At 36.7% G+C, this 72,089-nt stretch overlaps 3 protein-coding genes across 6 annotated transcripts; 2 read left to right on the forward strand and 1 right to left on the reverse strand.

The window, feature by feature from the left end:
* Positions 1-1,892: 1,892 nt before the first annotated feature.
* Positions 1,893-11,377, forward strand: LOC145956816 (uncharacterized). 2 transcript variants are annotated; one of them, XM_083072523.1, is made up of 4 exons: positions 1,893-3,101; positions 4,182-7,288; positions 7,368-7,675; positions 7,755-11,377. In XM_083072523.1, the coding sequence occupies exons 3-4, from the start codon at positions 7,511-7,513 to the stop codon at positions 8,325-8,327; spliced, it is 738 nt and encodes a 245-aa protein (XP_082928649.1). In that variant the 5' UTR covers positions 1,893-3,101; positions 4,182-7,288; positions 7,368-7,510; the 3' UTR covers positions 8,328-11,377. The 2 variants fall into 2 exon arrangements, with proteins under 2 accessions (XP_082928649.1, XP_082928650.1); XM_083072524.1 differs by lacking the exon at positions 4,182-7,288.
* A 3,217-nt stretch (positions 11,378-14,594) lies between these two features.
* On the forward strand, positions 14,595-21,110 carry LOC109813007 (UMP-CMP kinase 3). Of its 3 annotated transcripts, none has more exons than XM_020377104.3 (9): positions 14,595-14,745; positions 15,413-15,491; positions 16,398-16,464; positions 18,411-18,528; positions 19,245-19,401; positions 19,513-19,593; positions 19,677-19,784; positions 19,876-19,935; positions 20,708-21,110. In XM_020377104.3, exons 2-9 carry the CDS (start codon positions 15,462-15,464, stop codon positions 20,714-20,716), a joined length of 630 nt encoding a protein of 209 aa, XP_020232693.1. In that variant the 5' UTR covers positions 14,595-14,745; positions 15,413-15,461; the 3' UTR covers positions 20,717-21,110. The 3 variants fall into 3 exon arrangements, with proteins under 3 accessions (XP_020232693.1, XP_020232694.1, XP_082928651.1); XM_020377105.3 differs by having other exon boundaries at positions 14,625-14,745; positions 15,444-15,491; XM_083072525.1 differs by having other exon boundaries at positions 14,674-14,745; positions 15,423-15,491.
* Positions 21,111-24,362: 3,252 nt separating this feature from the next.
* PDE318 (P-loop containing nucleoside triphosphate hydrolases superfamily protein) lies at positions 24,363-34,943 on the reverse strand. Its single transcript, XM_020377111.3, has 14 exons — positions 34,741-34,943; positions 34,443-34,567; positions 33,948-34,068; positions 33,783-33,847; positions 33,553-33,666; positions 33,261-33,335; positions 32,749-32,787; positions 32,598-32,669; positions 32,299-32,412; positions 29,103-29,174; positions 28,968-29,004; positions 27,776-27,888; positions 26,405-26,608; positions 24,363-24,946 (listed from the first exon to the last, which is right to left on the reverse strand). The coding sequence occupies exons 1-14, from the start codon at positions 34,805-34,807 to the stop codon at positions 24,869-24,871; spliced, it is 1,296 nt and encodes a 431-aa protein (XP_020232700.1). The 5' UTR covers positions 34,808-34,943; the 3' UTR covers positions 24,363-24,868.
* Between the last annotated feature and the right edge of the window lie 37,146 nt (positions 34,944-72,089).

Genomic DNA, 72,089 nt, shown 5'->3' on the forward strand with positions numbered 1-72,089 from the left:
AATTAGCCATAACTAATCTCCGGTGTCACGTGTTCTATCAAAGCAAAATCCAATGTTGAAGTCTAGGCTTCATCACCAACATACTCAACACCATTTTGGTGGTTACTTGCATAAATCACAAGAAAACAACACAAAAGAAAACGAGAGTGAGAAATATCTCACTCTCACTCAGGGTGTAAGAATGCAAATTGGCTAGTCAAACACAAACAATACATACAGTAAGATATAACATATACAATTACACATCATCATCATACCTAATTCATTCATAACATAACATACAACAACAAATAGATTATAATGTGTATGCAATGGACACGAATTACATATCATACATGTGGCATTAGTAAAAACATTACACTTGTGTATTGCCGCTAGCAACACACTAGAGTAGTCCAAGAGTACATGTCAAGTCATACTCTTTATGCACTCTCACTAGAAGGGCATACTACCAGGGTTTGGTCGGGATAGTTAAGTCATGTAGGATACATCCCATGCTCATAAAGGCAGGATTAGGACATTTAAATCGAGTTATCCCTAAGGTTGGTTCCGAAGCTTTTACACAAGGGACCTTTCCTAATGGTGTATTCCATATTGTATCCTTCAAAAAAGACATTTTATGTACATGATGCATGTCAAATAGATTGTATGCATTACATTCACATAGTTTCATGAATTCACATTTAACATTCTCCTTATATCCCATTACCCTTCATTCATATCACATGTTCATAAATCGATATCAATTCATATCACATTAACATCATAATAGAGGATTACAACACAAAATTCAATAGAAGCACAATAGGAGATTCGCAGACAGGTCGACACCTAGCGACACATGCCCCATGCCCAATGCAAGTCCTCAAGAGAGGATCACATTCGTGATCAAGCCCACGCCCAATGAGAACACCATTGATTGCTCTCTAGAGTGTTCATGCTCGACGAGAGTCAGCTCACGCTTGATGAGAGTTAGCTCATGCCAGATGGAAGCGTCATAGGGAACCCTTGGAGAGGTCATCCCACGCTCGACGTGAGAGACCCCAAGAGCAAATCTTACTCTCGGTCTCGACGACACCCAACACGACCCAAGTATCTCCCGACAACGTATCAAAAACAACATGCATTAGAAAACATTGAATTGTGACTCATACATCAATTCATCAAAATATACCATTCAATCAGTAAAAGTGTTTTATAGCAAGTAATTAACATCCAATATCATCCAATTCACATACACAACTATTATCCAAAAATGTGAAATTAATCATCTAGTCAAATAATTCATGCAATTAATCATGAGTAACAAGAATAAGGAGAAAAATAGAAACATTAGGGGAAACCCCTTAGATATAGGCACACAACACACATAGGATTAGGACCAATCTCACTATCTGGCATACAAACTCAAACCCAAAGCGAGGTTTCTCACTCCCCCCTTACCTTGTTGAGTAGAAAAAGATGGGTGCATGACTCTAAGATGGTCTCCTTCTCCTTCAAGTTCTCCGAGCTCTAAAATGTGAGTGCATACGTGAAAAATTAAACATAAAAAATGATAAACTCTTCTTAAAACTTAATCTCTTCTTAACCCTTTAGTTAAAACATATTAACTACAAATATTCAAAAGATCCCTTCCCTTACTAATAAAATATTATACTATTCTTTAATAAAATATCATATAATATATTTTAAAATATATTAAATAATTAAAATAAATATTAAACAATCCTTGTAACATCCTAAATTTTGTAACTATTTATCTATAAGTTTCTGCAAATTATTATATATATTAAATATTACGTAAGTTACTGTGAATGAAATTTATGTAGCATTATTTAACCAGATTTTCTAAATTCAATAACATGTATTTAATTATCTAATTTGACTGTTTCTCGGACAGCGTTGAGAGCATGTTGTAAAATATGATAAACTCAATTTAAGAAAATTTAAGTAATCTGTAACTTAAATAATAATTTATTGAGTGTAGATTAAGAATAAATACAGTTAAGAGAGAAAATCTCTAAATTAAAATTTATAGAAATTCTCTAAGGATTTAACTAGAAAAAATTATTCTGCTAAAACCTTAAAATAAAAAATTATGGAAAAATGTTCAAAAGGATATAATAATTTTATCATCGATATAGTATGCTTAGAATTATTAATAAAAATGTATAGTTAGGTGAAATTAAAATACAAGTCTCAACCAATTAAATTGACACATAAGCAAATCCTAATTTATTTAATTAATATTAATTAACATAATTAAGAGATGATCAAGAGACAAAAGTTTGTATTTTTAATGGTCAATATTCTAATGATGATATTAGTATCTCAAAATTATAATTAATTTGTAAGATATTTTAATAATTCTACAATGTTCTAGAAAGTTCTATAAAACTCTCCAAAGTAGATATCTAATTACCAAATGATTAAATGGGTTGGAAGCTTAACTATTAAGATATTCAAACAACTCAAGAAAGTTCTATAAAATTCTACATAATAGAAATCTAGAATGGATTAGATGCTTAACCATTAAGATATTTAAATAATTCTACAAAATTCTAGGATGTTCTATAAATTTCTATAAAAAAAAGGGACACATAATCACCATGTGATTAAAATAAATTGAAAACTTAATCATTAAGATAACTAAATAACTCTACAAAATTTTAGAAAGTGGACATCTCATCACCATACTATTAAATAAATTGGAAACTTAATCATTAAGATACTTAAATAATTCAAGGAAATTCTAGAAAGTCTTATAAATATCTACAAAATGGACACCTAATCACTATGTTATTAAAATATCTTAGGAAATATCAAGAAATATCTACAAATCTAGAAGATTGGAGAATGGAGGTGGAGACTAGTATAAATAGGAGAAACCACACCAAAAAGCTCACCAACAATCCTTAACAACTAGACATAAACCAATGCCAAAGAAACACCCAAAAATACTCCATCTTTTCCACAACCAAGGAGTAAAACAAGGAGTAAACAACTAAAATTTCAAGAAGAAGGGAAGAAAGGAAGAAAAAGAAGTAGGACAAGAAGAAATCAAGGAAATTAGGAAAAAACTAGCAAGCTTGGAGAAATAGGTATGGGTTAGATGTTTAATTTTATTCATGTCTATATAGTTGTAGAATAAGTATTGATCTTTAATTTACTTATAAGTTTTGATGCATGGAACCTTAGGTTAGTTGATATGGTTTTTGATTTTACTTTTTGATAAATTTGATGTTTTAAGGTTGAATCTTGAACTGGTTGATTGTTTATGATTGAATGTTTCTATTGAAATTGTTTGAATTGTATTTGACGAGTTTGATTGAGAATAATTTTTGAAGTGATAGATTAATAGTGATGCATATTGCATATTGCATAATGTCATTTTTTAGTCAAAAGATTTTTGGGGGGAAAAGAAAAGAATTTCAAAAAATAAATATTTGATAAATGAATTTTGTACCAAGGATATTTGATAGAAAAAGAACGAGTTTCGTAATTTTGAAAAGATACTTTTTACGTGAATTCTTTTCTTTATGTTTACTATCCGAGACATTGGTGGCAAGAGATTGATTGTGATAGTGGGTACTGTCAAGGACAGTTGACAGTTCGAGATGGATAAAGAAAAAAAGTGAGAGAGAGCTTGATATAGTTGTGAAAGTCTGGCTGAGGTATTTGTTTTATGCTACCAATGTCAGAAGATAGTAAATGAGGTTTGAGTAGAATGGGTAAGATGAGACCTCTGGTCTGGGGGATAGACCTTTGGTCTAGGGAGTGTTTGGGCATGGGCAATCCCATAGATTGCTAGTCTTTATTGATTCTGTGTCGTGGTAGCCTGTCGGGTGCACTAACGCTCTGACTACTATCTACTTGTTCGCGTTTAGTGGGGCATTTCCGAATCACTGGACAGAGTGATGTTAAGCTCTAGCTTCACTAAACACTCAAAAGGGAAAATCTCCATGGAGTATTGAGTCAAAATGATTTTTAAAAGTATATTTTCAGTCAAAATTTGCATCTCATAAGCATATTGCATTATTTGGACTATTATTAATGAAAAATCTTATCAATTTATTGTGTGTATTGATAATTGTATGAACTTATTATGCACTTGTCTGATTTATTTGTGTGAGATGTGAATGAAATTAAATGTATAACCCCATAAATATTTTTAAACCCAGATATTGAAGATCTCATAATGCAGAAAAATTGGATGTGCAGTTAAAAGGTCAATTGCAAAAATCCAGAGCATAGGATGGGGGGTTTTATTTTACTAAGTTGTTATAAAATGGTTTGTAATATCTAGTGACTTTTATTGAATAAAACTTTAATTGAATAAATTTAATTCATTTCGTTAAGTATCTTTTCTACATATTATTCATAATAATATAAATAATTAGTTATAATTAGTATATGTAATCTGGAAAGGGGATTACAATCTTCATTAATAAAAATAAAAAAATACTAAAAATATTTACATTATCTTTTATGAAAAATGAGATATTACATTTGACTCCCACCCTAGAGGCTTTCCAATAAAAGAAGGACTTGCTATCGTAACCTTTTCTCCTGAATTATGTGAAAAAGTGAGAAACCTTTTTTTTTATTAAGGTTTTTATTCGATCATATGTGGATATTCTTTAATTACTTATGAGTCAATAGTAATTACTATTTCGGTTGCTAAAGTTAATAATATTTAATTTTTTAATTAAAAATTAGTTTTTAGTTTCGATCACTAAATTTAATAATATTTTATTTTTATTTAAATGTTTTTAATTAAATTTTAGTTTTTAGTCCCTATTTCAATTGCTAGATTAAAAATATTTAATTTATTAATGGAACATTTCTTTTTTAATTATACATTTTTAATCACTACTTCAACCTCTAAATTTAATAATATTTAATTTATTGATTACTTTTTTATTTATTAACCTTACTTATTTGTTTAACTTCTTTAAATGAAAAAAGTTAATATCTAAAGGTAGAGAATACACTTACAAAAATATTAAATCAATTATTAACTTATACAATGTTAATATACTCATAACATGAACTTGTTCAATAAGGTATGAAAATAAAGAAACATAACAAAATTCCCTAAAATATGAAAAATTTTAAAGTTAATTTCGTTCTCACAAGTGTCTTCGGCCACATAGGTAGACTAAGGACATTTCTAAACTTCTTAACAACTTAGTTACCTACTAGAAAATAAATCATGAATTAAATATGAGTTAAGGAGGAAAAAAAATATGTGTACAACATCTTTTGACATTATATGTGAATTCCATGATTTATGCAAAAAAGAGGTGTGGTTTAATCACCTATATACTATAGTGTAAAGTTTTTTTACATTGGCAACCAATCAGATCTGTTAATAGTGCCATGTCATTTACTCATTTAATTAAATTAAAATAAAAAAAAGATATTGTTCTCACCTGAGATTGGATCGGTGACGATCTCTCCAATGAGATTGGTGAGCCTCCACTGGTTCGCAGGTTGTTCGCTTCAAGATGGGGGTGGTACCTGCAAAAGAGACTTCGATGTTAAAGTTAGTCATTGATAGTGTAGATGTCTCGTATATATAGCAGGCGTACTTTGGTGATATTAGGGTTTTTACTGTCTACCGACTCATTGGCATTTTTAGGGTTTTACCTTGTGGTTGCAGCGCGGTGACAAGATTGTATTTTTATCTGTTTGATGACGTGGCCTTCTTGGGCCAATGTGGTGTTCCGATGTTCATGTTTCATGGCCGAGCTGAGGAACTCGACAATTACGAGCTTACTGCTTGGTCAGGTTGGTAAACCTTTGACCGCGTAAGCAGCTTGGTGAGGGACAAGTTAGCAACTCGGCTGGCCAGTACACTTGCCCCCCAAGCACCGAGTGATGTAAGAGCAAAGGGGCTTCTGAGTAGCTCCCAAGTTCACTGCTTAGTCAGATTGGTAGGCCTTTGACCGAGTAGGCAGCTTGGTGAAGGACAAGTTGGCAACTCGGCTGGCTAGTGCACTTGCCCCCCAAGCATCGAGTGATGTAAGAGCGAAGGGGCTTCTAAGCCTCCAGAGGGTGTACGGACCCGTCGTGTCGCTTGGGTTGTGTGGTGTCTTTTCAGATGTCACCTTTTGAGTGTGGCTTTCGAGGAGGTACGCGTTTCGCTGTTTGGGAAACGACGACCCCATTTAATGGTAGGCTGCACCCCTTTATGATCAGTTACGCCTCTCTACTATGAATGCTATTTAATATGGTGGGAGGGCCCACATTTTACTTTACTCTCTCATCCATTCATCTACCATTACATTTCTCCATTTTCATCTTGTTGGAGCATTTTTTTACTCCCCAGCGTTCTCCGTTTCTACCATTTCCAACGTATTTGCAAGGTCGTCCTCCTTCTCTTCCAACATCAAGGTACCATCGCACCATATCTCTTTGCTTATTTGCTTAAGAGTGTGTATTATGGCAGGTAGTCATACCAAGGGGAACGGGAAGGTTGGTGACGAGGATAAGGGTAACAAGAGGAAGCGAGGTGGGAATAATAGGAAAGATTCCCATCCTCTCATATCCGCCCCTGGGTACGAGTGGGTGAGGGGGGATGTTGGTAAGTTTGAGAGTAGATTCTCGTCCCCGTCGTCAATGTATTCGCTTCTTAAGGAGTTGTCAATCTATGTCTCTTCGGATGAAGAGCTCATCAGGGTCGTCCACTACCAACCTGGGGAGCGCGTGTTCTTGTCGGGTTCCTCTCCCTTCTTCTATATGTACCGATGTTTCTTCAAGGATCTCGGTGTTTCCATACCTTTCACTCCACTTGAGTGTTCCTTCCTCAGTCATATTAATGCAGCCCCAAGCCAACTTCACCCAAACAGCTGGGGTTTTCTCTGAGCTTTCCAAGTTCTATGCTCGATTCTAGGGATAGAGGTTTCGCTGGCTAAGTTCATGCATTTTCACCAATTGAAGTTGGGGGACCCGCCTCTAGGTTGGTTATCCTTGAGTGGTAGTAAGGAAGGAGGATTGTTCTCACTGTTCTTCCCCTCTTATAAAAATTTTAAGGAGGATTATTTTAAGATTTGCGTTGTTAATACCAATGTGGCATCTGAGCATCTTTTCCACTTGAATGGGGAGCCAAAGTTTCCCCTTTTTTGGCAACAAAATCCGATTAGGTTTGCTAGTTCGGCTGGTTTCGTCTTGTCCGCCGCGAATGAGGAGGACATAGAGAAGTTGCAATCTCTTCCTCGACCTTTGGAAAGTAGAAGTGTTCTATCCCTTCCTAGTTCAAAGAATAAAGAGAAAAGCCTGGAAAGTGAGTATGGCCGACGTGCTTCCCTTCACTGTGGTTGGCTTGGTATGTCTCTAACAATGTTTTTTCGTTTTGTTTGCAGGTCTGATGGGTAAAAGCAAGTGGCGCGAGTTGAAGGCCAAGTTCAACACCGTAGCACAGGAGATTCTTGATGTCGAGGAGGAGCAGAGTAGCCTCTGACCTCCCCATAAGCGGAATAAGAAGTCTTTTGAGATTGAGGAGGACATGATGGCCGAGGTTGTCCCTGAGGTCGTTGTCGAGGTCGCTACCGAGGGGACGTCGGGGGGAACCATCGACCTCACCTTGAGTCCTCTGCCGAGTCTGTCCACGGAGGTGCCCGTAGGGGACAACCAACAGGAGGCACCCTTCTCAACACCACCTGCCCAAGGGGTATTATGTCTTTGTCTTGCAATCTTTGTTTTTTCTTGCTTTGTCAGTTTTGCGTTGTTGATTTTACTTTGCATGTCAGGTACCGACTTCAACTGATTTGGTTACCGTTGCCGAGGTTGGCCATGGGGGTCCTTCATCTGTTATTCCTCCAAGAAGCTCGACAACTCGGACTCGCTGCATCCATCAGAGGTTTGACACAAGTCAAGCTTTGGTCAGATTGGACCATGTTAGTATGTCTCCTGACGTCCCCTCCCTTTGGAATCCCAACCTTATGGAAGAGAGCTTTTACCGGGAGGATCCAGCCTTCATTGCAGACAAGGCCATGATTGAGAAGGTTGGTCCGATTGAGGGTCTGGACTCTACTGAAGTCTTCCTGGAGAGATCCATTGCTAATCATTGGAAAAAGAAGTGGCAAAGGAATTTGGCTGAGCTTGAGAGAGCCAAGAAAGAGAGGGCCGAGATGGACGAGGTGAGGAAGGATTTGGAGAAAACCAAGAAATACTTTTTTGCCACTCTCAAGGCGAATGAGGCTTATGCTGTCAAGGTCGGAGATCTACTTGCTAAGGTGAAGGCCATTGAGTTGGAGGTTGAGGACTCACGGGCTCAAGTTCGTCTTCGTGATGAGAAAATTGAGTGTTGGAGGAGAAGTTGAAGGAGGTCAAGGAGAGGAACTCAGCAATAACGAGTTTACTGCTTGGTCAGGTTGGTAAACCTTTGACCGGGTAGGCAGCTTTGTGAGGGACAAGTTGGCAACTCGGCTGGCCAGTACACTTGCCCCCCAAGCACTGAGTGATGTAAGAGCGAAGGGACTTCTGAGTAGCTCTCAAGTTCACTGCTTAGTCAGATTGGTAGGCCTTTGACCGAGTAGGCAGCTTGGTGAGGGATAAGTTGGCAACTCGGCTGGCCAGTGCATATCTGATTGGTTATCAGTGTAAAAAAATTTTACACTGACAGTATATAGATGATTAACTCTTAAAAATTTGTTATTTTAACTAAAAACTAAATAGCATAAAGAAATAAATAAATACAAACTTGGCTAGTACGTAGCACCAGCAAAACAACAACCATAGGAACTCCAACAATACAAATTAAGGTAGAAAGACCAACATAAGTGTACCTATATTAACAAACTATATAGATAAACATTAATTATTATTAAAAGCAGGAACCAGAAAACAATTACATGTAAGAAGGAGACATGCAATGCAAAGGAGTTTTTGCACCATTGTCTTGTGAAATTTTAGCCATAAGAACTTAGAAGCCTTCATTCGATATTAATTAATACCAATAGTGGTTACCTGAGGAAGGAAAACAACCAACAAAAATAAACAAAAGAGAAAAAATATATATACATCTATAATCTATAACAATAATATTTTTTGTGTACATATTCTTTTAGATTATTTTATCCATTTATAATCACTTTTTGATCTAATCAGATATTTCACTTTCTATACTTCTCTCACTTCATAAGTAATCACCCCTTGTATTTTTAATAATCATTCACTATTACATAATTTTTATTATTTATTATTCTTAAAAATAATTCACGAAGACATGCAATCTCTTTTGTATGCCAGTAATCAATACAATATGTGAATCCAAACTTCAGAACAATAAATATATGGAGTGAACAGTGTTTTTTTTAAAAAAAAAAACTCCATAAAATCTTGCTCTCCCCGGTCATACTTGATTCCTCAATTGCAAAAAGAGTGACCAGTGATAAAAAAAAAATAATAATAATAAATAAATAAAAACTCCATCTAAGAGACAGAATTAACCAGTCAAGAACTAAATACAAAAAATGCAAAATTAACAACACAAAAATCATTACTGGTTACCGATATTAATGGGCATAACACTACCAACAACAACGTATATGGAGATCTCCACTCTTCTACCATTTCAAATAACCTTCTCGAGCACAATTTGAAAAATAAATTAAAAGAAATAGGATCAAATGATAATAATGTTCAAAAAAAAAAGTAACATTAATAAAAAAAAAATAGTATATAGAGATTAAATAAGGTGTAACTTTTACCGGTCATTATATCACTTAATAATATTTAATTAAATAATTATTTTTTAAATTTTATTATTAAATTAAAAATTTCTTAATTATATATCATACACAAAATTTCATATTAATATGAAATGGTTCGAAACCTCTTTCGTATAAATCAAAATTGATGTAATATATATTTTAAAATATATTAAAATATGAACAATTTGATCACTTTTAAATTGTTATTTAATTTTAGCAAAATTTGACATGCACATACAAAGTTATACAAAGTTATAATGCAACTGTTGGATCGAAAAAATGAGACACTAATGTTCCCACTTGATGTGACACTTGGGTGATCCAAGTCTCACATGTAGTGGGTATCTCAGTAGAGGGTGCACTTGGAGGTGAGCCAGTGTCTGAAGTTTAAAGGAAAACACGTAGAAGGGGGTTGAATGTGTGTGAACGAAGGATTTTTAAAACGTTTTCGCAAAGGTGCTTCTTTCCATCGGAAAATAATGTTTCAAGTACTTTAAAGAATGTGCGAGATTGGTAAGAAGCTTTGCGTCTGGGGATCTATCGTCTACTTGAAATTAGTTTCTTAAGTTAAACAGATATAATTTTGTCTAAATATTGTTTAGAAAATAGGTAGTAGTAGATGAAATTTTTCAGTGTAGTAAATCAATATAAGTAAAACTGCGTTTCTAAAACAAATATCAATGCATAGAGTTTTTATACTGGTTCACTCGTTCTGAGCTATGTCCAGTCTCCTTCAAAGGTAGGGTTCACTAATCACAACGGATTACAAGTATTCTTAACCACTTCTGATTCGTCAACTTCACTCGCTGACGCTAGTATTCTTAAACCACTTCTGGTTGCCCAAGTATTCTCAACCACTCCTGGTTCGTCAACTACACTTGCTGATGCTAGTATTCTTAAACCACTTCTGGTTCTCCAAGTATTCTTGTAATAGCCTCTTCGGGCTTTACAAACGATGGATGTTTTGAGTGTATATGTGACTCTCACAGAGAGGATGAAATGGTTTCTACACTCACTAAGGTATTCAACCTTAATTTTACAAGAATGTGTTTAGAGTGTGTATGTAACTCTCACAAAGAGGATGGAATAGTTTCTACACTCACTAAGATAAACTATCTTAGTTTTACACGGATATTTTAATCTGAACAAGAAGAGATGTGAGATTGTTTTTGACGCTTGCTTTTTATTATTGCTTGTTGCTTCTCTTCTCTTTTCTTTTCTTCTCAGGTCTTGATATTTATAGCCTTGTGATAAATATGCCCGTTATTTGAATTTGAATGTGTCCGTTGAGGCAGAGCTTTCTGTTGGTGCAGATGATTGCTCGTTCATGGCTACACAGATCTTTTTCATTTAATGCCTTTGATTTTACATTAAATGCTTTGCTTACTAAATTTGTATTACGTGAAGTCCTTTGCATAATTTGTTCCCTTTTATTTCTGACTTCAATCATGACCTAGGTATATTTGTCCTTTTTCCGTCATTGTAGCTGCGGAGGCGTTGTCTTTCTCTGAAAAGTAGGTATACTTGTCCTAACACACGCAGCTTTGACTTGTGAATTCGTGCTCTTGAATTTTTCTTCTTTCTTTTCGTATCTTTGATAACTCCGTGTACTTTTCTTATGAATAGAGATGATATATGATCTTCTTCGTTGTGACTAGTGGACTTCAGACGCTTTTTTAACATGTTTCGTTTGCATATGGTAATTTGAGTTTGCGTCTAAGAGTTAGACTTTGACTTTGTCATCTCGTTTGATCAGTCTAGAGGTGAATGACTTTTATTCCATCTGGATTGTTTCTTTGTCTTGTGTTATCCAACGACTGATGATTGTTTTGTTGACCTTTATGTGGTTGACCATTGAGCTTCATCTGATGTTTATTTGGTGCTGAGCCAACATTGTCTTGGTCTAGTTTTGCTCTTGTTTCTGATTTCTTATGTTGCGCTCTGGATTGTGCTTGACATATCTTCGTTTGGTATTCGTTGTCGTCTGGTGCACAAGTCATGATCCTTCTATCATTTGGCTTGATTTGTCTGATCTTTGTTTTGCTCGACCATGCTTCATGTTTTAGTTTTGCCTGTCCTTATACATATCTTAAACACTACTACACAGGTTAGTAATAACAATATGTATTATATTTGTCATATTCAAAACCTTGCTGGAAATTACTTCGTTTGACTTAACAGTGTCATTAGACAAGTCCCAACAAATGCACTTGAGGAAAGCTAGTGTTAGGGGCATAGTTTTACATATAATCAATTAAAATGCATGTTTTTTAAAGATATATAATTAATGTATCATAACAAATTAAGAGAATATATTTTAATTAGAGGTATTTTACTCTAAAAATAATTAATCCATCAAACTATATATTAAATTTTATATAAAGAAATAAATAATTATTTTAAGTTGAATCTTATTTAGATAAAAATAAGATATTATATATTTAACATATAATTCAACAAAATAGTGTGGGACATTGAACTCATTTTATGACAAAACTAAAAACAAAAAAAAAAATTATCGCCCCTTCTCACACGTACATGAAATAAATTTCAGATCATATCCAATTGAGTTAAAAGTGGCTCCAAAATCATGAATGGCATTAAAGGGTTATATTTCAACTACCAAAAAGGTTATATTTCCAATTTAAATTTTCCACCACTTCATATCCATTGATTCTTTACTAGTTACTAGTAGTAGTACTAAAGACAATATTCATTGATTCTTTAAATGCTCTACTCGGTGGGTTTTATTTTCTTCATATAATATATATATATATATATATATAGATATATATATATATATATCATTTTATTTATATAATTCAATTTGATCATTCTAATATTTAAAGATACAATGCGATATTTTTATTCAATAAAACTATTCGATGTCAACTTTCGTGCCAAAATATATATAAAAAAAGGGACATATATCGTTATATACACAAATATTTAATATCATTAGTCTTCGTTGAACAAAATAATCAAACTATACCACTCTTAAAAATTAAGAGATCAAATAACTTTTTTTTTTAATAAAAGAGATATAAAATTGAATAAATTAAATAAAACAAGAGAGCAAAGATAGTTAAGCCCTTTTAAATTAAAATTAACTAGAAATATAAGATTAAATTAATCTTGTTAACATATAGTAATACATGAGATGAGAATTAGCAAATTAATGTTAAAGGTGCAGCAACCATGAAGAAACAAATGGAAACTTTTTTGGCAAATATATGAATGCTTGAATGGTGGTGAACATGCAAAAGAAAGGCAAATGAAGCTAATAATTAATGAGTTGCATAACTTGGAACTGTCAACACATCTAACCTACATTTTCATCCCATTTGTGAATTATAGGATAGTGACACAGAATTTGTCTCTATCTATAGAGAAAATGCTGATCATATATGAATGATGTTTCAAAATCCAAGGGTTCGTAAAGACTAAGTGAAGCTTTTATATTTTCTTTATAGGGTCTTCTCTCATAATTTATAAATCTAGACCATGTTTTGTTTTTTTTGTTATGAATAAAAAAAATAGGCCCAAAAGCCATGATTGAATCACGGGCCAAATATCTGATATTAAATGGGCCAAAAATGGATCATAAATAGCCTAAAATATATTAAACTACTTGTAAAAAAAATTAAATTACACTTTTAATTTTTTTTTATTTTTATCAATTTATAATTTTTTTCTCTCTATTTTAAAATATATATATTTCTCAATTTTAAAAATACACAACTTTTATTTTACCATTAATTTCTCACATGTTGACAGCTAAGTTTAATTGTTAATTAATAATGTGTCACCACTTAAGTGACATGAAAAATATTATTTAATTTAAATTAGTTTTTAATTAATTGAATTAATAAATAATATTATTAAAGAAATAAAATAAGTGAATAAAATTATTTTAAGAAATAAATTATTTAATAAATTTCTGAAAATAAAATTAAATAAATAACTGATTTAATAATATTATTAAAATAAAATAAAATAAAATAAAATAATTTTATTTACTAATGTAATTAAAATAAATTTATTTTTTTTTCTTTTCTATTTCTTTTCTTTATTTAAAATAAAAAATAGATTAATCAATTAAAGGTCTTTCTTCTAAAAAAAACAACAAAAATAAAAAAGAAAAAAGGAATCAAATAAAGTATGAATGAATCAGAAAACAAAACCAGTAAGAAAAGATTGGAAGACAGGTCTTGGCCATTTCAAGTTTAAGAAACATGATCTCTCTTTTGTCTTTGCATTTCTCCCATTCTTAACCATGGGGGAGAAACAACACCAAACTTCTTTGTATAACTTTGTTATTCATGTTACTTCCTTAACTACTTTGAACCTCTGTTAATTTGGTCCTTTTCATCTTGTGCTTGAATCTAATATTTTATAATGATAATTCTTTAATGATGTTAAGTTAATATAATAAAAAAAATAACAATATAATATTTGAAAATAAAAATATAATTTATTTTATATTTTAATATATATAAGATTTACATCTTTTAAGGAAGGAAAATATAACTCTTAACACAATTTACTCTTTATTTTATTTTTTTTCACGGAGATAACAAATGTATTTTTCCTTGCTAGTATATTATAAAAAAAGTTAATTAAAAATACTGATACATCATTTCATTTGTTAACATTGCATTGATAAAAAAAAATTATTAAATTTTAATAAAAGCAATTAAAATCACATAATTACCACCCTTAAAAAAAATTAAAATTATCCGGTATTATACTTGAATCCTTGAAAAACTAAAGTTATTCTTCTGTTAAAAAATAAAAAAGACAAAGTGGTTTAATTAAAAATTAAAAATAATTAAATTAGAAAAATACGTTTAAACCCTTTTTCAAATCAAATGTGGACATAATATTATTGATTGTATCGTATAAAAAGAAATTATAACATGGACGCGCTTCATGAAAGAGAATATCCGATTTTACCTCTCATAGTTGCCATTACAAAAATCAAAACCCTTATACTCAAACCCCTTTGCCTCTGTCTTGGCGAAAGGTATAATCCCTTTTACTTGCCTTAACTCTTCTCCCATTTGGATGGTGATGACTGATGTGGAACATCTTTGTCTAGATATTTTTTTTTTCTTCATATTTTGATCACCCTTTTTTGTTTTTGCCAAATTCGGGTTTTGCCCGAAAATTTAGCTGAGTTTTTTTTTTTTTTTTAAATAACTATTCTATTAATTACGGATTAATAATTTCGCTTTGAAATTTGAAGTTTCTCTTGTTAGCTGTTGCTTAGTCTGTCCTAGTTTTATGCCACTTTTTTTTTTTTTTTAAGGCTCTGTAATAAATTGTATGCTTTACATTGGAATCCAAATTTAATACATGAATCGTGGTACCCATATTCCCTTACATATAAATTAAGTAAAAGGACTGTTAGAAAATCAGAAACTATATTATCTGTCTCTGCATTCACCTGTTGTGACATAATTAAAATATTAACTATGTATTTTACCTTGGTTAAATGCACTTGATAATTGAGTTTTGTTCTAAAAATCCTGTTTCTTGGCATATTATATTAGCCTATTTAATATGGTGATGGTGATTTTCTTGATTAAGTTAATGTGTAGAATTATTGTATGAGTGAAATTTTGAAATATTATAACTGTTGAGCACTGTATACGATTTTCTTTTGATATATCATTTATTTGCTTGTGAAGTTATTCTCAGATACTCTACTCTGAAACATAGGTAAATAAGATACTACTCATGGGAACAAATGTTGAAGCTTCAAACCAGGTATTCATGTTTGTTTTATCCACTGACTTGCTTCTAGCATTTCATAGATTTGATAGTTTGGAAAGCTATTAAAGTAAATATGTGATAGGAACTGGAATTCATAGGCATTCTAGAAAAATTCTGATTCTCAGGACAGAGCTTGAATACCAATTGATAGGAACTGGAATTCACACTATACGATTTGTAGGAAAATTCAGAGAGCAGAGCTCTGATTACAGTGAGAAAATGCAGGAAAACATAGAAATGTAAAAGAAAATATTTGAGAAGAATACTTGTTTTTTTGAGCTATAGGAATTACGATAACAATAATAAGATTTGAACATAAGATCTTATGCATATTATCCCAACCCTCCACCACTAGGCTGACTGCTTGACCCTAATGGTTCAGAGAAGAATACTTTTCTTCCTTGTGGTAACAGCCACCCTAAAACTATCCAAAGGATTGCCTACTCCTCTCCTTTTCCCTCCTTCCTTGTATTCCACATAGCCTCTAATCTTACCACATTGCTTCCCGCACCTGTTTCCATGTATAGGCACGTTTGTTGTAGCATAAATCTCTTTTAGACCTTTACTCATTTCTCACACGGTCTAGATAAAAAGTGGTTAACGATATGCTTATGTTTCTCTTACTGCCATACAGAACTTGAAGGTTTTAATCTGTAAAGGACTTTTTGTTTTCCTTGTAAATTTCTTTGATGTTGTGAAAGGAGCTGTAAGGATCTCCTAGTAATTGAGTTGTTAATAAATTGGGTAATGTCAGTGCTAAGCCTTAAAGTTATTTTTTTTTCTTTTTTCCTTTTTTATTATGTTGTGTCTTGTTTTCATTTTCCGTTTTACGTTGTTGAAAACATATCATTCTTATATAGTGTTAATATTATTGACTGCTTTTTCATTTGTTCTTTTTAGCCCAATTCATCTGAGGATGCAAATGTAAGCACTGTTGAGAAAAAACCTGCAGTTGTTTTTGTATTAGGTGAGCACTTACTGATTGCATTATAATCAAGGATTTCTACAGACAACATCCATCTGATTGGCCTTTGATAAATTCCAGATTCATTTTGGTTTATTAATTTATTTTAGACTAGTCAAGATGAGTTTACTGTTTATTAATATTAATAGGTGTTAAAGTTTTACATCTAACACACCAATTTGTATCAATTATTTTCAGTCTCTCTTTTAATTTTTCTTTCAATTCACTATTATTTCAACTCATACACATGCCTTTTTTAAAAAATGGCTGCAGCTGTTTTTGAATACCTTTCATTTTTTAGTTGTTTCTTTTTGAATATTTAACAGATTGAACCTAGATCAACCCCAACGCTAGCAAAAATGGGGAGGATTACCCATGTCATTTTTAAGGAGAACTTTGGTCATTTACCTAGGTGATGTGGGATTTTAACTAACACACACCTTGCCCAGAACCAAAAATCTGGGGTATGTAACTTAGAGTATTGGATACTTGCAGATGGTCCAACATCAGGACTGGGCTAGGTTTTACGATTGATACCCATATTAGAATTAAGAATGGATTGCATGTAACTCAATCTCAAAAGTTAGCTTATGGGGGGCAGGATTGTTAAGTCATTTTACCGAGTACTTTGCCATATTCTTGGGCAATATGGGATCTTAACAATTCCCAACAGTTTAAAGTGTGAAAAAAGGCAGCCTATATATATTTTTTTCATTAGGCATTTATTAATAGTTAAATTGAAAATGAAGTCATTTGCCTGGAACATCTAGTTGAGTGAGTTTTGAAAAAGAAACAAAATTTAGTGATCATTTTTATTTTAAATGTGTGTTTATGTTTACTAAAGTAATATCAATCCAGGAAGTTTGCTTTTCAGATGTTGGTTGTCATGTGACTGAATGATTGCATTTTCAGCTAGCTTTTATTTTATATATTACTCTCTTATTTGCAATTTAAAATACCTGGAATGGATAGTGAACTGGTGCTAGAAGTCTAGAACCTAAGAGATTGCTTAAACAAACCTAACGGTTATTATTAATTATATATTTATTTTCATTGGTATTGTGCTTGAAAGACAATGTTTGGGGAAATTATGAATACCTTATGGAAGTCAAAGTTGCTATTATCATATTCAATATTACAAGAATCATCTAAATATGATGTCCCTGCTTCCAATACTTTATCTCAGAATTTGGGTTTAGTGCCTAACTCATTCCCAAGACTTGTACGGTGAAGATTTTCCAAGCTTTATAAGCTGCACTTGAGTCATATTTGTAGTCGATGTGAGACTAAACAATTACCATTGAGACCACAATTAAGGCACCCCCAAAGAGGCAGCAACTAAGGTGGGCTAGGGTAACCAAATATAAAGCGGCTTTCCAACACTTTAGTTTAAGGAACTCTAGATTAGAGAGGGCTAGGTGCATTTTAAGTGGTGGCATTTATAAAGGTGGAAGGTTTGTGTGCATCCCAATTCTGATTTTGTGGTTACCTTTGGGTGTATAATCACTAATTCACCATTGTGGAAAAACTTTAATGTTTTTTTACAATGAAAAAAACCTGTTTGGGTGAGCTTCTCCAGAAGCACTTCTAGGAGGAAAAAAAAGAGAGAAATTAAAGTAAGTTTCTCCATAAGTTAAAACTAGCTTATTCATGAGTTAAAAATAAGATTTTGGAGAAGCTAATAGGAGAGAATTTCTACTAATTAGTTTAGGCATAAGCTAATTTTAGCTTATGAAGAAGCATATTTCATTTTTTTCTTCCTATTTTTCTCTTATAGAAATGCTTTTAGAGAAGTTTACACAAACAAACTCTAAAACTTGTTATATATCCTTTTTCCCGTAGTTTTCCCCTTGAAGTGCGAATCTGATTATGACTTCATTATGTTTATTAAAAGTTATAGTGAGCATTCTTTGACCTCCATATTGATTCTTGATATGCTAATGATACAGGTGGCCCAGGCAGTGGAAAAGGTACACAATGTGCAAACATTGTCCAACAGTTTGGGTATACTCACCTCAGTGCTGGTGATCTCTTGCGAGCAGAAATTGAATCTGGTTCAGAAAATGGGTAAATATTTTATGCTTTGTTTTGATAAAAAAAATTATTGATGGATTCGTTGTACTTTTATTCTGATTGTTTATATTCCTAGTGTCTTTTGAAACTATCAATTATGTGCTTATTCTGATTGATTATGCAAATATTCTTTTCATTCAAGGTTGTCAAAATTGAGATCTCACCCTGGAAGGAGTTGAAAGATCACAAATCACGTGACCATATCATGGATCATAAGATCCTACCATAAATATAACAATATATTTAAACATAAAAATATGATAATATTATTAACTAATACATGAGTTGTAAAAGAAAATTATTCTATTAATCTGAATCGCATCATTTACATTCTCTAATCATCCTTTTACAGGTGAATAACTATCCCTAAAATAAGGAAATTGTGGCTTAAAGATAAATAGAAAAAAATAAACAAATAATAAAGGATCAAATAAGATGATTTTGGATCTTCCATGATAATTCTGTTATTTACAACACTCTCGCTCATGTTAGTAAATGAATATCAATCATTCCCAACTTCCCTGGCTGATTTTAAATAATTAAAGGTGACCAATTCTGAGAAATATTCAATTCTACCCAGTATTTTCTTTTGACCATGTATTCCAAATTTTAGTTTTTTTAAGTAGAAATATAGTGTACTATTATATTGGGTTTAAATTTTGTTCATATCTCTTGGCATGACTTTATAGTTAACATTTTATGTTTAACAGTACAATGATTGATAATATGATCAACGAAGGACAAATAGTTCCCTCAGAAGTAACAATAAAGCTTCTGCAACGAGCAATGGAGGAAAGTGGCAATGACAAATTTCTTATTGATGGTTTCCCTCGTAACGAGGAAAACCGTGCATCATTTGAGAATTTGGTAACTTCCATTTTCATTACTCAGAATTGTTTTATTTGAGGTTTACTTATTTTTTTCATAATAGATAATTGTATTTTCTTTTTCCCAAAAATATGCACCATGGTATCACAGATTAGAATTGAACCAGAATTCATCTTATTTTTTGTTTGCCCTGAGGAAGAGATGGAGAGGCGTCTTCTTTGTAGGAACCAGGTTATTTTTTTAATCCTGAAAAAGAAAAGCATTGTATTTGTTCTTATGCTTTCAGCGATTAATACTTTTTGTGGCTAATAAAGGGAAGAAAAGATGACAATATTGAAGCAATAAGGAAGCGATTTAAAGTTTTCTTGGAGTCTAGTCTTCCTGTGATTTCTTATTATGATGCGATGGGCAAAGTGTTCAAGGTAATTTATATATTTCGGTGCTTCTACCATCACTTTGCTAAGGCTTTTAATCGCTTCTTGTACTAGACCATGATTTTTTTTCTTCTTTTAGATTAATGCTGCGAGGCCTGTTGAAGATGTCTTTGAGTCGGTCAAATCAATATTTGACAAGGTAAAACATTTTTCTAGTTATGGCAAAGCTTTATATGTGGAAGTTCCCTTTTAGGTTAAAGACTAATTTAGGAAATCAACATCATCATTGTTAATTAGGAATGATTTATCTTGATAATTTGATTGTATTGTGTTCTATATACAGTATAATACTATAATAGTGACTGCTTCATGTGAATGCAGTAGGCTTTCTTGTTGGCAGCCCCTCTTCATAAAATAAAATCTCTCTGCTGACTCACTGTATACTTTCGAGACACAACAAAAATAATAGTTATATTGAATTCCAGTGTGATAAACCAGACAATTTTTCCCTCAACAGTGTCTACTTTAATTGCTGAACTAGCTTTCCTTGGCATCTAACTGTTGTCACTCTTTGAGGAGGCCAAAGTTGCATACATCAACTTAGAGAATAAAAACTATCAGATCAGTTACTGGGGTTATATAGAGAAGGAAAATGCTTGTTCTTGCACTATTTTCTGTCTTCGACTCTTCGTTAGGAAAGTGCACAAAATGAATAAAAGGGATCTGAGTTAGATTTACATAAGTTCCAATCCTGCTGTTCTACCTTTCATCTTTTTGTTTTTGCAATTAATGCTATGACAAAGCCATTACAGTTCAAAGTACAAAGGGAAAAGCATCTTGTGATTGTAAATGATTTTTCCCAGGATAGAAATGATAAAATACATTTTTGTTACCAAACATCAATTCTATGATCATGCCATTCCGAGTGCAAACTCTTGAAGGAATTGATGTTCATATGTTGGTGTTTGCAGGCTGATTGAGTACGTGCACCCTTGACTTCATGGTGGAATTTTAAGAAGTAAAAGTTGGATCGTGAATGTAGAAGAAAAAACCGTCCCATATACTTTTCAGATCATGTATTTCACTGCTTTGGCTTTTTACTCTGCTCCCCTATTCATCTGCTTTATTATAGATTATTAATGGATAATTTTGTTTTTGGCAAATAGTAGTAGATAAATTTAAATTATTCAATGTATAGTTCATAGCTAGTCAAAGGATACATATAAGAAAAGTAGTTATTTTATACGGTGAATAACAATTAATGGTTGTTGTATACTTGTAACTTTAACGTCTAGGTCCCAGGAATCATCACCCTTCTGTTTCAAAAGTTGTGTTACTGAAAGCCGATTTATGAATGTTTCTTTATTATTTCCAGATCTTATTTTGTTATTGGGTGTTTTCTCTCCTTCCTCATAGTTAACTCAATATAAAATAATGTTATACATGGAGCTTTTCACCTCCATTATTTTGCTGTATGTTTTTTTGTTCACTCGTGGATAAGTATTTTCTTGAAAACCTTTTATCGTTTGAAAAGAAAAAACATAAAAATAATCAATTATTTTTCTATCACCATATTTCAGCTTTTATGCTCTTAGAACTCGAACAAAATAAAATGGAATGAAAACAGCCTTTTCAGAATCGCAGTCTTTAGAATGTATGTTTCATCTATCTATTTACTCTTGGATTGTTGGTAATGATAAATTTTTTTTTGTATTTCCTTAATATGATATATTGTGTTAGGATTTTAATTGCAGTTTTCCTAACAAGGTCTTGCTTCGAGATAGACCAAATCTCCCAACACTACAGCTATCAAAAGAAAGGGAATAATCTCTTCTTCATTTCATTTCATCATGTTAGAATAAATACAACTTGAAAATTAGGGTAACAAGCACCCTCCAGCCAAGGCCCAATAGTTGATAAAACTATTCTAACTTTTTTTTTTGAAAGAAAAACTAAACTATGCTAAAACATAATTGGGCTTATAAGATAGAAATTGGGTCAACTATTTTAATTAAAAATATAATCTTTATGCCAACTAGGCTTCTGAGTGCTTCTTTTAGCCCGTTTTTCTCCACTTCCTTTGGTTGCACTTAGGCTGCTATCAATACCGGGCCCATTTGCAAGGACTTTGTCCACAAAGTCCTGAATAGGTGCATCAGCCCGTGTCAAATGAGAGAAGTGGGGTTGCTGTATGAGGAGCGTCGGTGAGGGGGCATGGAGTGTGTGATAGGGTTTGAGTGTCAGGGGCAGGGTCATCGGTCATAAGAAGGAGAAATTTTGGGGGTTGGCATTTATGACCAGGGTGATACTTTGCATCACAGTTAAAGCACAAACCTTGTGCTCTACGTTCTTGGAGTTGAGTAGGGGAAAGGCGTTTAATGGGCAAGGGTGAAGTAGTGATGTCAGGTGGGGGTGGAAGAGGTGGGAGGCGGTTAAGAGGAATTTTGGGTTCGGAGTCGCGAATCTTGGCTTCAATAAGTTTTGAGAGACCAATGGCTTGGGAAATGGTGGTGGGTTTAAGGATAGCAACTTCACGTTGAATTTCAGGTAGAAGGCCAGAATAAAAACAGTCTACAATAGCATCAGGAGGAAGGCCAAAAACCCTATTAGAAATTTTCTCAAACCTTTGTTGATATTCAGTGACAGTGGTATGTTGGCGTAATTTGAAAAGCTTAGCTCTAAAATTTTCATATCCTGTGGGGCCAAATCGGAGCTCTAGAGCACGCTCAAAAGCATGCCAATCAGAGAGCTGTTGGTTGTGGAGCATCCATTTAAACCATGAAAGAGCGTCACCTTTCATATAAAAAGCAACCATAGACAAACGGGCCTCAATGGGAATCTGATGGTAAGAGAAAAATTGCTCTGCCTGGAATAACCAATCAAGGGGTTCGGAACCGTCAAAATGAGAAAGTTGCAATTTGGGAGGACGAAAAGCATTCATATGGTTAGGTGGGGAAAATTGACGGGGTATAGTGGTGAAAGGTGGAGGGGTAAAAGGGGTGGAAAACGGGTTTGGGGTAAAAGAAGGAAAGGGAGGTGGAAGGTTATGGGGAGTAGAACCCTCAGGTCCAGGGCTGTTGAGATTAGTAATGGGAGGTGGGGGGTTATTATCAATAGTGGATGAAGAGGAGGGTTGAACAGCTGCCAGCTTTTCAACAACCGTAGCTAGGATGCCATTGATGGATTCGTACCTGGCGTCCATTAGGGATTGAAAATTTTCAAAACGGGTCTCCTGTTGCTGTTGCAATGTGGTGATGCGGTCGGACAAGGCTGCCAAGGCTTCGTCCATATCCTTCCGAGGAGGCATTGATGAAAGCACCAAAATTGTTAGGATTTTAATTGCAGTTTTCCTAACAAGGTCTTGCTTCGAGATAGACCAAATCTCCCAACACTACAGCTACCAAAAGAAAGGGAATAATCTCTTCTTCATTTCATTTCATCATGTTAGAATAAATACAACTTGAAAATTAGGGTAACAAGCACCCTCCAGCCAAGGCCCAATAGTTGATAAAACTATTCTAACTTTTTTTTTTGAAAGAAAAACTAAACTATGCTAAAACATAATTGGGCTTATAAGATAGAAATTGGGTCAACTATTTTAATTAAAAACATAATCTTTATGCCAACTAGGCTTCTGAGTGCTTCTTTTAGCCCGTTTTTCTCCACTTCCTTTGGTTGCACTTAGGCTGCTATCATATTGTTATTTTGTAGGCGAAGTAGAAGATTAGTAAATGAGATTTAGGAAATGATGTGAGAGGCATTTAATTTTATCGGTGGGGGGATTGAGGAGTGAGTTAAGGTTGTCAAACTGAGTTTACTTATAAAAATTTATGAATTTACATTTGTAAGTAATCAAGATGACTTTATGTCAAACTCTGGATAAATTCGGATAAATTATTTAAATTCATATAAACTCTTATAAATTAGAGTCAAGAAATGAGTTAACAATTTTTAAAGCAAATTACTTTCCCCCAATTCATTTTTTTCAATATTTATTTTCACTTTAGAAACTTGTGTTTATATAAATTCAGAATTTTATTATTTTAATAATTTAATCTTATTTAATACTAATGTATTATTTTATTTTTGTTATATAAAGAAATATAAATTCTCAGTGAGTTCATGTAGAGGTAAAAAGTTGTACCTTCATGTCTAAGTCAGAAATTGAAACTTGATCTTTAATTAAGAAATTTAAGTGTTGAATTATTTTAACTAATAATTTTTTATTAATAGTAATGTACTATAATACTTTGAGTTAATTATCTATACACTGCTATGTAAAAAAAATTTACACTAACAATCAATTATATCTTTTAATTGTGTCATGTCACTATTAAAAGTAAATGTGTTTTTAATGACATGATACAATTAAAAGATATAATTAGTTGTCAATATAAAATTTTTTTACACTGACAGTGTATAGGTGATTAACTCTAATACTTTATTATTATAGTTTGTTACTTGTTTTATTATAGATTGAAATGTTAAATTATTATTATGTTAAAGAATATTTTATACTTGTACGGAAAACAAGTTGATGAATTAAGCCTACAAGTCCATGAGGAGTATTCTTGAAAAAAAAATAAATAAATAAAAAGAGGACGGTGTGAATAGAAAAAACCAAGGTGCAACAGAAATCAATCACCTCAATTTGAACTAGTACATTTTTTGTTTTCAACAAGGCATAACATAGAAAAGGATGAAAAATAAATCTTTGTAGCAGATACTTTTGTGAACTAATTTATGACCACTTCTGATAATGGACTTACGATAAATTATGTTTGCAGCCAATAGCAACTAATGATTAATGAACTTGATAAAGAAACGTTACTTGTTTCTTCAAGAAAACCCTGTACAGGTGGAACAAGATCTCCTCAACCAAGCTAATAGGTAACACAACATTCTCTGGAAGTTTGACACGCTCAGCCTACCGTCAATTTACTCTACTATGCTTCAAATGTTGAAGGCAGTAATGAAAAAGTCTTTGCCTGTTTTTCTGCTTGGAGGCTGGCCACAGAGCAGCAATGACTTATTTTACAAAGATATTCAGGCTCATGAAGGTTCCAGACTCCCCTATTTGACCAGGAAGTTTCTTAACAAATTTGATTTCAACCTTGGTGGAGTGGCACCTTTCACTTCTCCGGGTTGTTGCTAATATCCTCTATCTTGGCCATCTGCAAATTGAGTAGTTCATGCACTCTCTGCTTCAACTACACAACAAAAGCAACAACCCATATTAATCAATAAGCTCATCCACAAAAAAGAATTATTTTTTTTATCCATAGGAATTACAATGATAGCAACAAAGTTCGAACTTAGGATCATGCACATACTACTCCAACCCCCACATTATTTTTTAGGTATATTAAAATGGTAAACATATAATCAAATTATACTTTTGGTCCTTTATCTTATTTTTCATATTCATTTTAGTCCTTTATTTGTTAAAATATTCATTTTAGTCTTAAATCTTTGGATCAATTTGGTCCTTTTAAAATAATAATTATTTTTAATTTTACAATATAATTTTAAATCAATTTTTAACTAAATAAAGACATGAAACTTGTAATATTATATTCAATTATATAAAAATTATGAAATCAATTGACACTTGAATCCAAAAGATCTATATACATAGTAAAAATGTTGTGAGAAATATGTCTTATAAATAACTAGAAAATAGTATGAAACTATATTTTTAAAATTTTTCAATTATTTTTTTAGACTTATTTTCATGCAATTTTCACATGTTTGTAACCCTTTTCTTATTTGAACTTCAATTGTTTTCAATTGTTTTTATATAAGTAAATCTAATAAGACAAGTTTGAAGTTTTGAATTAGTCAAAAAATGATAAAATAAATTATGTTTCAAAATTCAAAACAATCATTGTTTTAAAAGGATTAAATTGGTCCAAATTTAAGAGATAAAAGATTAAAATGAATATTTTGAAAGATAAAGGACCAAAATGAATTTAACAAATAAACCAAAAGTATAATTCAGCTAAAATATATCAAATAGAGTTTTTACATATTAATTGTTTTATCGAAAGAAAAATTCATTATTTTAATAATAGTAAGTCTACAATCACCATGCAACAATTACATAATTTAATTTTTTTATAAACTTCAAATTTATTATTAATTACTTTTCTATGAACATTGAACAGCAACAACTTATTTTGAAATTCAGACAATATAATTTTATTCATGTAACTACATATAATGTGGTTGTACAGAATTAGAGGGTTGAAAACCCACACGAGGAAAATGGCTTTATATCATGCCAAAGAAATTAGCAGTTGCATCAAAAAGATGCAACTTGCACCAAAAGATGGGGTGGGCCACGAAGAGTGCCAATGTGGCTACCATTACAATTTACAAGAACTTTCCTGTCCATAAAATTGTGATGATTCATTAGAAAAAAGTTTTTAAAATTTATTATATCTACGATTTTGCAGAACTTTCAGCACAACTAGCATAGTATCGCAAGGTTTTCTTGTTTCACAAGTAAAGACTTGCATAAGCCAGCATCAATATGTCATTGTTTAGCTACTGAAATCATCACCAAAACATTGTGTGGAATTCACCACAACCGCTTTATTCTAACATACACCCATAATAATGCGGATTCTAGTGAAAATATGAAAATTAGAAAAGATTTTCCTCACCTCATTTAGCCCTTCTTGTGTTTTCACAGATACATTAATGGCTCCATCGGGACCTGATTTCCGGTACTTCTCAAGCTCATGTGAGGGAAGAGGCTCATCTGTTGCATACACCACAGGAGACGTCTTCAACAGATCAGATTTTGACACAACATCAAGCCATAAATGTCCAGTGAACCTTTCTCTGAGTTCTTTGTATATAGAAAACTGCATGACCAACCGACATCAATCAACTTCCTTATTGAAAGACAAACTTTCAAATAAGATTACAATTTTTTCAGACTTTTTATACCCCATCTCCAATCTTGATTTCCCCCTAAAGGAAAATAATAGCCAAAAGTTGAAACCAACAAGCTTTCTTCGTCTTTCTTTCTGTGTATAATGTCATATATAAATTATACAGATAAATTTTCATTTGTGAATGATTACCCAATGGGACCGCAAGGTTTTTCCATCCACTAAGCTGAGGTACACAATTATACATAGACAACCATAAAAAGGCAATTGGCACACAATTTGAGAATATTAGCACTGTCTTGGGACCAACCTAATGTTCTCCCTCAATCTGGTGTCAGCATTGTGTAACACTACTAAGCAAGGACGGAAGAAAGTAGCTCTTAATAGAAAAGAAACAGACAAAAGGCCAGATGCCCATCAACCTCAAACAGTAGGCCATTTTAGCTTTTAATGTTCATCAAAATTCTAGATTCCTCAGCATTGGAAATGCTGATCTAGGAGAAAGGGGAGTGAAACTGGACAACACCACAGTTTGAAAGGATTGTGGTAGTGATCAACTTGTTTTATGCAATTGAATCAAAAGGAACAGAATTTCATGTTATGCATCAAAGTTAAGGGAAGAGAATTCATTAATTATGATGCGTAATAGTCCAGCAACTGAGGCTGTAGCCCATTAACAAGTGGCTTTCTCAAATAAGGCATAACATTTAAATTGTCCCCTTGAAACAGTAGTATGCAGAAACCAAAAAGGGTAGGAGCAGTATAGAGGAGCCCAGAACATGAACCATCCTCACTTGAGTCAATTCTTATCACTTTATGTTATTTTGTTTCTGACTGCTATCAAATATACCTTTTATGGGTCTCCATGGAAGTAATTTCAAAGTAAATAACCAAACGTTGATGACCCCAAAATACATTAGAATGAAGCACTGAAAATGAACACAGATACAAGCCTTTAACTGACATCTAATTTAAATGGAGCCACAAATCTTAGTCAAGCTCATGTAGTCTAGACTCCCAACAAGTGCATGATCCAACCGCTTGAGTGCCAGAACACTAAACCATCTTAGCCAGTTAACAAATCTCAATTTCATACTTATTTTCAGTTCTAATAATTCAGTTGTCATAGAAGCACACCTGATCAGAAGGTGAGGTGCCACACTCCCCGGAAAGGTCATGGACATACAAAACTGCTGTGGGCAGGTGTGAAAGGACAGCCAGAGTCAACTTTTCCAAATTATTCCGGTCCTCTAAATTTCCAAACCAGAAAAACAAATTAAAAAGGAGGAAAGATTATGCTAAACTAAAATATAAAAAGAAAAAGAAATCAAGTGCAACTTATTAGCACTAATTATTAGGTACAAGAGATCTAAGATCCTCCGACAACTCGTATTATAATATACCAACATATACAATCCATCTGAATCTTCAACAAGTCAAGTTGCGTCAAGTCCAGTTTCGCCAACCTACCTTTCCCATTGAAAACCATTTCTACTCTATTTTTCAGTATAACAACAACAACGATAAATCAATCATTAATATATAAGAGAATTATAAACTCGGCGTGACAAGGTATTGACCTAAAAGAAGATGGAAAAAAGAAACCCACTTCCTTTGCATAACAGACATAAGTTCCTAAAATATCTACGAGTGCTACCTAGAAGCTGAAAAAGTATTCTTCCATAATGTGTAGGTAAAATGCTGAGCAGATATTCTCACATGTATATGCTTTCAAGGTTTAGCCTTTTAGCTCAAGCCATTTTTACTCTTAATTTGTCTTATGCCAAACAAAACATAACACGATAGCCATTTATATAGTGTAGTATAACAATGCTTTAAGAAACCAAATTACAGAGAACAAATCCCCCTTTCTTTCTAGCCTACAACAACTCTCCCAACTAACCGTGTGATCCTGCTACTACCATCCCTAAACCATAGGGTATTTCCCGTAATTCCTTATATTCCACCCAAAATTGTAACTATAATACTAAAGAAAAAATAGAGATTTACAATAAATAACTAGCTACGAGCCATCAAACCTTGTACACAAATCTTTGGAGCCTCTAGCTTAGCATCCAAAGGGCTACCAAATAGATAGATACTAAAGAGCACTGCAAATTCTAAGGAGCTAAAAAACCTATGTCAAAATGGAAATCGACGTCACTGTCTGCACTCCTCTATACTACAGATCTCTTAGGAAAACTAATCCTCAAACCAATTATGGAGTAAAATATTTTTTACTAAGAAAACCTTGGATATATAATACTCACAAAATAAGATAAATAAATATTACTTAAAAATTTAGAAAAATAATTGAAATGTTAATTACCATCATGTCTCCTCAGCAGTCCCGGAGTATCTGTTACCTACAGGCATGCCAGGTATACAATTACAACTGCATGATATCCAGTTCAAAACAGGAAAAAATGTTAAAAAGCAGATAAAAAGTCAGAAAATTGCTAACCTGAAACTTCTGAAAATTTAAAATAATATGACCCATAAGAATTCCTCTTGTTGTGAAGGGATAGTTACAAACCTGAAATGATAGATAGAAACGATGAGAAAAAGAGTGGATGGTGGAATCTTTAAATATTCAGCAACTATGAAGTTTTGCTGAAGCCTGAAGCAAAACATGATGAGATTTAGTATAGCTTAGTTTAGTATCTATGTTCATTGTAATATGATTAATTAGGTTCCTTTTAATTGTATATATGTTAATTAGGGAAATTATGACTTGTGTATTCATTGTTAGATTAATACATAGCAGTCTGTACTCTGTAGTTATTAGTGTGCATTGACACATGGTTTTCAACACATGCTTCTCATTTTTCTCTCTCAACATGGTGTCTACTATCCAGAGACTAGAGGCAACCTAAGAACCAAGCATACCAAGTGGACCCATTGTCCTCCATTGATTTTCCATTAGCTCTTCACTGCACATATCTATGACATTTTCTCCCATATCTTGTCACCCCCACCATCAGGCCTATTGGAGATCTCACGGTTTTATATGGTCGAGTTAGATTCAAAATCCACTTTCTTAACAAGGCCAACCCAAAAAATTCGGTTCTATCAAAAGCTTCAAGCACTACCTGCATCTCCCAGTCACCTTTCACTTTGCTGGCATATCCAGTAACATCTCCAGCTACTGTCAACAGCAACTCACCTTGACCTTCTCTGTCCAGATCTACCCCCACCTTTCTATATGATGCCATAGGTTCACAAATGCACTTGCTAGCCAATCTGGTAAATGGTAATGTAGTTTCATATTTTTGTTTTTGTGATATAACCCATGGCCGGTATCAATGCTCCCAAGAACACTATAAACAAAGAGGCTCAATGTTTCACCAGTTATGTCAATGCTCCTCTCTACTGACAAATTGGATGGGAGCAACTATGATACTTGGACTTTTAACTTCACATTTGTTGGAGATCCCACATCGTGTATAAAAGTAGAAGACAGCTCTCATCTTACAAATTGATTTTGTAAGGTTAAGTTAGACTTAAACTCATAATTTAATATGGTACAGGCTTATCCTAGAGAGTGTTGTTGGGCCTTAATCGGACAGCCACTATTAGGCCGTTATCAGTCCACCAATAAATGTCCATTCTTGTAAAGTTCATACTCGAAAATATCTAGTCCTTAGCATGAGGGATGTGTGTTGAAGATTTTACATTGACTAGTGGTATGACCAAAATAGTATATATAAGTGAGACATAACCCTCACTGTAAAAGTCAATTTTGTAAGATTGAACTAAGTCCAAACCCACATTCTAATAACGTTAAACAGCCAAGGACACAAAGGCTACTTTATTGCATGAAACTTACAGGTGGGCAAGGATTGATGCCCAGTTCAATAGCATTATCAAGTTCATCATTGATGCCTTGTTCAAACAGCAGATCTATTGCCCTCATGTTAGTTCTAATTTTGGGAGCAGGCCAAAGTTCTATAAACCAGTGACACTCAGCATCCTTGTGGCGCTCGTCACAACCTTTCATTGTCCCTCAAAAGTTTTACAACCTCAGCATGATTTAAATCAACTGTTGCCTTTAGCAGAAACTCTGGTGAAGGATCATAAGCAGCATATCTTATCTATGCTGATGGCACCGTGTGGTTTATCCTCTGCATGCTATGTTCTTATTAGGGGCAATCTCATGTCATGGAACAGAAAAAAATAAATAAATAAAAGCATATATAGGTGCAAGTTAAACAAAAAAAACTCATTTGTGATAATCATGCAGCATTGGACACATTGCCTCCAATCTAGTCCATCATGTGTGGACCAAACATATAAAGGTTGACTACCATTTCATCCATGGAAAGAATGTTTCGAGAAATCACTACATCCTCTTTGAACTTTAAGAGGTTGATCCCTTCACTAAAAAATCTCTTTAGCTCCAAGGGTAACAAACATATGTAACAAGCTGCATGCTTGTGACATATGCACCAGCTTGACAGTGATTTTCAATATTCCTTGATTTATTTGAGATGTTTGTTGATTTCTACTGTAATTATAAATAGGAAAATTGCTATAAAATATTAAGTTTTATAAATCCCTACAACTAAGGGATTTGATTCCTGTATTCTATTAATATAAATCAAAGAGTTGAGAAGGTAGCACTCAAGCAATTCAATCATCAAAGGGCTGAACAGCGTTAATCATGTTAATAATAGTTGTCCATAGTCGGAAGATTTGGAATTCCAAAGTTTGTCATGAAGGAATCTTTGACAGTGGCAAGATTGAGATAGAAACTGAAAGAGGGATTCATAAGAGACCAAGCCAAAATAATCCATACTCCAAAATCCAAACTCTTTTGCTGGGACTTGCAGAAAAGTGAAGAGAAACAAGAAAAGTAAAAAGGGGGTTGTAAATCATTTGCCTCTATCAACCAAAGCTCTAATAAAGCGAAAATTCAAATGATGACCCTAATAAAAAGGAAATTTGATGGGGGATTAATGAAAGATTTAAAAATTATAGAGCAGGGACAATTCTAAAACATGATGCAAGTTCCATCATCCAAACAAAGAGCAGCCAGAGTTATTAAAGAAGCGTACCCCAAGAAATGAACCTCATTGCTATCAAGGAAAACTGGACTACGATTTAAATCCAATCTCCTTGATCTATACTTATATTTGCACCTAAAACTCTATATTGGTTTTATATTTGTAATCCCTATTAAGAGTAATTATCCTCTGAAGAATCTAATCTACATCCTCTTATAATTTTATTCAGTCTAGTAAAAACCGTTCATTCAAGAACAAGAGTAGGAAAAGGCATTACAATTGTGACATAAGGCACTTGAACATTTCTGAACCACCATCACAGAACCCATTGGAAATGGCCACAAATCCAAGTAACAAAGTAGAAATATTTACATTATAACAAAGAATCAGCTAGAATTATATATGTTCATATCCTCCAGTTGCAATTTTAACCAAGGTGATTGTGTCCTGATTGATATCACCATATGCATATTAAATCTTTTTGGCAGACCCATAAGAAGAAAATTAAAAGAGATGCAAAATTTATCACAATCTCGGACTATTTAGTAAGATCAGTAATTCAATTCAAGCTCGGGTTTTAAGAGATTATAAAATATAAAAAGCATATATAAGAAGGATTTTAACAAAGAAATATTCAAACATTTGGCTGCATACCTCAGGCTTGCCAGTAGATAGTACATGGACCAAAGAAGATTTGCCTACATTAGGAGCTCCAACAAGGCAGAGAGTTGGTGTTTCCAAATTAATCACAGGCATCGCCCTAAGAGTCTGTAACATTTACAACTATCATCTTGATGATATAGATTAAGTTCAGATGTAAAGTTATTCAATACAATTAAATTAAATTTCACAGGCCACCCATATTGTGAACACTGTCAGTGATATGTATGTTTACAGAAAGCATACACATGTAGAACCAAAGAAGAAATTCATTTGTTAAAAAAGTAGAATACCTTGGCTATGTCTAACAAATCATCAACAACTTTTCGTTCCTGAGCAAAAATCTCTTCAACTTTCTTAAGACCCTGCATAAAATAATGGCACATGGTGAAATCTTCAGACAATTTAGAAATCAGCTGTTTCCTCAAAAGATATGCGTCTCACCTCATTCAGCCTTTCCTCTGCTTCTCGCTTTGATGAAGACTATTACAAGATGAAACAAAATCAATCATGTGAAGAAAGAAAAGGATGGGAAAAAAAAATCACCAATGTAACAAGATGATTATGTAAAGAGGCATTTTGTAACACTCCATCTTAATTCTGAAATAATTCAATTTCAGCAAAATAACAGACTGACATGATAGTACAAATACTGACATGGCCATGTGGGCAATGTTTCCTGCTTTAAGGATGAAGCAATGGGACCATACAAATCATATAAACATCTCTTCAAAAAAAATTTATACATCATAAAATCATATAATATGAAGACAAGATTTCATACCTTCAACAAGAACAAATTGATATTAACATCTACACCTAGCATAAAAGGCTCCTAATTTTGTTACTAAAACTTCATAAATTCCAGTGCAAATAATACTTTCAAGCAACATGACAAGTACAGAATTATCCATCCAAGAAATAGGACACAATCAAATATGAATTACTAAATAAACCTTAGCGCAAAGTGAAGCATGTTCCTTTCCAACGGATACCACTCTCTTCCTTAAACCATCTACCTCTCTTAGCACCTGTTAAACAATTTTAAACCTAAAATTAGAAAAAGTCCAAAATAACAAGTTTATATGAATACACAGCCATCAACCAAAAATATGTATTCACGCAGCCTTTCTAATATGGGAACAATAAATAATCATGAGCCTATATATTTCCTGTAATATCCAAAGGAATGCACTAGTGGAAGCCGAAAAACACATTTAGTGCTGCAATTCGATTTTGATAACATACCTTTTCGTAGTATCCATCTCCAAGTGTCAGCTCAATAAGAGATCTTTCATAAGGATGAAGATATGTTTTGTTAGGAAAATTCTCCACATACGTCCTCAAGGGAACAGCAATTTCCTAACAAGAGCTACACTGTTATCTCATGACACATTATTTTTACATAAAATGGGAAGTAGAAACAGAAATAAACATTATAGCTCTAACTATGACATACTCAGACGTAAACAACATACTTTCATCAATGCATCAAGTTGCTTTGCACCCCTGTTTTTTTCCCTTTTTGCGATATTAGCAATTCCTACAGTTTAAGCAAACTAGAAGTCAATCTCAACCATAGGATTTAAGATGTAAACACAAATGTCAACCCGGAATCGAAGAACATAATTGCAGTCAAGAACCTTTCGTTGGAGCAACCTTCCTTGCCTTTCTCAATGCCGAGCCAAGAATGTCAATAGATGGCATCACAATCGGCAACTTTTGAAATGCCCCAATAGATTCAATTTTCCTAGATGGCTTTTCCTACAAGTTGATATCGAAACAGTAAGAAAACACCAACAAATCTGTCTCCCTAGCTACCACAAAAATACTACTAAGTGGAAGTTATATGGGTCTGTTTGGATGAGCTTTTCTAGAAGTACTTCTAGAAAAGAAAAATAAGAATGAAAATTGAAATAACCTTCTCCATAAACTAAAACTAACTTATGCATGAATTAAAAATAAGATATCGGAGAGGACAATAGGAGAGAACTTTTACAAATTAGCTTATTGAGAAACTTATTTCATTTTTCTTTTCTATAAGCGTTTCAGGAGAATTTTACCCAAACAAATTCATAGTGACAGTGGTGGAAGTACTATACACACAAACACACATACACACTCACATACATACATACCATTGTATTTTTTTCTTTTGTCTGTTGCACAGTGGGGTGATAGCTTCCATTGGAAATTTCATATGAACTAGTTTGGATGGCTTTACAGAAGCACAAAATGGGATTCATTTTGACATTAGGTGTTCCTGCATTATATGCCCAATTGTAAACAACTTCAAACAACACTGTTCGTTAAAGTTTATCAAAATAAATTATTTTAACAAAATAACAGATTCAAGGTTATTGCAGCCATACTTAGAGAGCATGGAATGATTGAATTAAGATATGAAGGCTGAAAAAACTCGAGCCGTTTACTTACCTTTGAGGAGAAACACAGAGGAAGGAACGACGTGGCCTTTGAGGAAAAGAGAGGAAGGGACTTTCATGTCGCTGTGGGTTTGGAAGGAACGGGTAATGTTACAAACAGTTGAGAGCAGCTACCTCTTTTGTGAACTCTTTCAACTTCAATGGCGTTTCTATCCACCGATACGATACTATTGCATTCGAGCACCATGATACAAAATACGAGGATACCGATGTATAAATTTTTAAAACTTTAATTTTTGGGTGTAAAAAAAATATAAAAACTTTAATTTTTAATATTATTTGAGATTATGAGTAAAAATTTACTATAGAAATTTACTTTACTCAAATAACTTATTAAATTTATTATAATTTTAACTATGTATAATAATAAATCTAGCATATGAAATGCACATGCTAAAATACTAATAAATATATATTATTTAATACATGAATGAATATTATAATATATGTAATTTAAATAGGTTAAAAATTATATAATTGAGATAATTAATGAACTAAAATTATACAATTGGGATACTTGAGAAATTAAAATTGTTTAATCAATTTTGGAGAACCCAAATTACACAATTGTAATATATGAAAAATTAAAATTGTTCAATTAAAACCTTAAGGACCAAATCGCACAATTATAAAAGGATAAAAATGGAATGAAGTTTGTTTTTACTTTGGTACACATGGAAATAAGAGTCAAAGAAAAACAAAACCTAAGACACAACTAGCAAATCGTTCCAATATGCAACTAGAGCACCATCAAGGAGGAATGAACCATGTTTGATCCCAGTTGAAGGGATGCGAGCTCTAGCCAAATAGAGTATGTGCCAAGACATTCGTTTCTCGTAGAGAGTGAACAAGTGTACAGTCCTAGTCTCTCATAAGATAATCTTAATTTTAAACAATATACCTATGTAAGGATATGCAGTCACCTCCTCAACAAGCCAACAGTTCAAAATGTTAACTAAAGTCAAATTGTCTAAATCATAAACTACCTTACAAAAGTTATGATCCCATGTACTAAGAATCCAACACTTTATAGTTATTATCCCCTTGTCCCATATTCTTGGAGAAACCAACAATCTACCTCCCAACAACATCACATAATATCCTAACAGTACCCATGTTATCACAATGAGGAAGATAACTCCCATCCATATTAATTTTGATGAATGGGAATTGTGGTGCACACCAAGAAGTTGAGGAAGTCACCAAAAAAGTTGAAATCCAAGGATGATTCACAAATCCTCCTACAAACACAAGAAACATTCCATCTCTTATCGGTAAAGACATAGTTATTTCGCCAAAGTCAGGCTCACCATGAATACAAACCAAGTTTTGACATAAATAACCATTTCTTATCACTAAAGGCATGGTTATTTTAACATAGATAACCAAGTTTTGCTAAATACAAATAAGATTTATCACCCAATCACACAAATCCATCCTCCCCAACAAAAATGATGAGGTTCTACTTCAAGAATCCTCAAGGAATGTTTCAATTCTTCTCGGATCCTTGGATGAAGTGCAAGGAATAGGAGCTTCCAAGAAGAACAAGGTAGCCAAGTCTTGACCTAGCTAAGTCCGGATAGAAGAACAATGACCTAACTCTACAAGGAGAGGAGCTCAAGTAGGGTAGAGGTAGGTTGAGAGAGACTTTCGGAGGGAGAGATTTCAAATGAAGAAAACTCATTCAATTATGTCCAAAAGTATTACAAACTTCGGCCAATATGAATTTATAGGAAGAATTAGGTTTAGGGTATACCTTGGGTTAGCCTAAGGTTAAGTGAAACCATGGTATGGTTTACTTAACTTTAGGCGCCCAAAATTTGAATTCAAAATTCAAATTTTGGAGCCAACCCGGTCACCCACCCATGTGCACTCATTTGTGATGTAATTTGGCATCCATTTGAGTTGCATTTCGGTCACACCATGTGCATGTGTGCACATGGCCGAAATGCATACCAAATGTTATGCTAATTACATTCAAATGACTATGCACATGTAACCCTAAATTAACCCTAAACTCAAATGACCATGAAATAAAATTCCTAGTCTAAGTGGCCGAAATACAAGGCCTAAAATGAAATACAAGCCCTAAGGCCCAAACCTACACTACTCCTACTCTACTTGGGCTTGAATCAAAACCCAACTAAAAAGTGTGATGGGCTTTCCTTGAGCTTGGGCCCACTCCTCTTGGATCCTCTTTGCCATAGCCCTAGTAGTTGGGCCCTTGGCCCATGGGCCTCCTCCATCATCCTCTCCCTCTTGAAGATGATTTGTCCTCAAATCCAAAGCATCCTCCTCTTGGATAGAAAATCCTGTAAAGAGAGATAAATTAGAAACATTAAAACTAGGACTAACACCATATTCAGAAGGAAGATCTAGGACATAGGCATTATTGTTTATTTTTCTAAGGACTTGAAAGGGTCCATCTCCTCTAGGACTAAGTTTGGACTTTCTTTTGGAAGGAAACTTATCCTTCCTAAGGTGCAGCCAAACCCAGTCTCCTTCCTTGAAGACAACTTCCTTTCTTCCCTTATTATTGTATTTTGCATATTTTTTTGTTTGGGATTGAATATGATTTCTAACCCTCTCATGCAAGTTTTTGACAAATTCAGCCCTAAATGTGCCTTCTTTATGGATAAAGGAAGCAACATCGGGAAGGGGTAATAAATCCAAAGGAATTAGAGGATTGAAACCATAAACAATCTCAAAAGGAGACATGTTGGTGGTTTTATGGACCACCCTATTATAGGCAAACTCCACATGAGGGAGATAGTCATCCCATGACTTTTTGTTGCCTTTGAGGATTACCCTCAACATAGTCCCAAGAGACCTATTAACTAACTCAGTTTGCCCATCAGTTTGGGGATGACATGTGGTAGAAAATAGAAGTTTAGTTCCTAGCCTTGCCCATAAAGTTTTCCAAAAATGGCTAAGGAACTTAACATCTCTATCGGACACTATAGTCTTAGGTAACCCATGTAGTCTCACTATTTCTTGAAAGAATAATTTAGCCACACTACTTGCATCATCCACTTTGTGGCATGGAATAAAATGTGTCATTTTACTAAAACGGTCCACAACCACAAAGATGGAATCCTTTCCTCTTTGGGTCCTAGGCAAACCAAGGATAAAATCCATGGAAATGTCTACCCAAGGAGCATTGGATATTGGTAAGGGGGTGTATAGTCCATGAGGTTTTGTGGTAGACTTAGCTTGAAGACAAGCTATACAACTACTACAAAATCTTTGAACATCTCTTTTCATATGAGGATAAAAGAATTTCTCTCTCAAAAGTGAAAAAGTCTTCTCAATTCCAAAATGCCCCATGAGCCCACCCTCATGGCTCTCCTTTACCAAGAGTTTCCTAATAGATCCTTGGGGAATACAAAGTTTATTTTTCTTAAAAAGAAACCCCTCAGAAATATAGTAACCTTGATAAGGTTTTTGAATACATAAAGAATAAAAGTTAGCAAAATCAAGGTCTTTCTTATACAATTCCTTTATGTCATCAAACCCTAGTATTTGAGAACCTAGGATGTTTAACAACACATGTCTTCTTGACAAAGCATCAGCCACTACATTGGTAGAGCCTTTTTTATATTTGATGACATAAGAAAATTGCTCAAGGTACTCAACCCATTTTGCATGCCTCTTATTTAATTTATGTTGACCCTTCAAGTACTTAAGTAATTCATGATCACTATGAATAACAAATTCCTTGGTCACAAGATAATGTTCCCAAGTTTGAAGGGCTCGAACTCAAGCATGCAACTCCTTGTCATAGGTAGGGTAGTTCAAGGCAGCCCCATGAAGTTTTTCACTGAAATAGGCTATGGGGTGGCCACCTTGTAACAACACAGCTCCTATGCCAAGACCTGAAGCATCACATTCTAGCTCAAAGGTTTTGCTAAAATCAGGGAGAGCTAGAACAGGTGCTTGAGTGAGTTTTTGCTTAAGCTCTTGAAATGCTAAATTATGTTTTTCTTGCCACAAAAAGACCACATCCTTCTTCACCAACTCATTGAGAGGTGAAGTTAAGGTAGAGAAGTTAGGAACAAATCTTCTATAAAAGCTTTCCAAACCATGGAAGCTCCTAACTTCACTAACATTAGTAGGAATAGGCCATTCTTGGATGGCTTTGATTTTCTCGGGGTCCACATGAACCCCTTTTTTACTTACCACAAACCCTAAGAATATAACATTATCCACACAAAAAGTGCACTTGTCTACATTGGCAAACAAGTGATTGTCTCTAAGAACAAGTAAAACTTGTGTTAGGTGATCCACATGATCACTTAGACTTTGGCTATATATTAAGATATCATCAAAATAAACAATTACAAACCTACCAATGCAATCCCTAAGGGCATGATTCATTAGCCTCATGAATGTGCTAGGTGCATTAGTAAGCCCAAAAGGCATTACTAACCATTCATATAATCCAAACTTAGTCTTAAAAGCAGTCTTCTACTCATCACCTTCCTTGATTCTAATTTGGTGATATCCATTTTTAAGATCTATTTTGGAAAATATGGATGACCCATGCAACTCATCAAGCATGTCATCAAACACTCAATTGACCGAAAAAAAAATTTTCAAATAAGACTCAAGCAAAACATAATGTTCATAGGCAGAATTTTCCTAAAAGCATAAGATATGGAGCATGATTCATGAAAAGCAATTGATATAAACGCATATATGAATCATTCAAGCAACATCAACAACTAGATCCATCAATTTTAGGCACAATTAGATCTAGGAAAGAATCAACTCAACAATTGACAAGAACACAAAGATGAACACGGATCATACAACCATTCAAAAGACAAGAACATTTATCTCTTGATGATCGAAGCTCTAGATACCACTTGATGAGGTTCTACTTCAAGAACCCTCAAGGAATGCTTCAATTCTTCTCGGATCCTTGGATGAAGTGCAAGGAATAGGAGCTTCCAAGAAGAACAAGGTAGCCAAGTCTTGACCTAGCTAAGTCCGGATAGAAGAACAATGACCTAACTCTACAAGGAGAGGAGCTCAAGTAGGGTAGAGGTAGGTTGAGAGAGACTTTCGGAGGGATAGATTTCAAATGAAGAAAACTCATTCAATTATGTCCAAAAGTATTACAAACTTCGGCCAAGATGAATTTATAGGAAGAATTAGGTTTAGGGTATACCTTGGGTTAGCCTAAGGTTAAGTGAAACCATGGTATGGTTTACTTAACTTTAGGCGCCCAAAATTTGAATTCAAAATTCAAATTTTGGAGCCAACCCGGTCACCCACCCATGTGCACTCATTTGTGATGTAATTTGGCATCCATTTGAGTTGCATTTCAGTCACACCATGTGCATGTGTGCACATGGACGAAATGCATACCAAATGTTATGCTAATTACATTCAAATGACTATGCACATGTAACCCTAAATTAACCCTAAATTCAAATGACCATGAAATGAAATTCCTGTCTAAGTGGCCGAAATACAAGGCCTAAAATGAAATACAAGCCCTAAGGCCCAAACCTACACTACTCCTACTCTACTTGGGCTTGAATCAAAACCCAACTAAAAAGTGTGATGGGCTTTCCTTGAGCTTGGGCCCACTCCTCTTGGATCCTCTTTGCCATAGCCCTAGTAGTTGGGCCCTTGGCCCATGGGCCTCCTCCATCAAAAAACATGAGGGATAATTGTGTTGAGAATCCTACTGAGACGTCATCCAAGAGAATAGTGAACATATGATTTAGGTTCCAATTCCCATCCAACGATAATCCCTTGATAGTTAATTAAGTATCTGAAATATCAACTAACGAAACAACTATTGCAAGGGAACCCACCCCCAACCAATCTGAAAAGAAAAAATTAGAATTTTCTTCCTTTGAATTATGCTTAAATCCATCTTGGAGATGGGATAGAGCTTTAAGTATACTTAGCCATGTATAATACATGTTATTTCTAACAAGTGTGTTAGTATTTCAAAAAAAACATAAGTATAGGCAAGATGAAGAACAGAGCGTGTGCCACTTCCTACACCCAAACCAAGATAAAGGGTAAAAACGTCAAGCATCAGATGAAAAGATCAAGTGAAGCCAAGCCTAGCACAAGATAGAAATTTGATCAAACATCAAGACTAAGCATAATCCAAGTCAGACGAAAGTACAGACATCAGATGAAGCCTAATGGTCTAGCACAAGAAAGAGGATGATCAAGCTTCAAGCGATACATCCCAAGTCAGATGAAAAGCCAAAACAAGCATTAGGTAAGGCTGAATCAAGAACAAGACAAAAATGGTTAAGCACCGGATGAAATCCATATAAACCATAGACGTAGACAAAAACCTCTAGCATCAGACGAAAGGTCAAAATAAGTATCATACAAGACGAAGAAACGTTCCAAACGGAATTAAAGTCTTCAATCTTCACGACTAAAAAGATGAAAGGGAAAGTCGAATCATACTAAAGGAAGGGTCAACCCAGACGAAAGGGAAAGTCAAACCAAACGGAAAGAAAAGACAAAGTCTATCTCTTAGACAAAAACTTAAATTCCAGACTCAGACGAAAAACATTGAAAAACGTCTGAAGTCCACTATTCACAACAAGAAATATCACATATCATCTTCACTCATAAGAAGAGCACGAATCCGTAGGTCAAAGCAAAGCATACCACCAAAAACAGACAAAACACGACAAATGACAGATGGAATATGAAATATGTGTCAGACAAAGATGAGTCAAGGAAAACCACAACATGAAGATTAGAAAAAGCAAAGCCTTATGATAGATGAAAACTAACATGAGCGCCAGACGATGATAAATCAAATGTCAAACGAAGGTGTGTCAAGGACAACCTAGAGCGCTATATAAGAACAAAGACTAAGGCTGGTCAAAAAGTAGAAAAAAGTCAACAACATATCAGACGAAGGATAGCATAGACTGAAAAGTATTCTAGACAGAAACAAAGTCTGTCCATTCACAATGATTGACCAGACCATAGCAAGTCAAAGCATTAATGACTAATGCTCAGATGAAGAATCAAGACATGAGATGCAAATGGACTACTAGACGCAGACGAAGATTGTCATGCAAGTATTTAAAGAATCAAGTGTAACATCCCGAAATTTCTACTATTACAATATCAATTATTATCTATTTTTATATATTTATGAAGATTATCTTTATAGTTATTTTAGTTAATTAAAGAGGTTTTTATAAAATATTTTAGAGGTTTGTAACAATTTAAATTATTTGTGAAAGTTTTATAAAAATATGTTTTTTTACGCCAGAACGGGCTGTTCCAAAAGTGGAACGGGTCGTTCCAAACAAAGAAAATATACTGGTTTTGAGGTAGCAGAACAGGCCGTTCTAATTTAGTAAAAAGACCCATTTTTGTTTTCCCAGAACGGGCCGTTCTCAAAGGGAAACTGGTCGTTCCAAGGTTCTAAATTTGCCTAAAAACCATAGTTGGAAACGGGTCGTTTCAACTATGGTCAATACGTGTTAACATGGACCCCAGAACTGGTTGTTCTAATTTTAGAACGGACCGTTCTGCTTTTTGAAAATGGACCGTTCCAGTTGAGAATTTTGCATATGTTTGAAGGATCTCGAACGGGCCATTCCGAATTCAATACGGGCCGTTCCGGGTGCGCCAGGATGCCTATAAATAGGGGCATAGGGGGTGAAAAATTTATAACTTAGAGAGAAGGTGAAAATCTTAGAGAGAGAAAGAGAGAGAGAGAGAGAGAGAGAGAGAGAGAGAGAAAGAAAGAAAGAAAGAATTCAGAGGAGGAGGTTATTCCCAAGTTCCAGCTCCTGCTTATCCAGGTAAGGGGGGAGTGAGAAACCTCACTCGGGGGTGTGGGGATAATTGTTGGATAGTTTGATTGTCGGATTGGCCCCCAATCCCTTGCCTGTTGTTCTATTTTTCTGTTTGCTCTACTTTGTTCCTTGTTACTTTGTTCCTTGTTACTTTGTTCCTTGAAAGTAATAAATGAATATGGAATTAATGCTAAAAATAAATGAGTTTTTATATGAATAAGAATGCTTTCTGTGGATCTCTGTGAATTCTTATGCGGACCTTATGAGGAGTATTTATGACATGACCATGTGAAACATGGACAAATGACATGAGACCTAAGAATGGACTATTGAGACAAGTTATGATTATAAGAATATGGAAAATAATGACATGATATACTTGATGAAATTTTGTAATAAGTTAAATGTTGAGTCCATGAAATAATGAAGGTATGACATGCATTATATGCATATATTACTCCAGGTGTGCCGCTGAGGCCACATACCAACGATGCTAACAAGGTGTACCTTCGGGTCACCCACGACGTAACATGCTAGGTGTACCTTAGGGTCACCAACGATGTAACATGCTAACAAGGTGTACCTTAGGGTCACCAACGATGTAACATGCTAACAAGGTGTACCTTAGGGTCACCAGTGATGTAACCAGGTGTACCTTAGGGTCACCAATGATGATATGTGAAACTTCCTTATGGCGCCACATGCATACATTTATGAGTCGAGTCCACGACATCATAGCATGATAAATGAGTATATATGTGATATTGATTATTTATGTGTATTGTTTACATGTGACTTATATTTGTTGTGCGTGTGTGTGCTATCTAACCTTTATTTCTGCACCTGAAACTGAGTGAGATGTTTCTCACTCCCTTGTTGTTTTTGTATATGTTTAAATTATGTTGCAGGTGATCATCATCATGAGGATGTTGGTAATGAGGCTTAAGGCTTCAGTTGGGCATTGTAGACCCCTGAAATTGTCCGGGTCGGAAATAAAGCTTGAAGACTCTCGAAGACTGAAGGAAGATCAGCCAGAAGGACTCCCGGAAGGCCCTAGGAGGGTTCTCTGTAGGTCTAGAGGTCTTAGAATAGCTCAAAATAAGGAAGTGGAGGGAATGAAGCCCAATACGGCCGTACTGAACTTAATACGGCCGTATTGAAGCTTCAATACGGCCGCAGTGAACTCAATACGGCGTATTGAAGTTTCTGAAACTTCAATACGGCCGTACTGAAACCAATACGGGCGTATTGAAATTTCTGAATTTCAATACGGCCGTATTGAACTCAATACGACCGTATTGAAGTTCAAAAATTTCAATACGGCCGTATTGCTCCTGTAGGCCGTATTGCGCCTATTCCCTATAAATATGACGTCAATTGGACGTCATTCCACACTTTTGAACATAGTTTCAACCCTCTCCTTGAGTATTCTGGGGTTTTTGAGCAGTGTTCTGCCCTAGAAATCACTCGGAGAGTTGATCCGACGAAGTTCTTGAGCCCCGAGCCATTTTGCTTGAGGATCGAACCTAGTCGAAGGGAAATCCTCCGGATTTCCATAGTTAAAAGTTTTTTTAGGAAGGAGCGAGCGAGCTTGTAGAGCGAGGGAACGCCAAAAAGCTTCCCAGTTTTACTCAATATATAAAAGCACGCTTCAAGAGGTTTCTTCTTAAATCCTTCCTTTTACTGCTTTCTGTGTGTATATCTAAACTGTCATCATGTAGATAGTTAATTTATAATTGCTTAGAATAAATAGGGGTAATTTAGTAATTTTACGCTGTTATTTTAGAAAATAATCTGTCATAGGGAACCCGAAAGGGGCGCTGTGGGGTGCTAACACCTTCCCCACGCGTAACCGACTCCCTTACCCGACTCTGGTTGTAATGGCCAAAGTTGATTTATAAAATCAATTGCCTTATCCCTTTTTCCAATGTTTTGAGTAAAACATTGGTGGCGACTCCACGAACCCTCCTTTTGCGAAAACCACTAATCCATGGAGGGTCCCGCTTGGGATTAATATGGATTGGTGAGACTTTTAATAAAATTGCTCGTTTGACGAGGTCTCAGTTTGAGAATAAGTCATTCTAGCAATCCACATTTTTTAAACAAATAAACGAGTCCAACCATCCTTCGCGAATGCCGAAAGCCCGTTTCGGGCCGGTGGCGACAGATGGCGACTCCACTGGGGAAGCCTTGAGAGTCAGTCCCATTTAGTGACAGATTGTTTTTAATAAATAATAGTTGAAATTACTTCATTACCCCTCGCTTGTATTATAACATGCTTTATTACATGGCTTTAATAACTGTTGTTTGTTTAAATTCCGCAATTGTTTGAAATACAAACTGTACACAAACCTTTGCACACAACAGTTCCCTCTATACCCGGGGGCATGAGTGGTAATCCATAGGGAGTGGATGTTAGTACGGCCGGTTGATGGGTTTATAGGAGCCTATGAGACCGTTGTCGGAAAAACATCACTCAAGGTGATAACCATGAACTCGAGTCCGACAGTGCGTTGGAGCTTTCCATCGGCTTACGACGAGAGGAATTGGGTCCCTATAATGGGGGCACCTTGGGGGCCTTTGACCAAGTGAGAACAGTTAGATCCTCCTTGAATATGCACTTTTCTGCAGGAGACCCCTACCTCGTGATTCGCTCGTGACTGTTCGTGGATGAGTGAATTGTTTGTGCATTGATTATGTGACATTGTATGAGCATACATTGCATTATTTAAACATACAACATTCCTTTTTTTTAAATAAGAATAAATGGGAATAAGAACCTTCCATTACATGGTGTTAACATCTACCTTCATCACATTCACATAGGTAGTTTCCCTTTTCACCCAAAAAATAAATATAAAAAAAATACAAAATACCCAAAAAAGAAAAAGGGTTATTTATCCAAACCAAGCAATACCATGCATCATCTTAGGGACATCCCGAAAACATGATAATGCTTAGTTCAATAAACACAATGCATGCATATTCATCGCCATCATCTCATATCATGCATATAGATCATGGAGGGATCTAGGAGTCATTCATACATCTCTCCTAGTAATCCATTAATAAACATTAATAAAAAGAAAGGATTAGTCGATGCGTATGTTCAAAGAATGGATCGCACGCCGTTCGTGTAAGCCAACAACCGTGCCAATCGAGCGCACATCAACTCCGTTGTTGGTAATCAAGACGAATAAAGGGGAAGGTCCGACACCATTAAGGATCACAGTTCCAAGGCCTTTCCCTTACAAATCAAATAAGGCTGTGCTGTGGATATACGACATCCACTCTTCTGCCGACAGCGATATCTCCAACATCGCTGGACTTGGGGGCATGACTAGGAGTGGTAGGATCTACACTCCCGATGATCTTCATAACAAAGCCCCCAAGAATAAAGAAAAAGAAGAAAAGAAAACCGAGGAAAAAGAATCCGAGGAGGAGACTGACAAGCTGTTAAAATTTATCCAACAAAGCGAGTACTCCATTGTGGATCAACTTCACAAGACACCAGCAAAGATCACTTTGTTGTCGTTGATCCTAAGCTCCGAACCGCATCGGCAAGCTCTGTTGAAAGTCTTGAACGAGGCGTATGTACCACACACCATATCCCAAGACAAATTTGAGGGAATTGTTAGTCACATCACGGCTAATGATCACCTCACCTTCACAGATGAAGAGATCCCCACCGAGGGACCGCACCATAACAAGCCCTTGCACATCTCTGTAAAGTGCAAGGAGTATCACATCGCGAAGGTCTTGGTGGATAATGGATCTTCCTTGAACGTGATGCCAAAAAGGACGTTCGATCAGATGGCAATCAAGGGAGTCCAAATGCGCCCAAGCAACATGATCGTTCGAGCTTTCGAAGGCTCTAAAAGAGAAGTAGTGGGAGAAATCAATCTTCCAATCCAAGTTGGACCCACTATCTTCAACGTCGAATTTCAAGTGATGGACATTACTCCAACATACAGCTGTCTCCTAGGCCGACCTTGGATTCATGATGCGAAAGCTGTACCCTCTACGCTCCACCAGAAAGTCAAGTTCATAGTGGGTGACAAACTGGTGACTGTACAAGCTGAAGATGATATACTCATCAGCAAACCATCCACCATACCTTACGTGGATGTAGCGGAGGAAGCTTTAGAAACCGCCTTCCAAGCATTGGAAATCGCCAATGTCGAAACGTTTCCCCGAGAAATGAAGAAGGTAGCTCATACGCTCACAAAGAACGGATACTTGCCAAGACAAGAATTAGGCAAGGACTCCCAAGGAATCCCGGAGCTACCCATTATCAAAGACAATCCGGGGAAACAAGGGTTAAGATACAACCCTAACAAAGATCAAAGGACGAAGAGGAACCAAGATCCTTCTCGACGTTCTTTAAGCCAGATCTTTAGGAAGGCTGGTTCACAAACGTCAAGGCCAGCTGTTGTCATCAAGTGTCCTTCTCCTTCCGATAGGGATGTATAGACTCAGTGACTATTAGAGATCACTCCTCGGGGACAGCCCGACCCCCGAGCCTCGATAGGGCACATGTTTCCATTATGATTATAATAAAATCATTCTTCATTAATTCTTTATTGCTTCTTTTCTTGCTTGCAATAAAATTCTAGACCACATTATTTTAACCCTGTTTGAATAAACATGAGTGAGGTTAAAATCGTCTTAATAATCAATAAACCCGCATCATTTTTATGTGGAAGTGTGCATGACAGCTTGGAGCACCTTTTCTTGGCATCAATAAGTGCCATCATGGATAAAAGAAATCCTAAAGATAATAAGCTCGGCAGGAAACCCAAAAAGGGGGCTGCACAAATATAAGAGCAAAAGACCCGCTAGGAATCCCACAAAAGGGTGACCTAGGCAAAAATTAGGGTTACAAAATAATGAACAAAAACAAAAGCCCGCTAAGACATCACAAATGGGTGTTTTAGGCAAAAGTTAGGGCCGTCAAAAAAAAAAAAAAAAAAAAACAGAATAAATCCATGATGGTACCATCAATTGAATTCAACAAAGGGGCTCAAGAAAAGTTATCCAAGTTGTCAAAGCACAATCATTAATAACAAAGATGTGCTTAACCTCATAAGTGTTTAAACAAACAAACCTAAACACAATAAGCCTACCTTGGCCATCCATGCTTACAAAAACAATTTTTCAAAAATAAAATAATCCCCTCTAAAACACAAACTTTTGAAAATATATCCTTTCCTTCTTTTCTCTCTTGTCCCAACGATTTTTGAATAATCTAGTGGAAACATGGAGATATAGTGGTCAATAGGAGGGTTGACACATCTTCTAAAGAAAGGGAAGAATCATTTGGTTGATGACACCAAAATCAAATATGCATCATTCCTCGGTAACAGAAATCGGCAGAGCACAGTCCGTCTGGAGGAATGGCAAAATCCAAACACAAAAACGCATCGGTTAATTCTTTTGAAAAAAGAATCAAATAGAATTAGGTGCATCATACTGCATACATGCATACAGATGATAGGTGTACTGGAAGATCACTTATTCTCTGTTTATTGAAAAAACAAAAAATATATAAACTTCAGAAAAAACAATACGCCTGTATCATGTTCAGTACGCCCGTACCAAAATTAGGGTTATGAACAAATTTTCAATTCAATACGGGCATACTGAAATGGATGCGGCCGTATTGGCCATAAAGAAATTTTCAAAGACCTCGTCATGAGGCAACTACATAAATTAGAAAAAATAGGAAGAATTGCTTGTGTATGACAGCAGCAAACAAAATGCAAAGATTCAGAAAATCAACAGCGTCATACAAAATAACTGAGCCTGGAGAGGCTTGCCGAAAGAATACTCTCAAAATAACTGAGCCTGGAGAGGCTTGCCGAAAGAATACTCTCAAAATAACTGAGCCTGGAGAGGCTCGCCGAAATAATACTCTCTCAGAATAATTGAGCCTGGAGAGGCTTGCCGAAATAATACTCGTACAGAATAATTGAGCCTGGAGAGGCTTGTCGAAATAATACTCCTTCAGAATAATTGAGCCTGGAGAGGCTTGCCGAAATAATACTCCTACAAAATAACTGAGCCTGGAGAGGCTTGCCGAAATAATACTCTCTCATAATAATTGAATTTAATTTCTTTAGCACTTTTAATTTTTGTACAGCAAAAGCCAAAAACATAAAAAAGGCAAAATACAGAAAAAGCCAAATCAGAAGAAAAGGCAAAATACAGAAAAAGCCGAAAATAAAAAAGGCAAGGATATAGAAAATCCAACAAACAATTTGTACCGAATAACTAAGCCTGGAGAGGCTTACCAAAATAATACTCCACATCCTCCACAGCGTACAGAATAATTGAGCCTGGAGAGGCTCGCAGAAATAATACTCCTTCAGAATAACTGAGCCTGGAGAGGCTCGCAGAAAGAATACTCCCTTCAGAATAATTGAGCCTGGAGAGGCTCGCAGAAATAATACTCCTTCAGAATAATTGAGCCTGGAGAGGCTCGCAGAAAGAATACTCCCTCAGAATAATTGAGCCTGGAGAGGCTCGCAGAAACAATACTCTTCCTTCAGAATAGTTGAGCCTAGAAAGGCTCGATTCCCCAGAGATATCTCAAGCTTACACTCACGGGCCAAATTCCCCAGTGAAAGCTATCAGAATGCGATCAGCGAAATCCCCAAAGGAGGCCTGATCATCCAAGAAAAATGTCTAAGGACTTTAAACTTCCCCAATGGAGGATAGCTTTTCAACTCAAAAGCGATGAGTGAAGCTAAGCCTGAAGAGGCTTTCTAAATAATACTCTGGGATGAATAAAAACTTCAAATCCCCAATCGCCTACTAAAGAGGCATCTCTTCAAAAGGAAAACCAATAAACTATTCCCCAAGTGGAATTTGGCTCTCAGCCTAACAAATGAACGTCAAGATGATCTGCCTAACAAAAGAGGCCAATCAACATCAATCCCCAGTGGATGATCGCCTATCCAAGAGGCATCCCCACAAAAGGGGAAGAAAATCAAAAAGATTAATAAAATTCCCCAAGCGGAATTTGGCATCCCGCCAAAACATCGAACATCAAGACTATCTGCCTAACAGAAGAGGCCAGTCAAAAAATCAACATGTCAACATCCCTAGCGGATAACAGCCTACACAGAGGCTACAAAACCAGAAAAGTCAAAAAGAGTCACCCGAATAAGGATAACCGGGATACTCCACCAACGTCGACAGGACGTCAGCCAATCATAAGGCACCGCTCACATCAGAAAGAGCATCTTTGTGTCTGCACCCCAAAGGAATCAGAAATTCCCCAGTGGGCACCAACTACGCAATGGAAAGTTGGGACACAAGAACCTATGAGTAACTGCACATCCCCTAGACGGATCCCTGCGTTATCCAGCCCCTAGTGGCACAAAATCAGAAACAACCGTCGAAGCAGCATCGTGGACTGTGGAGACAAAATCATCACAAATCCCTGGAAAGGAGATATTCACGCTACCCCCGTCGTCACAAACACGGAGGTATGCAGCTTCCGGCTCGGGCAATGAGCGAAGCTATCTCTGGAAAGAGGGTACTCACCGCTTACCGTTGTCACAAAGGTACTTAGCTTCCGGCTCGAACAAAGAGTGAAGCTAAGCCTGGAGAGACGGTACTTACAGCTTCCAGCTTGGGCAACAAGCAAAACAAAGCCTGGAGAGGCAAAACTCACACTGCTCACCGTCGTCACAAAGGTGCTTAGTTTCCGGCTCGAACAAAGAGCGAGACTAAGCCTGGAGAGGCGAAATTCACACTGCTATCATTGTCACAAGGGTACTTAGCTTCCGGCTCGAACAAAGAGTGAAGCTAAGCCTGGAGAGGCGGTACTCACAGCTTACAGCTTGGGCAGCAAGCAAAGCAAAACCTGGAGAGGCTACTCGACAATTTTCCACCGGAAGACGCTACAAGTCAGAAGGTCGGCGCATCACCCGGACAATTGGGTCAACTCCTTTACTTGTCAGCCGGTACACCAAAAGGCCGTCCGACTAAGTAAAGGGGGGGCAGCTGTAGACCCCTGAAATTGTCCGGGTCGGAAATAAAGCTTGAAGACTCTCGAAGACTGAAGGAAGATCAGCCAGAAGGACTCCCGGAAGGCCCTAGGAGGGTTCTCTGTAGGTCTAGAGGTCTTAGAATAGCTCAAAATAAGGAAGTGGAGGGAATGAAGCCCAATACGGCCGTACTGAACTTAATACGGCCGTATTGAAGCTTCAATACGGCCGCAGTGAACTCAATACGGCGTATTGAAGTTTCTGAAACTTCAATACGGCCGTACTGAAACCAATACGGGCGTATTGAAATTTCTGAATTTCAATACGGCCGTATTGAACTCAATACGACCGTATTGAAGTTCAAAAATTTCAATACGGCCGTATTGCTCCTGTAGGCCGTATTGCGCCTATTCCCTATAAATATGACGTCAATTGGACGTCATTCCACACTTTTGAACATAGTTTCAACCCTCTCCTTGAGTATTCTGGGGTTTTTGAGCAGTGTTCTGCCCTAGAAATCACTCGGAGAGTTGATCCGACGAAGTTCTTGAGCCCCGAGCCATTTTGCTTGAGGATCGAACCTAGTCGAAGGGAAATCCTCCGGATTTCCATAGTTAAAAGTTTTTTTAGGAAGGAGCGAGCGAGCTTGTAGAGCGAGGGAACGCCAAAAAGCTTCCCAGTTTTACTCAATATATAAAAGCACGCTTCAAGAGGTTTCTTCTTAAATCCTTCCTTTTACTGCTTTCTGTGTGTATATCTAAACTGTCATCATGTAGATAGTTAATTTATAATTGCTTAGAATAAATAGGGGTAATTTAGTAATTTTACGCTGTTATTTTAGAAAATAATCTGTCATAGGGAACCCGAAAGGGGCGCTGTGGGGTGCTAACACCTTCCCCACGCGTAACCGACTCCCTTACCCGACTCTGGTTGTAATGGCCAAAGTTGATTTATAAAATCAATTGCCTTATCCCTTTTTCCAATGTTTTGAGTAAAACATTGGTGGCGACTCCACGAACCCTCCTTTTGCGAAAACCACTAATCCATGGAGGGTCCCGCTTGGGATTAATATGGATTGGTGAGACTTTTAATAAAATTGCTCGTTTGACGAGGTCTCAGTTTGAGAATAAGTCATTCTAGCAATCCACATTTTTTAAACAAATAAACGAGTCCAACCATCCTTCGCGAATGCCGAAAGCCCGTTTCGGGCCGGTGGCGACAGGCATGCTCTGATAGGATGTGACATCGGGCATAGTTAGGCTTATTTTGGATGTTATTGTTTAAAAAGCTTTAATTTTTCTCTTCTTTTGTAATTTTAAACGTTCTTGAGAAAAGACAAAAATGTACATCTTTGTCATACTACTTTTATTACATGATTTGAAAATTATAAATTAGTTCCTAACTAGGAGGCACTGCCACCTTTGCTGGAATTAATCTATATTTTTCTTTATATGATTTCTTGAATTTTGATACTTACATGACGGCTTTCTATGATTTATGAATTAAGAATGTGAATCTTCTACCTTATAATATTTGAGACAATTGTTTTATCATGAAAGATGTTGTTAACTATGAAAGATTTTATTTACTCAAAAAGAAAAAGAAAAAAATTATTATTGTTTACATTTATTGTGTATTTATGTTGGGGTAGAGGGTGTCACATTTAGTGGTATCAGAGCAGGTCGATCCAATCGACCGTGAGTTTTGAGTTTACTATGCTTATTTGATGAATGATAGTCTGAATTGATTGAAAAACTTATTGGTTTGCTTATATGATGTTTGATTACATCTATTAAATTGTATTATTTTCTTAGATTATGGTTTGGTTGCATGTGAATTTTATTTCAGTTTCTAAGTCTTTTGTATTAAATATGTGAGTTGTTTTGATTTAGGATTATAGTAAAAAGTTTGGATATGAATTCAAGGTAAGAAGGAGTGAGTTTGGAAAGACTAAGGTATTTTTTGTGGCTTTAGATGTTGATACACTATTGTTGTTTGGTGTAAGAGATATTTTGTTGTGTCAGTACAAGTGCTTTATTGACAAAATTAGATTTTTGTAGTCTTCAAGAAAGTGCTAGTCTTGGATGTTATCTTTCCAATGGAATTAGAATCATGTAAAACGAAGGTCTAGAACTCCAGTATAACTACTTTGGTAATCAGAGGTATAGTTGTAAGCGCTGAATATCTTTGTTGTGGTTTTTGAAGTTTTTTTTTTAGCTAAGAAGATGATATTTTTAGAATCTCATGTTTTCATAAGGGTTGTAGCTTATTCTCTTGGGATAGGTTGAGATCATTTGGATGAGCATAATTCTTAATGTACCATTTCTTTGACAGTTATGAGAGGAAGATATATGATGGATTAATTTTTTGGGTGATTAAGCAATGCAATGATAAAAATTGATTTGGATATGATGTTCTGAGGTATTGAAAGGTTGTTTAAGGTTGTATGATGCTATGTGGCAAAAATTGGTTCAGGTACATGATATATGGAGTAAACGGTGATTGATTCATACATGCTTAAGGATGGTGTATATGAAGATTTAAAGTAGGCATTTTAATATGACTTGATATGCATGTATGTTGGTAGATGACCTTAGGAATCAATTAATGAAGGTTGTGTGTTTAGTGAGATTGACCTTAGGATGTGATATCATCATATTAGAGTTAAGGGTGAAGATATATCCAAGACAGCGTTACGCCAAGTTATCTAAGCATGAATTTCTATTGCATGAGGTGAACTTTTTAGGTCGCACTAGTGCAAAAAGAGCCTTTTACGTCACCTAAATTACGTCGGAATAGGCCAACACCGACGTTATAAAAACGCGGTGGCAGAATGGTAAATAAAGAGAGCTAATTTACGTCGGCCTGGTGGGGGTCCGACGTAAATTAGCAATTCTACGTCGGAGCAATATAGAAGCCGACGTAGAATTGCTAATTTACGTCGGACCCCACCAGGCCGACGTAAATAATCCACCTCACTGCACTTAAATGAAGCTTCACACTTGCTGGAGGAGATTTGAAGATTTCAAAATTAACCTTCCTTCTCCCGCGCGCTTCACACTTGCTGGAGGAGATTTGAAGATTTCAAAATTAACCTTCCTTCTCCCGCGCGCTTCACACTTGCTGGAGGAGATTTGAAGATTTCAAAACCTTCATTCTCTCGCGCGTTGTGTAAATCTCTCCGCCTCCTACTCCTTCGGTTCTTCCATTCATACGACAAATGGGTGAGGAAGCAAAACTTTCTGTTGACATTGTGATTTCCTAGTAAAACTTTTTTTCTTGCTGATAGTGTTATCCTAAATGTGTATTTTGTATTTTTATATTTTGAGTAGGAACAACCAGAAGAGAAGAGAAGAGAAGCCAGAGGAAAAACCAGAAGAAAAGCCAAGTTCGGGCTGCAGAACGGGCCGTTCTCCAAGGAGAACGGCCCGTACTCCTTGTAGAACGGGCTGTTCTGCTTGGAGAACGACCCGTACTCCTTGCAGAACAGGCCGTTTTCCAAGCAGAACGACCCATTCTGCTTGCAGTCATTTTTTTTATAAATTTTTTTACAATTTTTTACGTCGGACTTGTAATGTCCGACGTAAATTTACGTCGGTTTTTTCCGGCCGACGTAAATTTACGTCTCCGGCTTCTACGTCGGAACCTTTTCTGACGTAAAATCCCTAAAAATAACCGACGTAAATTTACTATTCTGTACTAGTGTCGTAATTTTTAGTGGAGATATAATGTAGATCTATTTATGGTAGAAGTTGTCCTTAAGTGGGAGATACCAAAGTCAGTTAGTGTAGATATGAGTTTTCTTGAATTAACTTATTATTATAGGAGATTTATTGAGAAAATTTCTTATATAACCTTACCATTGACTGGATTGATCAGGAAGAGATAGTTGCTTTTAAGGAATAGTAAGTGTGAAAGTATTTTCCAAACTCTTAAGAAAAATTGACTAGTTTTAACATTACCGGACTCTAGTAAGTCTTATGTGGTATATAATGATGGCTTTGAAGACAGGTTTGGGTGGATTATTGATGCAAGAAAAAGGTAGTAACTTATGTTTTTAAGCATCTAGGTAATGGAAAATTTATGAGAGAAATTACCTTACCCATGACCTTGAATTAGAGGTTGTAATAGTTACGCTTGAGATTTTGGAGACATTACTGGTATAATTTTAAGCTTGAGATATTTAGTGATTATAAGGATCTTAAATATCTGCTTGATCCGAAGGAGTTGAATATGAGATAGAAGAGATAGTTGGAAATTATAAGGATTAGGATTTTAATCTTAGTTGTTATCTGGGTAAATCTAAAGTAGTGGCTGATGCTTTTAGTAGGAAACATCTATATTTATCTTTCTTTATGGTTAAAGATGTATCTTTTGGCTCAGATTAAGAATTTAAGTTTGACTTGTGAAATTACTCCTAGTAGTGGGAAACTAGGTATGACTCGAGTAACGAGTAGATTATTGAAAGGTATTGGATAAACATAATTAGTCGATTCATATTGGTGGCAAGGCATGAGGCTATAGGACAAGGTAGTGAATAAGAGTTTGCCCGGGGTATAAATGAAGTGGTAAGACTTGAAGACCGAGTATAAGTACATAGTGAACTTACATTTAAGCATCTAATCCTTGGAGAGGGTTATAAAAGTAAAGTTAATATAGTGACAAATGTCCTGAGTAGGATGATCATTCATCATTTTTGATGATTTAAGGGTTGTATTTGATTGAGGAGATTAGAAACTTAAGCGTAATATGTAAGCTCACCCTTAGGAACATTGAATTGAATATGTTGAAATGACTAATAGAGTAATGGATGAGATTAGAGGACCCAGGAGTTAGATCCTTTCTTAGTGACCCAAGTGAAAAAAAAAGATTGGTAGGGATATAAATGGCCCTTTATGAGTGGAAGTTGATGGTGTTTTGAGGTTCAAGGATAGAATCTATGTGTTTAGTAAACCCAAATTAAGGAAGATGATCTTAGAGAAAGGACATAAAGAGTACTCTTAGCATTTATTTAAGAGTTACTAAAATGTATCAGAGTGGCACAGCGAAAACATGATGGTCTAAGGTGAAAAGAGAAGTAGAGGAGATGGTTAGAGGATTATGACTTCCAATTCAATTATTACCTCTATAAGGCGTATGTTGTAGCTGACACTTTAAGTAAAAAAATCTTTGAGAGTGTTTTTTTTTATGATTAGGGAATTGCATATGATTGAGGATTTTAAGGATATGAACTTAGGGTGTGAGTTGACCTCTAAGAATATTAAGTTGGGAGTCTTGAGAGTGACTAATAGTTTGGTAGATGAGATTAAAGAAGGTCAGAAGGTAGATCCTTTCTTATTAAGTCAAGTAGAGAAGTTGAATCAAGGTGTGGAGAGTGAGTTTAAATTTGAAGTGGATGGAGTTTTGAGATTTAAGGATAGGTTGTGCATTTCTAGTGTGCTAGAGCTTACGAGAGCAATCCTAGAAGAAGGTCATAAGAGTAACCTTAGTATCCATCCAGGAGTTACTAAGATGTACCAAGACCTTAAAAATATGTTTTGGTGGCCTAAGATGAAGAAGGAAGTGGAGGAATTTGTGTATGTTTGCTTAGTATGTTAGAAAGCTAAGGTAGAACACCAAAAAAATTTCAGATTCATTGCAACCTTTAGACGTCCTAATTTGGAAATAAGATTCTCTATCTATGGACTTAGTTGTAGTTATGTATGATATTCTTAAGAAATTTGATCTTATGGATATGCTTACCGAGTTTGCTCACCTTGTACTTATTAACATTAGACATTTCTTAGAGAGATTGATAGAGTTGTACATCAATGAGGTAGTAAGTGCTACATGGGAATTAGAAAGCAAGATGCGAGAAACTTATCTATTTCTGTTTTCAGGTAAATTTCGGGGACGAAATTTCTAAAAGGAGGGGAGAATTGTAACATCCCGGAATTTTTACTATTACAATATCAATTATTATCTATTTTTATATATTTATGAAGATTATTTTTATAGTTATTTTAGTTAATTAAAGAGGTTTTTATAAAATATTTTAGAGGTTTGTAACAATTTAAATTATTTGTGAAAGTTTTATAAAAATATGTTTTTTTACGCCGGAATGGGCTGTTCCAAAAGTGGAACGGGCCGTTCCAAACAAAGAAAATATACTAGTTTTGAGGTAGCAGAACGGGCCGTTCCAAAAGTGGAACGGGTCGTTCCAATTTAGTAAAAAGGCCCATTTTTGTTTTCCCAGAATGGGTCGTTCTCAAAGGGAAACTGGCTGTTCCAAGGTTCTAAATTTGCCTACAAACCATAGTTGGAAACGGGTCGTTTCAACTATGGTCAATACGTGTTAACATGGACCCTTGAACGGGCCGTTCTAATTTTAGAACGGGCCATTCTGCTTTTTGAAAACGGGTCGTTCCGATTTTGGAACGGGCCGTTCCAGTTGAGAATTTTGCATATGTTTGAAGGATTCGGAACGGGCCGTTCCGAATTCAATATGGGTCGTTCCGGGTGCGCCAGGATGCCTATAAATAGGGGCATAGGGGGTGAAAAATTTATAACTTAGAGAGATGGTAAAAATATTAGAGAGAGAAAGAGATAGAGAGAGAGAGAGAGAGAGAATCCAGAGGAGGAGGTTTTGCCCAAGTTCCAGCTCCTGCTTATCCAGGTAAGGGGGGAGTGAGAAACCTCACTCGGGGGTGTGGGGATAATTGTTGGATAGTTTGATTGTCGGATTGGCCCCCAATCCCTTGCCTGTTGTTCTGTTTTTCTGTTTGCTCTACTGTGTTCCTTGTTACTTTGTTCCTTGTTACTTTGTTCCTTGAAAGTAATAAATGAATATGGAATTAATGCTAAAAATAAATGAGTTTTTATATGAATAAAAATGCTTTCTGTGGATCTCTGTGAATTCTTATGCGAACTTTATGAGGAGTATTTATGACATGACCATGTGAAACATGGACAAATGACATGACACCTAAGAATGGACTATTGAGACAAGTTATGATTATAAGAATATGGAAAATAATGACATGTTATACTTGATGAAATTCTGTAATAAGTTCAATGTTGAGTCCATGAAATAATGAAGGTATGACATGCATCATATGCATATATTACTCCAGGTGTGCCGCTGAGGCCGCATACCAACGATGCTAACTAGGTGTACCTTCGGGTCACCCACGATGTAACATGCTAACAAGGTGTACCTTAGGGTCACCAACGATGTAACATGCTAACAAGGTGTACCTTAGGGTCACCAACGATGTAACATGCTAACAAGGTGTACTTTAGGGTCACCAGTGATGTAACCAGGTGTACCTTAGGGTCACCAGTGATGATATGTGAAACTTCCTTATGGCGCCACATGCATACATTTATGAGTCGAGTCCACGACATCATAGCATGATAAATGAGTATATATGTGATATTGATTATTTATGTGTATTGTTTACATGTGACTTATATTTGTTGTGCGTGTGTGTGCTATCTAACCTTTATTTCTGCACCTGAAACTGAGTGAGATGTTTCTCACTCCCTTGTTGTTTTTGTATATGTTTAAATTATGTTGCAGGTGATCAACATCATGAGGATGTTGGTAATGAGGCTTAAGGCTTCAGTTGGGCATGCTCTGATAGGATGTGACATCGGGCATAGCTAGGCTTATTTTGGATGTTATTGTTTAAAAAGCTTTAATTTTTCTCTTCTTCTTGAATTTTGATACTTACATGACGAATTTCTATGATTTATGAATTAAGAATGTGAATCTTCTACCTTATAATATTTGAGACAATTGTTTTATCATGAAAGATGTTGTTAACTATGAAAGATTTTATTTACTCAAAAAGAAAAAGAAAAAAATTGTTATTGTTTACATTTATTGTGTATTTATGTTGGGGTAGAAGGTGTCACATCAAGTCTCAAAGGATAACTCGGGCATCGTCTACGATCATACGAAAGATCTCAACATGATCACATGATTAAAGGAAGAGAAGAAATAGAAGAAAAGCACGCCAAAATTAAAAGCATGCATGTGTCAGAAAAAGTACATTACTTTTTCAGATAAAGACAACGCTTTGCAGCTACGATGACCAAAAGAGGACAAAAAGTTCGTAGGTCTCAGTTAAAGTCAGACACTACTGCTAACGAAAATAAAAGACTTCACGCAATGTCTATAAATAGGAAGCAAAATTTAATGCAAGATCTAATGTGTTAAATGAAAAGATCGAACTAGTCATGAACGACTACATCCAGCTTCAATGGACATTTGCAACGGGAAAATTTTACAAGGCTATATACATATCACGACTTCAAACCTTGAAAGGTTGGCTTTGGAAGAGATAAGAAAAGAATGATATCAAGCCCACGAAGCAATGAAACCAGAGACAGAGTATATACAGTCAAATCTACCATAGTGTATTTATCTTTGTAGACTAAGGAGTTCTAAGTGTAACTTATGAACATGTTCCTTAGTGAGTGTAGTTATCTTTGCATCATCTCTGTGAGAGTAAACCAAACACTTAAACCAAACCATTTATTTATCATTTGTAAAGCCTGAAGAGGCTAGGGAAAGAATACTTGTGAAAGCCTGGAGAGGCTTGTCAAAGAATACTCACTAAGAGCCAGAAGTGGCTAAACAAAGAATACTAGCGCTAATGGTGAAGTTAACGGGCCAGGAGTTGGTCGAGAATACTTACTGAGAGCCAGAAGTGGTTGAACAAAGAATACTAACACTATTGGTGAAGTTAACGGGTCAGGAGGTGGTCGATAATACTCACTGAGAGCCTGAAGAGGCTGAACAAAGAATACTAGATCCAATGAGTGAAGTTGGCCAACCAAGAGTGGTTGAGAATACTCGGGACCAGGAGTGGTCGTGACCTGGGTGGTCTAGAATACTTACTGCGAGCCTGAAGAGGCTGATTAAAGAATACTAGCGCTGATGAGTGAAGTTGGCGGGCCAGAAGTGGTCAATAGTACTATATGTACTTCATTGAATATCTAGTGGAACCCTTCATTTGAAGGAGACTGGACGTAGCTCAATTTGAGCGAACCAGTATAAAATACTTGCACTATTTTCATGTTTCAGATGCACTATTATTTAGTTGATTTAACATACTGAAAACTTCGTCCAATGCTTATCGTTTATTACAACTATCTTCAGACAAAAACCACACACGCTTAACTTATTATCTTAAAGAACGATTTTCGTTTAAGAAGCATTTTCCCTGGGCAGACGATAAACTCCCAGGCGCAAAAGTCTTTTGTTGAACCAATCCTGTACAGTTCCAGTTTAGCATCCAAAAGAATATTTTATTAGATGAAGAAGGAGTCCCTTGCGAAAACGTTTTTAAAATGCCTTTATTCACACATACACATATTCAACCCCCCATTCTATGTGTATTTCCGCTAACTTAAGCACACTCACAAATTCATTGACTCAACATTTCACTTGTCATATCATATCATGTCTCATGTCACTTGTTCACTTTTCACATTTTCACATCATATTCACATGATCACATACATAGAAGTTCTCATTGTCACATATCTCATAATAGCACATAGATCATACTAGGAAAATAACTAGCATCATTCACATTCAAGTCGCAACCCGTATCATACAAAACATAAAAATCTTAGACCTGGGTCACGCCCGGTGCACCCCAACTTGCGCCTAGCACACTAATGCACCCAACGTTCTCCCAGCCACGCTCAATGACTTAATTATTGCACCAAATGTGGAGCTTAATGCTCGACGTGCCCCTGAGTGCGCCCGACGACTTTAAGGCCGCACCAAAAGTGGATTTTCCTGCTCGGCGTAGCCCTACCTATGCCCAATACAGACCCTCTAGGGAGTTTGCGCCCAACGGGACTCACCACACAATCGGTGTAGGAGTCCTTGGGAACTTAGTTCCCAAACTCAAGAATTTGTGCCCGGTGCCCTAACGCGAACCTACATTCCTTAACTTTGCAAAATCATACGTTTTTCACATTAAGCATGTATTCATATAAATCAATCGGTAAAAATCCTCCAAATAACACCAAAACATGAATCCATACTCAATTTCACATAAAATACCTCAATTTTTGTCATAAGATCATGTTCCTAATTGTTTCTCTTAGGGTTTCCCACAAGAACCCATAAAATACTCTAAATCATATCAAAACTTATCTATTCTTGAAATTAAACACAAAATCATACTCAACATTCAACAAGGAACACAACAGAAATAACAATCATCCAAACAGAAACTTTCACATTTTGCTTGTTCCTAGAAGCATGCATCAAGCAAGGGAATGGAGGTCAATCCTACTACCCAACAGATATTCCCATACTGCCAAACGAGGTTCCTCATTCCCCCCTTACCTTGATGAGAAGATGAAGCACAAGTAGAATTTGATTATTCTCCTTCTCCTAGTTCTTCAAAAAACGTAAAAGAAAAAATGAGTGTAGACCCCTAAAATTGTCCGGGTCGGAAATAAAGCTTGAAGACTCTCGAAGACTGAAGGAAGATCAGCCAGAAGGACTCCTGGAAGGCCCTAGGAGGGTTCTCTGTAGGTCTAGAGGTCTTAGAATAGCTCAAAATAAGGAAGTGGAGGGAATGAAGCCCAATACGGCCGTACTGAACTTAATACGGCCGTATTGAAGCTTCAATACGGCCGCAGTGAACTCAATACGGCGTATTGAAGTTTCTGAAACTTCAATACGGCGTACTGAAATCAATACGGCCGTATTGAAGCTTCAATACAGCCGTATTGAACTCAATACGGCCGTATTGAAATTTCTGAATTTCAATACGGCCGTATTGAACTCAATACGGCCGTATTGAAGTTCAAAAATTTCAATACGGCCGTATTGCTTCTGTAGGCCGTATTGCGCCTATTCCCTATAAATATGACGTCAATTGGACGTCATTCCACACTTTTTCAGATAGTTTTAACCCTCTCCTTGAGTATTCTGGGGTTTTTGAGCAGTGTTCTGCCCTAGAAATCACTCGGAGAGTTGATCCGACAAAGTTCTTGAGCCCCGAGCCATTTTGCTTGAGGATCGAACCTAGTCGAAGGGAAATCCTCCGGATTTCCATAGTTAAAAGTTTTTAGGAAGGAGCGAGCGAGCTTGTAGAGCGAGGGAACGCCAAAAAGCTTCCCAGTTTTACTCAATATATAAAAGCACGCTTCAAGAGGTTTCTTCTTAAATCCTTCCTTTTACTGCTTTCTGTGTGCATATTTAAACTGTCATCATGTAGATAGTTAATTTATAATCGCTTATAATAAATAGGGGTAATTTAGTAATTTTACGCTGTTATTTTAGAAAATAATCTGTCATAGGGAACCCGAAAGGGGCGCTGTGGGGTGCTAACACCTTCCCCACGCGTAACCGACTCCCTTACCCAACTCTGGTTGTAATGGCCAAAGTTGATTTATAAAATCAATTGCCTTATCCCTTTTTCCAATGTTTTGAGTAAAACATTGGTGGCGACTCCACGAACCCTCCTTTTACGAAAACCACTAATCCATGGAGGGTCCCGCTTGGGATTAATATGGATTGGTGAGACATTTTAATAAATAAATTGGATAAGATCGACAAGGTCTCAGTTTGAGAACAAGTCGTTCTAATAATCCAATACATTTTCAAAACTAAAATAAAAGCGAGCTCGACCGTCTTCGTGACCGCCGAGGCCCGTTTGGGCCGGTGGCGACAGATGGCGACTTCACTGGGGAAGCTTCGAGAGTCAGTCCCATTTAGTGACAGATTATTTTTAACAAATAATAGTTAAAATTACTCTATTACCCCTTGCTTGTATGATAACATGATTTATTATATGGCTTTAATAACTGTTGTATTTTTAAATTTACGCAATTGTTTGAAATAAAAACTGCACACAAACCTTTGCACACAACAGTTCCCTCTATACCCGGGGGCATGAGTGATTAACCATAGGGAGTGGATGTTAGTACGGCCGGTTGTCGAATGGGTCTATAGGTGCCCGTAGACCGTTGTCGGAAAACATCACTCAAGGTGATAACCATGAACTTGAGTCCGACGGTGCGTTGGAGCTTTCCATCGACCTACGATGAGAGGAATTGGGTCCCTATAATGGGGGCACCTTGGGGGCCTTTGACCAAGTGAGAACAGTTAGATCCTCCTTGAATATGCACTTTTCTGCAGGAGACCCCTACCTCGTGATTCGCTCGTGACTGTTCGTGGATGAGTGAATTGTTTGTGCATTCGTTATGTGACATTGTTTGTGCATTAATAAATAACCTCGTGATAAGGTCTAAAGAATAATCCCCATGCATGAAAAAACCATGACATGAGAGGAAAGACCATGTGTAAAAACATAATAAAAATGAGGAGCATGTGCATCATTACCAATAAAGATATCATGCATCCTCATAAACCATGCATTTTAGGTTCACCAATACCTCTTGACATGAATAAAAGTGACCCATAATTATCGAGATTCTCCGTTGAGGAGAGATCATAAGTCAAGGAGGGTGGTAACACTCTGTTTTAAAAAGGCAGCGCCTTAAAAATGGAGGGTTATCAAGCTCATGTCAAGAGCGTATTCATTCCATAAATTAATTAGATTAAATATTCATTTTTAGAAAGTGGCTGGTCATCTCTCTGTCCTCACACGCGCAAAGAAGATCAAGAAAATGGAAGCATTGGAGGAGCAAAACAAAAAGCTCACAACCGAGCTTTCACAACTTAAAGACCAAATGGCGCAAATGATGGAACTCATGCGTCATCACAACATCCATGAATCTCATCACAGTGATCATGGGTCCCATCATGAGGGAGAGGAGGAAGAGCATGAAAAAGATCCTCCACACGCTGTACACCTTGGGGCTGGAATTATGATTAAAGAGCCCGAAGTATCAAAGGAACAATTCCACGCCCTCGAGGATCGGCTAAGGGCTATGGAGGGGCATGATTTTGACATCAAAGATGCCGCCGACATGTGCTTAGTGAGGGACATTCAATTCCCTCCTAAATTTAAAGTGCCGGATTTCCCAAAGTATGTGGGATCGACTTGCCCCAAAAGTCATCTCACCATGTACTGTCGCAAGATGGCTGCATATGCCACAAATGAAAAGCTCTTGATCCACTGCTTTCAAGAGAGCTTAGCTGAAACTGCACTCAACTGGTATATGCAGCTAGATGGAAATCTAGTACATACATGGAGGCAGTTGGCCGACGCCTTTCTCAAGCGCTATAAATACAACATCGACCTAACACCCGATAGGTCTGATCTTCAAGCCTTGAGCAAAAAGAACGATGAATCCTTCAAGGCGTACGCCCAACGTTGGAGGGAGTTGGCGGCACAGATAGAGCCCTCGCTGTCGGATAAGGAGACGGTGTCCTTATTCATCAACTCGTTGACTGGTCCCTATTACGATAAAATGATAGGGAACACAACGACACTCTTCTCGGACATCATCACCATTGGAGAAAGGGTGGAACAAGGACTTAAAAGTGGGAAGCTGGCTAAGCCTTCCCAACCATATGAAGCTAAGAAGGCCTTCGGGAAGAAGAAAGAAGGAGGAGTCAACGCTATAACCATTTCTCCATCTTCTTCCGCTTCGAAGTCAGGCAAATCGCAAAACAACTCTGTGAAGAAGTTTGATAAACTTCTGACCACTTATAGCGATCTCCTGCCGAAGCTAGTGGAGGCGCGTCTTATAGCTTACATTCCACCAAAGAAAGTGAATCCACCTTACCCCGATTGGTACAATCCACAAGACAAATGTCTATACCATTCGGGGACACCGGGACATTCAACGGAGAACTGCAGAGCTCTCAAGTATAAGGTCCAAGACCTTATCGATGCTGGGTGGGTCACTTTCGATTCGACGGCGCCCGACGTGAGCAAGAATCCTCTACCGCAGCAGGAGTAGAGAGAAGGGCAAGCCATGATAGGGCCCCTCCACATTTTTTCTTTTAGGGACTCATGATCAGTACCCGAGATCATGAGGACCTTTTCATGTAAATAAAGGGTTTTGTACAGTTTTACATACATATATCAATAAAGAGGCATTTTTCACACATTATTCTCTCATTTTGTTCTATTCTCTCTCTCTCATTAATATTAATAAACTCTAAACCTAAACAGAACCAATAAATAATTATGTCTGTGATTGCTCGCTCTGACCGGGATCCGAAAGCCGAGGGTGAATGGGTTGAGTTGGACAGTGATGAGGAGACCATCTCTCCGGATCTGCAAAGACTGCTAGATCAAGAAGCTCGTCTACTCCAACCGAATCAAGAAGAATTGGAGACCGTGAATTTGGGGCAGGATCAAGAATTGAAAGAGGTCAACATTGGGACTCGTATCAGTGATGGAATAAAAACACAATTGATTCAATTATTGAGGGAATACAAGGACGTATTTGCATGGTCGTACCATGATATGCCCGGTTTGGACTCCAACATTGTCGAACACAAGTTGCCCTTAAAAGAGGGGTTTCGACCCATTAAGCAAAAGCTTCGACGAATCAAGCCCGAATGGTCCTTAAAGATTAAGGAGGAGGTAGAAAAACAATTGGATGCGGGATTCTTGGTTGTATCCCAGTATCCCGAATGGCTGGCTAACATTGTGCCAGTCATCAAAAAGAATGGGAAAGTTAGAGTGTGTGTTGATTATAGGGATTTGAATCGTGCCAGTCCAAAGGACGATTTTCCCTTGCCCCACATCGATACACTTGTGGATCACACCGCCACAAACACACTCTATTCCTTTATGGATGGATACTCGGGGTATAATCAAATCAAGATGAATATAGAAGACCGCGAGAAAACTTCTTTCATTACACCCTGGGGCACTTTCTGCTACAGGGTAATGCCTTTTGGACTTAAAAATGCGGGTGCCACCTACCAACGAGCGATGGTGACGCTATTCCACGATATGATCCACAAAGAAATTGAAGTATACGTGGATGACATGATCGCAAAGTCAAAAGACGAGATGGACCACATCCAATATTTGAGAAAATTATTCAATCGGCTTCGTAAGTATCAGCTTAAGCTAAACCCGGCTAAGTGTACTTTCGGAGTTCGGTCAGGTAAGCTTCTCGGGTTCATCGTCAGTGAAAAAGGCATAGAGGTGGACCCCGATAAAGTAAAGGCAATAATGGAAATGCCTCCTCCTAAAACTGAGAAAGAAATTAGAGGATTCCTCGGCAGGGTGAACTACGTCGCAAGGTTCATCGCACAGTTGACTGACACGTGCAAACCAATATTCAAGCTGTTGCGCAAGAATCATTCCGAAGTTTGGGATGAGAATTGTCAACAAGCTTTCGATAAGATCAAACAGTGTTTGGCCAATCCACCAGTGTTGGTGCCACCTGTCGAGGGAAGACCATTAATCCTCTATCTAACGGTGCTTGATGAGTCCATGGGAGCTGTGCTAGGACAACAAGATGAAACAAAGAAGAAAGAACAAGCCATCTACTACCTGAGCAAAAAGTTCCTTGATTATGAAACCCGCTACACGCCACTAGAAAAGACGTGCTGTGCGTTAGCATGGGCAACACAACGGCTCAGGCAGTATATGATTAGGCATACTACTTGGTTGGTTTCCAAAATGGACCCAATTAAGTACGTGTTCGACAAACCGATAATCACTGGGAAGATTGCCCGATGGCAAGTGCAATTATCAGAATTTGACATCATACATGTCACACAAAAGGCCATCAAGGGTAGTACCCTAGCTGATTACCTAGCGCACGGGCCGACCAATGACTATCAATCCCTTCAGGATGATTTCCCCGATGAGGGTATAATGCATTTACAACATGAAGATCCTAAGGATGATACGTGGACCATGTATTTCGATGGAGCCTCCAACATGCTTGGACAGGGGATTGGAATAGTATTAATCTCCCCACAAGGAAAGCATATCCCCTTAACGGCAAGACTCAACTTCGACTGTACAAATAACATGGCCGAATACGAGGCTTGCGCGTTAGGAATCCAAGCAGCAATCAACAATGGTATCCTAAAGCTCAAAGTATTCGGAGATTCGGCTTTAGTCATCCACCAACTGCGAGGTGAATGGGAAGTCCGAAATCCTAAGCTGATACCATATGTTGAGCATATCAAAGACCTGATACAATTCTTTCAAAATGTCGTCTTTGAATATATCCCAAGGGAGGAAAATCAGTTCGCTGACGCCCTTGCCACACTATCATCGATGTTCGCCTTGGATAAGGAGCATGAAATGCCCATCATCAATATCCGGCGGCACGATAAGCAAGCGTTCTGCCTACTGATAGATGAAGCTGTTGACGATCATCCATGGTTCCATGACATCAAACAATATCTGTCAAAAGGGGAATATCCTGATATGGCTAGCGATAATGATAAAAAGCATATCCGAAGAAGGGCCATGGGATTTCTGTTGATTGGAGAAACCCTCTACAAAAAGAATTATGACTCGGTCTTGTTGAGGTGCATAGACCGAGTCGAAGCTCAAAATGTAATCAAAGAAATACATGAGGGGGTTTTCGGTACCCATATTCCCGGGCCTGCAATGGCTAAGAAAATCCTCAGAGCAGGATATTATTGGTCGACCATTGAAAGGGATTGTTACCAATACGTCCGGAAATGCCACAAGTGTCAAGCATACGCCGACAACATTCATGTCCCACCAACGCCACTCAATGTGTTGGCTTCACCATGGCCGTTCGCAATATGGGGCATGGATGTTATTGGACCCATCGAACCAAAGGCATCCAATGGACATAGGTTCATCCTTGTGGCCATTGACTATTTCACCAAATGGGTAGAAGCGGCATCGTATGCTCATGTGACCCGAAAAATGGTAACATCCTTCATCAGAAAGAATATCATATGCAGATACGGTATTCCCGACAAAATCATCACTGATAATGGATCCAATTTGAACAATAAGATGGTGGAAGAACTGTGCAAAGAGTTCAAAATTCAGCACCATAACTCTTCCCCATATCGACCAAAGATGAATGGGGCGGTCGAGGCAGCCAAAAAGAATATCAAGAAGATAGTACAAAAGATGGTTGTCTCATTCAAAGACTGGCATGAGATGCTACCCTTCGCTCTCCATGGTTATAGGACTTCAGTACGTACATCCACAGGAGCTACTCCATTCTCCCTTGTTTATGGAATGGAGGCAGTTCTGCCGGTTGAAGTCGAGATACCGTCTCTGAGAGTAATCATGGAAGCAAAACTTTCCGAGGCAGAATGGGTTCAAAGTCGACACGACCAATTGAACCTTATCGAAGAAAAACGACTGAACGCCATATGCCATGGTCAAGTCTACCAAAGGAAGATCAAAAAGGCTTTTGACAAGAAAGTCCATCCTCGAATCTACCATGAGGGAGAGCTGGTGATGAAGAAATTGCTACCAGCTCAAAAGGACAAAATCGGAAAGTGGGCCCCAAATTACGAAGGACCATACGTGGTGAAGCGAGCCTTCTCCGGAGGAGCATTGATTATCACAGACATGGAGGGAGAAGAACTTCGATACCCAGTCAACGCTGACGTGGTAAAGAAGTATTATGCTTGAAGACGTTGCTTGCATCAGCCCGTTAGGATGAAAACCCAAAAAGGGCATCCTAGGCAAAAGTTAGGGCAAAACAAAAAGCCCGCCAGTACAAGGGTACTAGGCAAAACAAAGGCAAAATTATCCCCGCTAGGACATGTCCTAGGCAAAAATTAGGGGCAAAAGAATAAGATGCAAAAAGTAAAGCAAGCAACGATCACTTGAACCGAAAACCGAAAGGCGGTTCAAGTGATAATCTTCTAGAAGCAAGCGTCTTGCAGTATCTACACTCCTGGCTCAGGCATCTCACCCGAAACAACTAGGGAAACGGGAAGAGCAGCAATCACAGATATAATTGTTTAAGCCAAAAATGTATAGCCCACCTCGGCCAGCCATTCTTCAGAAATTCCCTTTGTAAACCTTTCTGTAAAAAAACACTTGTGAATATCAATAAAATATCCATTTGTTTCTTTTCTTTCTTGACCATGTGATTATGCCTCTGAATTGGTTTTTCATAAAATTGTACGAAATTCCATCGGTCAATAAAAGAAAATTGGAGGGGTTCCTGTAAAATCCATAATCTCCTGCATAAAGGCTCACAAAAATACTCCCTCGCGTCAATGACAGAAAGTCCTCCAAGAAGAAGAGGATAGGGAGAGCCACTCACTTTTCTAAATAAATGAACAAAAATAAAAAATTGTATTGCATTTGTGCATCACACACACATTAGTTGTACATTCAAAGACCTTATCATGAGGCAACCGCATAAAATAGAAAAATAGAAAATTGCTTGTGTATGACAGCAGCAAGCAAAATGCAAAGATTCAGAAAATCAACAACATCATACAGAATAACTGAGCCTGGAGAGGCTTGCCGAAAGAATACTCTCAGAATAACTGAGCCTGGAGAGGCTTGCCGAAAGAATACTCTCAGAATAACTGAGCCTGGAGAGGCTTGCCGAAAGAATACTCTCAGAATAACTGAGCCTGGAGAGGCTTGCCGAAAAAAAAATATACTCTTAGAATAATTGAGCCTGGAGAGGCTTGCCGAAATAATACTCCTACAAAATAACTGAGCCTGGAGAGGCTTGCCGAAATAATACTCTCTCATAATAACTGAATTTAATTTCTTTAGCACTTTTAATTTCTGTACAGCAAAAGCCAAAAACATAAAAAAGGCAAAATACAGAAAAAAGCCAAACCAGAAGAAAAGGCAAAATACAGAAAAAGCCGAAAATGAAAAAAGCAAGGATATAGAAAATCCAACAAAAAGATTGCACAGAATAACTGAGCCTGGAGAGGCTTGCAGAAATAATACTTCCTCAGAATAACTAAAGCCTGGAGAGGCTTACCAAAATACTCCTCATCCCCCAACTGTACAGAGTAAATGAGCCTGGAGAGGCTCGCAGAAATAATACTCCCCAGAGAAAACCTCAACTCAAGCTCATGGAACGAATCCCCAGCAAGAGCTATCAAAGCAAAATCGACGCAATCCCCAATGGAAGTGCGATCATCCAAACAGTATATACAAGTCAAAGGACTTAACACTTCCTCAGTGGAAGATAGCTCTCCGACTCAAAGCGCTGAGTGAGGCTAAGCCTGCAGAGGCTTCCTAAATAATACTCTGGGATACATAAGATCCCTCATTCCCCAATCGCCTACTCAGAGGCATCCCTGCAAAAGGAGAAAAAATCAAAAAATATCAATAAATATTTCCCAAGCGGAATTCGGCATTCAGCCAATCATCAAACATCAAGATAATTCGCCTACTCAGAGGCATCCCTGCAAAAGGAGAAAAATCAAAAAAACATCAATAACTATTCCCCAAGCGGAATTTGGCACTCAGCCGAACACTGAACTCCAATTCCTCAGTCGCCTACATAAGAGGCACTCCTTCAAAAGGAAAAATCATAAAAAGATCAATAATCATTCCCCAAGCGGAATCCGGCTCTCAGCCTATCATTGAATATCAAGATGATCTGCCTAACAGAAGAGGCCAATCACAACCAATGACAAAATCCCCTGGCGGATAACAGCCTACACAGAGGCAACAAAATCCAAAAATTAAAAAGAGTTACCCGAATAAGGATAACCGGGATACTCCACCTACGTCAAAAGGACGTCAGCCAAACATAAGGCATTGCTCAACTCAGAGAGAAAGAGCATCTGTGTCTATACCCCAAGGAGTCAGAAATTCCCCAAGGGTACCAACAATGCAATGCAAGTTGGGGCACAGGAACCTGTGAATGACTGCACATCCCCTAGACGGATCCCTGCGTTATCCAGCCTTCAGTGGCACAAAATCAAAAAACAACCGTCGAAGCAGCATCGTGGACTGTGGAGACAAAATCATCACAAATCCCTGAAAAGGAGATATTCACACTACCCCGTCGTCACAAACACGGAGGTATGCAGCTTCCGGCTCGAGCAATGAGCGAAGCTATCTCTGGAAAGGAGGTACTCACTGCTACCGTTGTCACAAGGGTACTTAGCTTCCGGCTCGAACAAAGAGTGAAGCTAAGCCTGGAGAGGCGGTACTCACAGCTTCCAGCTTGGGCAGCAAGCAAAGCAAAGCCTGGAGAGGCGAAACTCACACTGCTCACCGTCGTCACAAAGGTGCTTAGTTTCCGGCTCGAACAAAGAGCGAGACTAAGCCTGGAGAGGCGAAACTCACACTGCTCACCGTCGTCACAAAGGTGCTTAGTTTCCAGCTCGAACAAAGAGCGAGACTAAGCCTGGAGAGGCGAAACTCACACTGCTACCGTTGTCACAAGGGTACTTAGCTTCCGGCTCGAACAAAGAGTGAAGCTAAGCCTGGAGAGGCGGTACTCACAGCTTCCAGCTTGGGCAGCAAGCAAAGCAAAACCTGGAGAGGCTACTCGACAATTTTCCACCGGAAGACACTACAAGTCAGAAGGTTGGCTTATTACCCGGACAATTGGGTCAACTCCTTTACTTGTCAATCGATACACTAAAAAGACCGTTTGACTAAGTAAAGGGGGGGCAGCTGTAGACCCCTAAAATTGTCCGGGTCGGAAATAAAGCTTGAAGACTCTCGAAGACTGAAGGAAGATCAGCCAGAAGGACTCCTGGAAGGCCCTAGGAGGGTTCTCTGTAGGTCTAGAGGTCTTAGAATAGCTCAAAATAAGGAAGTGGAGGGAATGAAGCCCAATACGGCCGTACTGAACTTAATACGGCCGTATTGAAGCTTCAATACGGCCGCAGTGAACTCAATACGGCGTATTGAAGTTTCTGAAACTTCAATACGGCCGTACTGAAATCAATACGGCCGTATTGAAGCTTCAATACAGCCGTATTGAACTCAATACGGCCGTATTGAAATTTCTGAATTTCAATACGGCCGTATTGAACTCAATACGGCCGTATTGAAGTTCAAAAATTTCAATACGGCCGTATTGCTTCTGTAGGCCGTATTGCGCCTATTCCCTATAAATATGACGTCAATTGGACGTCATTCCACACTTTTTCAGATAGTTTTAACCCTCTCCTTGAGTATTCTGGGGTTTTTGAGCAGTGTTCTGCCCTAGAAATCACTCGGAGAGTTGATCCGACAAAGTTCTTGAGCCCCGAGCCATTTTGCTTGAGGATCGAACCTAGTCGAAGGGAAATCCTCCGGATTTCCATAGTTAAAAGTTTTTAGGAAGGAGCGAGCGAGCTTGTAGAGCGAGGGAACGCCAAAAAGCTTCCCAGTTTTACTCAATATATAAAAGCACGCTTCAAGAGGTTTCTTCTTAAATCCTTCCTTTTACTGCTTTCTGTGTGCATATTTAAACTGTCATCATGTAGATAGTTAATTTATAATCGCTTATAATAAATAGGGGTAATTTAGTAATTTTACGCTGTTATTTTAGAAAATAATCTGTCATAGGGAACCCGAAAGGGGCGCTGTGGGGTGCTAACACCTTCCCCACGCGTAACCGACTCCCTTACCCAACTCTGGTTGTAATGGCCAAAGTTGATTTATAAAATCAATTGCCTTATCCCTTTTTCCAATGTTTTGAGTAAA

The sequence above is a fragment of the Cajanus cajan genome, chromosome 4, assembly GCF_000230855.2.
Source record: "Cajanus cajan strain Asha chromosome 4, NIPB_CcT2T_4, whole genome shotgun sequence".
Taxonomy (NCBI): domain Eukaryota; kingdom Viridiplantae; phylum Streptophyta; class Magnoliopsida; order Fabales; family Fabaceae; genus Cajanus; species Cajanus cajan.

Coding starts and splice junctions, on each gene's coding strand:
- LOC109813007 (XM_020377104.3), top strand. CDS start 15,462: ATGGGAACAAATGTTGAAGCTTCAAACCAG. Junction 18,529..19,244: donor GAATCTGGTTCAGAAAATGG/GTAAATATTTTA, acceptor TATGTTTAACAG/TACAATGATTGATAATATGA. Junction 19,402..19,512: donor GTGCATCATTTGAGAATTTG/GTAACTTCCATT, acceptor ATGGTATCACAG/ATTAGAATTGAACCAGAATT.
- PDE318 (XM_020377111.3), bottom strand. CDS start 34,807: ATGAAAGTCCCTTCCTCTCTTTTCCTCAAAGGCCACGTCGTTCCTTCC. Junction 32,413..32,597: donor ATTTGTTAGACATAGCCAAG/GTATTCTACTTT, acceptor TAAATGTTACAG/ACTCTTAGGGCGATGCCTGT. Junction 29,175..32,298: donor TATCTACTGGCAAGCCTGAG/GTATGCAGCCAA, acceptor CTATCATTTCAG/GTTTGTAACTATCCCTTCAC.
- LOC145956816 (XM_083072523.1), top strand. CDS start 7,511: ATGATGGCCGAGGTTGTCCCTGAGGTCGTTGTCGAGGTCGCTACCGAG. Junction 7,676..7,754: donor CAACACCACCTGCCCAAGGG/GTATTATGTCTT, acceptor TTTGCATGTCAG/GTACCGACTTCAACTGATTT.